Source organism: Cebus imitator, unplaced genomic scaffold (assembly GCF_001604975.1).
Source record: "Cebus imitator isolate Cc_AM_T3 unplaced genomic scaffold, Cebus_imitator-1.0 Scaffold467, whole genome shotgun sequence".
Lineage (NCBI taxonomy): Eukaryota > Metazoa > Chordata > Mammalia > Primates > Cebidae > Cebus > Cebus imitator.
Window position 1 is genome coordinate 763,959 of NW_016107782.1, and position 72,089 is coordinate 836,047.

The 72,089-nt window shown below is 40.8% G+C and overlaps 1 protein-coding gene across 3 annotated transcripts; it reads right to left on the reverse strand.

Annotated features, from left to right (window-relative positions):
- Positions 1-15,287: 15,287 nt before the first annotated feature.
- On the reverse strand, positions 15,288-32,029 carry DYRK2 (dual specificity tyrosine phosphorylation regulated kinase 2). Of its 3 annotated transcripts, XM_017512271.2 has the most exons (3): positions 31,571-32,029; positions 30,811-30,959; positions 15,288-23,612 (listed from the first exon to the last, which is right to left on the reverse strand). In XM_017512271.2, the coding sequence occupies exons 1-3, from the start codon at positions 31,617-31,619 to the stop codon at positions 22,005-22,007; spliced, it is 1,806 nt and encodes a 601-aa protein (XP_017367760.1). In that variant the 5' UTR covers positions 31,620-32,029; the 3' UTR covers positions 15,288-22,004. The 3 variants fall into 3 exon arrangements, with proteins under 3 accessions (XP_017367760.1, XP_017367761.1, XP_037588648.1); XM_017512272.2 differs by lacking the exon at positions 30,811-30,959 and having other exon boundaries at positions 31,571-32,015; XM_037732720.1 differs by lacking the exons at positions 30,811-30,959; positions 31,571-32,029 and adding an exon at positions 29,963-30,752.
- Between the last annotated feature and the right edge of the window lie 40,060 nt (positions 32,030-72,089).

Sequence of the window (72,089 nt, forward strand, 5' to 3'; positions counted from 1 at the left end):
ACACAGTTATTCCACAGTTGATTTCTTTCCAACTCTCCTCTCATACTCCAAGTGTTGAGCTTCTCTCTGGTCTGCTGCCAGGAAAAATAGCTCTAGCCTCTACTGCAGCCTTCTCCTATGAATGTGATTTAACCCGTTAATACAATTCAAAGTATTTCCACTTTCAGGAAACTTGTCTATATCTCTAGTTCTTGATGCTCTTTCTTCTGTACCCAGTACTCTTCAGTTTATCACTCTTTCTTCTTTACTGACGTTCCTATGAGATTTGAAGTAGAAAGGAGATATGTGCTGTGTCTGCCATCTTGAGTAAGAACTTCCTTTGCCTCTTTGGACATCTTTGTGCTTTTCTCATTTTGAGGCAAAAGACTTCTTATAGCTTCTGTGAAAGGCCATAAGACAATACAAACAATTCCTTAATTTCTCTTCTACTTGTCAGCTCTCCAAATATTTGAAATTAGTTTCATATCCTCCTATTCTGTCCAGGATGAATATTTCTAATTCCACTAACCATACCTCACTGAAATTTTCGTATTATCATTCCAATCATTTTCTTCTGAACTTTCTCTATCTTCTTAAATAATTCAATGCAATAGCTAGGGTATTAATGCTGGAAACCACTTTAGAATAATCAAGTCTTCCCTACAACATAACATATCCACAATGACCAGTTACTTACTTACCTCCTCTAGGCAAATAAAATTAATGTTATATCTCTATGAGCTGCTGTGAAGACTCTATCCAATGGTGACATATTTAAAAGCCATGAAATGATGAGAAAATAGAATTTCCATTTGAGAATTTCCAGGCCTCCTAGCATAACTTCGAACTTGTACATAATTACTTTATCACAGAAATAAACGCTATTCAAAAACTCTTAGTTTTAGTCATCTTAGAAAGAATAATACTATGTGTTAAAAACAAATTTGGGATAATTGTTCCTAAGCTGATTAAAGTAGGCAGTTGGCACTATATACATATGTACATGTATTTTTCTTTTCTTCAGTTTTTTGAAATGGAACCCCAAAACTCCATTTCTCATGAGCAAAAATGCACCCTTTTCTCAGAGCCTCACATTATTGTAAAATTGTCACTAATTAAAACATGTATAATATTTAAAAATCAATGAAAAGAGGACAAAGGCAAGTATTATATCCACCTAAAAACGTATCACTCTAATGACATCCCTTTGTAACAAAGTTTAGGAAAATTAAATAAAATATTGTCTTATAAAGTTACATGGTACAGATCTCAAGTAACAGAGTTTTCTGATATGTGTAGCTTCCTTGGAATTTTCTTTGCCCCAGTTCTTTGGAGAGCCTATTTGTAAACCCAAAAGAAAAACGTTTTTTAATATGTGTAGAGAAATATTTATTTCAGATTTATTTTTAAAACAAGATATCTAATAGAAACCTAAAAGATGTTTTCAAAATCTACTTATTTGTTTATTGGTTGAAAAAGAATTACAATGCTAAGCACTAGCATGTAATATAATAAAAAACTCAGTTTATTAATATAATAATTAATATAATGAAAAACATTCTTTTTATTGATTTATTAATTAAAAAAACTTTCATTCTCTATTCTCATGGATCTTGCACAGGTGAAAGAAACATCAATTCAAATTTGTTAAAGCACTTTTTTTTCTACACTTTGCTTAAGGGAGATTTAGATGCACACCAAATGTGTGCCAGCCTCGAGAAAGCAAAAAGCCTAGCATCTTTTCCATTCTCTGGGTCCAGTGGAATGTGTCAATAACCCTTGTGCAGTGTTAGCTATAAGGATTCAGCAGTGAAAATTTAGTTGGAAGCTAAGAATACACCTCAGGAAAAATTATTTCATTACCCCATTTTCTTATTTTCTCTGATCAATGAGAATTTGGAGATCAGACATTACTGTTTCTACAGTTGTATGGTGACACCTGAATGCACCCAGTATTGGTGGTCCTTTGCAATCTCCTACTTGTAAGACGGGATCTCCTGCAAGCCTCGTAAAATGCATGCTCTCTGCCTTGGACAGCCATTTTTAGTTCACAGGGCACACCTGCTCCTTCACACTTCCTTTCCTTTGCCTGACGTGCCCTTGCTATCCTTATTTACCTGGAATCTTCTTACTTCCGTTTCAAGGCTCAGCTCAAACACTGCTCCCTCAGGGAAGCCTTCACTAACACCTAGGGTGGTGAGTCAGCTCCGTGGCGTTGTAGCAACAACTGTGAGAAAAGACAGAGCAGGAAATGGATCTCGGCTCTAGCTCTTACCAGATGCGTAGTTACGTAAACTTCCTGAATCAGTTTTTCCCGTCTATAAAATACAGATACTTACCTTGCAAGGCTGTTTTGAGGATTAAATTCAATGGTGAAGATAAAGTCCCTACACAGAGAGCCTGGCATGACAGCACACAGTATTTTCTATCCTCCTTCTTTTTAGCCACAATTTTGAAAGGCATGAACTTAAAATCTCATGCTTAGATCAACCATGGTCTCTATTATGGAAATCATTTGGATAACAATAATATGAAGTTCAAATTAAAGCTAGTATTATTACTCAAAGTGTATTAAAGATTTTCCTATTAGTTATAAAGATCTCTCGTTTAAGCTATGACTATGAAATAATTAGAATGATCTTTTACTCGAAGTGTATACGTGCAATACTTTCAAAGACCCTGATCAAAAGCCTTAGCACTGTGTGTAAGAACCTATAAATTTTACATAGAGGTCAATGCTATATTCTTAGCAATCACATCTGCTTTTTTACCTACTTTACAACCTCAGAGGTAGGCAGGAAGTACACAGTGCACTGATAGCAAAGATTTCCAAGGGACAATAACAATATAAAAGATATATATGTATCTATATCTATAGATATAGATATAGATATAGATATTTTTTTTGAGACAGACGCTCGCTCTGCTGCCCAGGCTGGAATGCAGTGGTGCAATCTTGGTTTATTGCAACTTCCATCTCCCAGTTCAAGTGATTTTCCTGCTTCAGCCTCCCAAGTAGCTGGCATTACAAGCATGTGCCACCACGCCTGGCTTATTTTTGTATTTTTAGTAGAGACTGGGTTTCACCATGTTGGCCAGGCTGGTCTCAAACTCCTGACCTCATGATCTGCCTGCCTTGGCCTCCCAAAGTGCTGGGATTACAGGTGTGAGCCACCACACCCAGCCAGCAATAACTTGTATTTTATAAGAATTTGCATTACTTTAAAGTCTCTCACTCATGTCTTAAACATTCTACAATAATTCATTACCCCTCACAACATCCCTGTGGCAGGTCAGTAGTGCTCAGTTGTCCCAATTTCCAGAACTGTGTGCAAAAGTCCTTCAACCTCAGTATAACAGAGTAACTTGAGTGATGCTGGGTATGTTTTTTTTTTTAATTTGTTTAAATAGGAGATCAGGAAGATGGAATACACCTTAACAGGTAAGAAACTGTTATGCCTTTCCAAGTAGTATTTGTTTCTCATAGCCTATGTGTCTTTCATCAAATTTTCAAATTTTTACTGTTTCAAGAAATTTGGGAAGCATCAGTACCTTAGTCATTCACTCACTCGCTCACTCATTATTATGGCTAAAAACAGACTTTCAAGTGGGAATTCTTGTTCAATTCCAACTCTACCACCTTTTAGCTATGAGGCCTTGGATGAGTTACTTCCTCTGTGTTATGGACTGAATGTATCCCTCCAAAATTCATATGTTAAAGACCTGTCCCCACTGAGATGGTATTAGGAGGTGGGACCTTTGAGAGGTAATTATGTTCAGATGAGGTCATGAGGAAGGGAACCCAATGATGGGATTCATGTCCTTATAAGAAGAGCGAGAGGCCAGAGCTCCCTCTGTCTCCATCATGCAAAAACACAGCAAGAAGGCAGCTGTCTGAAAGCCAGGAGGGGGACCCTCACCAGAACTGAATCTGCCAGCACCTTGATCTTAGATTTCCCTGCTTTCAGACCTATGAGAAAGAAATGTTTGTTATTTAAGCCACCCGGTGTATGGTATTTTGTCAAAGCAGTCCTAGCTGACTCAGATACTCTGTCTATGGTTTAGCTTCCCCATCTGTAAAATGGGGATAACAACAGTACCTACATCAGAGGGCTACAGGGAGCAGTGCCTGGCACATAATGAAGAATCCTAATTATTAAGAACTATTCTTGTTAGCACTTCTTCGTAGTCTAGGCACTGAGATGCAATGGTGAACAATGGTACTCAAAAGATATTTAGCAGGTGAATAATGCAAAACTATAATAAAGTGAAGACGAAAAACACATAAATACAGATTTTGGATACCCAGGTGGTTTTCGTGAATGGCTGATGTCAAAGGAGAAGAATTTAAACATTCATATGAGTGAGCCTCAACAGCATGCTCATTTGCCCAACAGCAGAAATAGAAAAAAAAAAGTGTAATTATTTGCCTAATATCACAAAAGACAAACCAATGAAAGTAAGCCAAGTAGCTCTGTGCCCAAATGTTACTTTTTCAACTTGTATGCATCCTTTTTTGTAAGCTTATAAACTTATTTAATTGTTAACCAAATACACCCACTCTCCAATGAGGTCATATTTGGAAATATATGTATCAACATTTAAACAACTCAAAACCATAAGAAAATCTTAAATACCTCAGCCAAATTCTGTCTCAGAATTGAAACGTGTGATGTCAAAATTAGGGGGGAAGGCATATTATGAATAGGATCATTGTGCTATGCTACCTTTTATGTATAATGAGTGCCGAGTAAAGGCATTCAGGATACCATCGCTAAAACTGTTTGCAGCACAAACCAGTTCTAACCACTGCTGAAAGTTCTAACACTACTAAAAAATACTCAAGAGAATATAATTACAATATTTACATCTGCCTACAAGAACAGGATCATCTTAAGTCTCAATTTTAAATACTGGTATTTTCTTTTAAAGTTCTTCAAAGTGTGTGTTCTTTGAAAAGGGGAATTTAAAAAGAATTACTATGTAAAGCTGCAAGGGAGTTGGAGCAAATTAAGGAAGGTGTTTAAAGAGTAAATGTAAGTAACTGACACAAAGTGAAAATAGCACAGAGGGTTAAGGAACAGACAGAAGCTGGAGGGAGAAAATCACTTCCTTCCAATTAAGAAAAGGAGAATGTGTGCATCTGACTATGCACTCTCTTCCTTTTTATTGTTTTCCAGAGATGATAAAATATTAGAAACTGTATTTCAATTAATTGGTATTAAGAAAGGCCTTTTCAGAGATCAGCACAGGTAACATTGTATTTACTGGGAAGGAAATTAAGGGTTGGTTTCTTTAACAACTAATAAAAGCAGATTATTGACAAGAGAGAATAGAAAATCCAGAGAGAAAAGTGAAGTCATTTTTCAAAATACAGTAATGGAAAGCTGCCTTCAATGGCTGAGTCCTGAAACCACAAATGGTTTCTCAAAATCTTGGAGCAAGCCACAATTTAATACAACACACACACACACACACACACACACACACACACACACACACACATCTTTCTCTCTCAAAAGTAATGATTATAAAGGTGAGAATTAGCTATTACTCAAAAGTTTATTTGTAGGCAGCTATTATGTTACTCTCAATTTTGCTTTATTTAAATAGTGAATTAAATTTAAATACAGAGTTCTTTAATTTTTTTGCTTCTGGTGAGTTTTGGTTTTGACAAAGAAAGGCAAAGTGAAAGGGCAAATTTGTGCTCTTTTTTATTCCATTTACTCAGTGTTCTCATAGTGGCAACTTACAGGGGTTATAGACAAAATATAATTTATCACTTTATTGTTCTCTATATCAATGTTTCTTTCTGGAGGAAATGAATACCAAATATGTGTATCTAAAATATTCATTTTAAAGTGCTATTAAACAGATAATATGCCCTAACATGTTTATACTGATTTTCTCTTGATGTTGTAATAAATTACTAAAACTTTAGTGGTTTAAAATAATGTGAATTATCTTACAGTGTTTTAGGTTAGATTCAATACAGGTCTCACTAGGAAGTCCAAGATCAAAGTGCCAGCAGGATCTGTTTCTGATGAGGCCTCTGCTTGGTTTGCAGACATCTGTATTCTTGCTGTGTCCTCACATGGTTTTTCCTCTACACATGTAGAAAGAACGTGAGCTCTGATGCCTCTTCTTATAAGGACACCAGTCTGATTGGATTAGGATGCTGATATAATTTGGCTGTGTTCACACCCAAATCTCATCTTGAATTCCCATGTGTTGTGGGAGAGACCCAGTGGGAGGTAACTGAATCATGAAGGCTAGTCTTTCTTGTGCTGTTCTTGTGATAGTGAATAAGTCAAATGAGATCTGACACGCTCTCTCTTTGCCTGCTGCCATCCACTTAAGATGTGACTTGCTCCTCCTTGCCTTCTGCCATGATTGTGAGGCCTTCTCAGCCATATGTGGATCTGTAAGTCCATTAAACCTCTTTTCTTCCCAGTCTTGGGTATGTCTTTATCAGCACTGTGAAAATAGACCGATATAGTACATTGGTATGAGTAGAATGGGGTGCTGCTGAAAAGATGCCTGAAAATGTGGAAGCAACTTTGGAACTGAGTAATAGGCAGAGGTTGGAACAGTCTGGAGGGCTCAGAAGACAAGAAACTTTGGGACAGTTTGGAACTTCCTAGAGACTTGTTGGATGGATTTATACTGATAGTGATATGGACAATAAAGTCCAGGCTGAGGTGGTCTCAGATGGAGATGAGGAACTTGTTGGGAACTGGAGCAAAGGTAACTCTTGTTATGATTTAGCCAAGAGACTGGCAGCATTTTGCCCCTGCCCTAGAGATTTCTGGAACTTTGACTTGAGAGAGATGAGTTAGGGTATCTGGTAGAAGAAATTTCTAAGCAGCAAAGCATTCAAAAGGTGATGTGGGTGCTGTTAAAGGCATTCAGTTTTATAAGGGAAGCATAAAAGTTCAGAAAATTTGTAGCCTGACAATGCAACATAAAAGAAATCCCATTTTTGGAGGAGAAATTCAAGCTGGCTGCAGAAATTTGCATGAGTAACAAGGAGCCATATGTTAATCACCAAGACAATGGGAAAAATGTTTCCAGGGCATATCATATCAGAGGTCTTCACAGCAGCCCTTCCCATCACAGGCCCTGGAGGCCTAGGAGGAAAAACTGGTTTTATGGTCTGGACCCAGGGTCCCTGTACTGTGTGCAGCCTAGGGATTTGGTGCCCTGTGTCTCAGCCACTCCAACTGTGGCTCAAAGAGGCCAATGTAGAGCTTGAGCTGTGGCTTCAGAGGGCGTAAGCCTCAAGCCTTGGTGGCTTCCACATAATGTTGAGCCTGTGAGTGCAAAGAAGTCAAGAATTGAGGTTTGGGAACCTTCACCTAAATTTCAGAAGATGTATGGAAATGTCCATATGTCCAGGCAGAATTTTGTTGCAGGGGCAAGGCCCTCATGGAGAACCTCTGCTAGGGCAGTGTGGAAGGGAAATGCAGGGTGGGAGCCCCCACACAGAGTCCCTGCTGGGGCACTGTCTATTAGAACTGTGAGAAGAGGGCCACCATCCTCCAGACTCCAGAGTGGTAGATCCAATGACAGCTTGTACTGTGTGCCTGAAAAAGCCACACTCAATGCCAGCCTGTGAAGGCAGCCAGGAGGGTGGTTGTACCCTGCAAAGCCACAGAGGCAGAGCTACCCAAGACCATGGGAACCCAACTATTTTGTCTCAGCATGACCTGGATGTGATACACTGAGTCAAAGGAGATCATTTTGGAGCTTTAAGATTTAACTGTCCTGCTGGATTTCAGACTTGTTTGGGGCCTTTGTTTTGGCCAATTTCTCCCATTTGGAATGGCTGTATTTACCCAATGCCCGTACCCTCATTATATCTAGAAAATAACTAACTTACTTTTGATTTTGCAGGCTCAAAGGCATAAGGGACTTGCCTTGTCTCAGATGTGACTTTGGACTGTTGACTTTTGAGTTAGTGCTGAAATGAGTTAAGACCTGGGGGACTGTTGGGAAGGCATGATTGTTCTGAAATCAGAGGATATGAAATTTGGGAGGGGTCAGGGGTAGAATTATATGGTTTGGCTATGTCTCCACTCGAATCTCATCTTGAATTCCCATCTGTTTTGGGAGGGACCTGGTAAGAAGTAATTCAATCATGGGGGCAAGCCTTTCTTACGCTGTTCTCGTGATAGTGAATACGCCTCATGAGATCTGATGGTTTTAAAAAGAGGAGCTCCCCTGCACAAGCTCCCTCTCTCTGACTACTGCCATCCACATAAGACGAGATTTGCTCCTCCTTGCCTTCCTCCATTATTGTGAGGCCTCCCCAGCCCTGTGGATCTGTAAGTCCATTAAACCTCTTCTTCCCAGTCTCGGGTATGTCTTTATCAGCAGTGTGAAAACAGACTAATACAGACAGCATACTTACAACCTCATTTAACCTTAATTATCTCCCTAAAGGCCCCATCTCCACATACAGACACATTGGGGGTTTGGCTTCACCATATAAATTCTGGGGAAACACAATGCAGTTAAAACATCATGCAACCTAACCTATTCACATGTTCTGAGGATAACATGGACATCTTTGGCCAAGCCATTGTTCTGTCTGCTGTGATGCTGTACTTAGAATTGCAAACCCCTGATGGTGATATACTCGAGGTCAAATGAGGGAACCATGGTGAGTCTGAGCTCAGACTGGGTGAGCAGGAGGAGGAAAGACACTGTGTAGGACAGCTGCTCTTTGGCCTTTTTTTCCGAAGTGGTGATAATAGAAGCTTGGGCCACTTCCAAACAGAGAACCAACCTTCCTCTCTGGCACTTGGTCAGGGAATTGCACTTACTCTGAGCACTTACTCAGAGTAAAAGGTGGAAGTGGCCATGGTGTCAGGCCCTCTAAACTGTGGGGTTATCACAATAGCAGCACTGCGGTGTCTTGCAGGTGCCCAGAACTTAATCTGAACACTATAAAATAGTGTGCTGAGCAGATCCTGGTCAGGGGCTCTGGGGTCAAGTACTCCAATCCTGGGTTTTTTAATTCTCACTTCGAAATAGCAGGATGCATGGATCAGAAATAAGCACAGTGAACTATTTGTTATAAGGGAGTATGTCTCAAAAAAAAAGTCCAGAGAGAAGCTGATTCCCAGAGTGGGAAAAACCTCCATCTTTATGTTCCCTTTTTATCATTCATGAAGGTCACTGGGTTAATCAGCCCCATTACTCATCGTTTGTATGTCAGGACACACAGAATGTAGCCATCTTGATAAAAGGCCTCACTGTTCTCAAAAGGAAATAATTAGCCTAGAGGGTAACAAACTTGCAGATTCTGAACCTAAAAGGAGATAGGAAGTATCTGAAATAGGAAAACAACTCAACTGCAGCTCCCTTCTACCTTGTCATCTCAGGGAGGCCACTTCTTACTGCTGGCCAGAGTCTTGTTAATGAATGTTTACCCAGAAGTAGTTACCATTTTGATATCATCCAAAAGATCAAGCACTGAAAGAATAAAAGAAAGGAGACTAAGATGATTAAGAAATACTTTCTGTCCTTTTCCCATCCCATTGAAGGCATACACACATATGTACAAATGTCATGTTATAGAACAAATTAGTGAATTATACTGATATGGCCAGGTGCGGTGGCTCAGGCCTGTAATCCCAGCATTTTGGGAGGCCGAGGCAAGTGGCTCACTTGAGGTCAGGAGTTTGAGACCAACCTGGCCAACATAGTGAAACCCTGTCTCTACTAAAAGTACAAATATTAGCCAGGCATGATGGCACATGTCTGTAGTCCCAGCTACTCAGGAGGCTGAGGCAGGAGAATCACTTGAACTCGGGAGGTGGAGGTTGCAGTGAGCCAAGATCTCACCACTGTACTCCAGAATGGGTGACAGAGTGTGATTCTGTCAAAAAAAAAAAATTATAATGATATAAAAGCATCTGTGCTCTTCATATTATATAGGTTTGTACAGGAAAAACGCAACCATCTATACATTAACTGAGATTTAGTCTCTGTCATATCCTGAACACAATGTTCATGTGTCAAGACAAGAATTGAAGCAATGCACACTGAAGTAGGAGAAGTCTATTATTCAACCTCTAAACTGCCCCTTCCTATGCCTATGAAATTTGCTAATTAGCAATAAGACTTTGCTAATTAATAATAGCATTGTTTTCTGCTGAACCCTAAGGAAACCGCATAATCCTAAGGCAGGGTTCTAGGCAGTCACTACCAAGCATTCAAGGTTGGCACTAAAAATTATACCTATTTGCCTCCTGGCATATAACATTTCTAACTTTTCCCTCTCCACTGGCTTCTTCTTTATTTCCTCCACCACACATAAGCCTTTACATTCAATAACAGATAGTTGTGGCACGCATGCCAGTGCTGTTTAAGGCAATAGGAAATACAGAGGTAACTTACGCTTGATGAGGGAGACAGACAATACACAGTCAACAAGCTGATAAGTATTTTCCAGACACTGATCAGTGTCTCTTTTAAGACACGTAAAACAAAAAGCAAAAAAACACAGGGTAATGTGACAGAGAAGAACGAGGGGTGGGGGAAATGGGCACTGGTAGAATGGCCAAGGAAGTGCTATCTAAGCAGATAGTGCCAGATCTAAGTGACAAACACTAAGACATCAATCACACTAGGAGAGAGGGCAGACGGGTTTCAACAGAGGGAGCAGGAAGTGCCAATGTCCTGAGGCAGGAATGAGACAGACATTCAGGAAAGACAGAAAACGGATGTGGCTGGAATACACTGAGCTGGGAAGAATGGAACCAGATGAGGCTGGAAAGCAGCAGGAGCCTGATCGCAAAGGGCTTTGAAGGACACGTCAAGGAAGTCACCATGTTATCCTTAGTGTGATGAGAGGTCAGCAGAGAGTTTAAGCAGAAGAAAGTACTAGACTCTGATTACTTCTGCCTACGTAAAAAAAAATATTCACTTGCTCCACCTTTGCTTGTCATCTTTCTCTTCATCTCCCTATATTCGCGGCCAACATTCATGAGTGGACCTGTACCTACTACACCATTTCCTCACCACCAGCCTCCCGTCACTGGGCAATACGTTCCACCTCCTGCACTCTCTCCAAAACTCCTTCTCAAACGGTTCTGATGGCTTCCTTTGTGTACATCTCTCTTGCACCCCCCTCCCCAAGCACTTTACTCACTCACAAACTTTTACTGAGGCCCTGTCTTATCCCAAACTTTATGTCAGTCCCTGGGGATCGTCCCTTTATGTAAGCAAGAAAGACAATCTCTGGCCCTCAAGGAAACCCAAAGTGTGACAATAACACCAGCCTGAACACAGAATTCTAAGGTCTATGAAACCAGGCACTGAGATGAACACAGGAGACTGCAGCAGGAGCCTCTCAGTTCATCTGATGAAGGCTGATTGAGGGGGACAAGAGGGGCAGAGGAAGCAGTGCTACCTGAGACAAGGGGACAGCAGGAGTGAGCTAGGCCAAGGAGAGCACCATATTCCAGATGGTGGGAACCAGAGGTGAGAAAGTGCCTGGCAACGTAGGAACTGAAATGGTTCACCGGTTCAACAGGCCAGGAAGCAAATTTCTTCCCTATTATTAAAGTGTTCTGTTTACTTAGTCCATAGCAGTTTTCTTTTGATTTTATTCATTCCCTTACAAATGTTTTTCTTTATAATAAATGTATTGAGTTTTAAAATATATTTTTAAAATGTGAATGCTCATTGTGAAAACTGATGAAAAATACATAAGAAAATTAAAATTAAAATCAGCTAATTGTTAATACATTGCTGTATTTCTTTCTAATTCTTTTGCCAATGCCATCTCTGCCTCTGCCTCTGCCTGTTTTGGTAGGGAGGACATTCACTTGAATGCTGCCTTTTTTTTGTGCGTAATACTATGCTGTAAACATTTTGTTCATAATTCATATATTTATAATTTATTAAGCAATCCTCTGTTAATGGATACAGGGGTTTTTTCCTAAGTTTGTGCTAGTAGACATGATTATTCCTGTACATAACTCTTTGTTTACATCGTGGATTATTTCTGATACCAATTTCTGGAAGTAGAATCAACAGGTAAAAATGAATGAGCATTTCTAAAGCTCTTGGTACAGATTACCAAGTGCCCTCCAGAAAGTTTCTGCTAATTATGCCCCAGCAGCATCAAATGAGTGCTTTATGCCACACCACACCCTTGCTAGCAATAAACATGGTTGTTTCATTAATTGATGATATTTTGTGGGTTAAAAATAAACTCATAGCTTTAATTTATATTATTTTGATTCATAATTCAAAAAATGTTTGATCTATTTATGTCGCTCATGTAAATTTTTTAAAGGTGTTATTGTCTCTGTTTTTCACTGGTGTATTAGCATTTTTCTCACTGATTTAAAATGTCCTTTAGAGATTAATTACATTGCATCTGTAATTTTTGTATAGCCATATTGTAAAAACACTTTTTTTCAGTGTATGTTATTTCAGTTACAAAAGTAGCAACAAAAATGGGATCCTCAGAATCCCACATGGCCTTATCCCCACCTCACCTCGCTTCCTAAATAGAACTTCTGGTGGAGGACCATTCCTTTTTCTGTCAAATGATGTCTCCCAACTTTCCCAGATGGTTAGAACTCCTCTGTCTCAAGGAGTGGCACCATTTCCATATGGCTCCCCTCCAGTTTTTCTCCACAGGAAGCCAGAATAATTGTTTTGTTGTTGTTTGTTTGTTTTAAATGTATTGCAAATGCATCAATGGCTTCCTGGTGTAATCAGAATAAATTCCCAGCTCCTCCAAAGGGTCTGTGTGGCCTTCTCTAAGGTCTGGCATTCCATTTCTTTCCCTCTTTATCTTGCACGTGCTTTTCCCTGGCTCACCAAACTCCAGACTTGCAAGCTCCATCCCATGCTCTGACCTGCTCTTCAGCTACTTCCTCTTTCAGAACACCACATCCACGCCATCATGCCAGAGCAGCGTCTGCCAACTTCCCAGTTCTGTTATTCTTTCTCACGAATCTAGCTGCTTCTCGTGCTGAGCACTGGTTACAAAGTATAAACAGTTTATGATAATCTGGTTAACAAGTACCTCTCTTACTAAAATGGTATCTTCAGACATCACTTGCTTTTTGTTTTTCATTTGTTTTTTGTCAGTGTGTGCCCAGTGGGAAGGATGGAGGGAAACAGGAGAGTGGATTCCACTGCCTTCTCAACTCAGTTCCACTCCCCTTGCAGTTAGCAGAATGAATGCCAGTGACAGCTTTTGGTAAGGGTGACCTTGCCCAACCTCAGGCTAAAGAGGACTTTGTAGGGGTAGTGACATCTGGCATGGGCTGAGTCTCACAGGAAGAGGCAGAGATTGGCAAATGCATTCTAGACAGAGACAGCACATGTGTAGTGGCTACAACAACATGGCACATTTGAGAAAACCACAGGATGAGGCCTACCTTCCAAAGAAATGATTCTCTCTCTTCATCCTGCATCACCCTGCCACAGACCCAGTCTCTTTGCCCATCCTTTGCATTACGCCAAAAATTATAAACCTAGGTGCTCAGTAAATACTGGATGACCATATGAATGAATGATTCATGACACCCCTCAGTTACAGCAATTTTACTCCCCTAAAATGTCCTTTTTCTCTCTCTCAACTTGAATTCCATCAAGACCTGGCTGGAGATCCACCTTCTTGAAGCTATTCTTATTCAAGAGCAACACAAATGACCTGTACTTATTCTGAATTTTATCTTTCAATGTTCTAAATTGTTCAATGTTTTCTGTCTACTCTTACCTTCCTAATTAAACATAATTTCCTCAAAGGCAAGGACCTAGCTCCTCCTTCTCCTCCTCGTTTACTCCTTGTATAATTTTTGTTTGTTTTGGTAAACCCAAATAGGCCAAATCCAAATATACCATCTTGTACAGTAAAAGTTTAATTTCTATGAAAGGAAGGGAAGAAGGAAAGGGAGGGAGGAAGAGAGGGAGGCTGCCTTGCTTGCTCTTGCGCTCCTCCTTCAGAACACCACATCCATGCTACTATGCCAGACTGGCCTTTACTGACCTCCCAGTCTGTTTTGCTATTCTTTCTCACGAATCTAGTTGCCTCCCTCTCCCCATCCCTCCTTCCCTTCTTCCCTTCATTCATTTTAGTCTTAATATAAAAAATATATAAAATCACCCCACCCCATTTTTGCAATCTTTTTAAAATTTAAATTTTTCTGAAAAGAATTTGAAGCAATTAATAAACAAGATTTTACACAAAGGCTTCAAATCTTCAGCAGAAGATAGTGTACCAGTGCTTCATACTTTGTAACCAAAGGCATTAATTTGCAACCCTTTGCTTAAACAAATAAAATACTGTGATTCCCTTTGATGCAATGTAGCAAACCAGACCCAAATAGCAACAACTACTTTTCAGACACAAAGAAACATCACTGCTATTTTTATCTTAAAGCAGAGCTTGGATTTAGGAAAGGACTACTTCCTGATAAACCCATTCGAAGTTGAAAATGTAAATTGAAATTGAAAGTACATTCAATACCAGATAAACCCATCACAAACTCAAAACATTTTAAGTTGATTCATTGTAAATTAGAGAGCATCTGTCTTTCTGTATCCTAAGAAGCCCTCAAATCCATTTTCTTTAAAAGTCCTTCCCCACTCTGCAGGCCATCTCTTGCAAACACTTCCAATTGGGCTTCCTTCATCAACTCTTACCCTTCTCAGTACTTTCCTATAAAGCCAGGCAGAGCCAATCTGCTCATGGCATTTCCTTGTTAAAATCTCTTTGTGGCTGCCTTGCCTATAGGATAAGGACCAAAATCTTTAATAGCACCTCCACCTCACCAGTTTCGTTTCACACTAGGTTCTCCCATGCTCTGTGCTCTGGCCATGTGGCCTTGCCTTCAACTGTTCAGCGTATTTCCTCACGCTCTTTGTTCCTTAGCTCAAAAGCTGTTTGTTTCCTAGGGAAGCCATCTTGGATCCATACAACATAACACTGCACACACACTCAGCACAACATGCTTTCCCTGCACAGCACTTATTACTTTGCAACTATGTATTTGTTCATATAATTACCCATGTTTGCCTTCCCAACCAGTCTAAAGACTTTCTTAAAAAAAAAAGCACTGTGTTTTGTTTAGCATTATATATCCCTAATGACTACCATAGATTCTGGGCTGTAAAAGGCATTTAATAAATTTTTGACAAATAAATGCCCTCCACACTTTCTCTTATATTTAAGGCTACCCTAGCCAAAATTCTGATAAATTGCATTTTACAGACAAGGGAAATTAAGTAGGGTCTTCCTCTTCAGATAAAAAGATGACAAATTAGCCCAAAGTTACTCATACATTTATTTGCTGCAGGTCTACATAAATTGCTTATAATTAGTTACATTTCTCCCAAAACAATGGAAAATAATTCAGTGACCTTTAATTAAATGATTTGGGCCTTTTCATGGGCTTTGGTTTTGCAAATAGCATATACTTCATTTTTACAAATGAAGAAATAGTCTTAATACAGAAAACTCCTCAAAATTAGGAGGGGAGATAAACTGGGATAAAAAGCAAGGAAAGACACAGTATTTTAGTTTGTAAAATTGGTTTATTTACAAATTGGTATTTTTAAATTGTATTTGAAGTTTTTATTTTTATATATTTCCCTGGCAGGCATTCTATATTTTCTTAAATAGGAGGCAAAGGATAGGAAACCTGAGTAAATTTAAAATATTTACCTGCTGCTATAGTCAGTAAAATTTAACTTTTAATCCCTGAGAATCAGTAAAGTGTCAAAAATATTGTCATACTTTCAAATGTAAAAAAAAAATTAAGAACACAGAAAATAATGAAGCTACTATAATTAAAAAATGAAGCTACTATAACCTCTCTACAAATAACAATGAGAAGTCACTCTTTTACAAATTAACTGAGGGTGTGTGCACATGCATTATTAGATGCACTTAAAGAGACTACAATGCTCTAGTCCTCAAATTTTTAGTTTGTCCCACTTGAAAAACATTCCTGCAAACTAATACGTAACTTAAATAATAGAAATGCCCATTGCTAGCTCAACTTTCCCCCCTTTCTAAATTGTTGTGTGTTATTCATGAATGATTGTGGATTTTCCCTTACTGTCCAAGACCAAAATTATCTGATTACAACCTAAGCCCCAAACTGCAATGTTTTTGCAAAGTCACTTTGGAGCAAGTCACTGCACTTTCCTCAAATATCAAATGAGGGTAATCATAGCTCATAGGGATGTATAAGGATAAACTGATGTTCATACAACACCATGAAATCTCTAAGGAGCTTTTTGTGTAAGGGGTAATGCTCTCTGGAACATGTGATACAATCATAATATATTCTTGCTGCTCCTTATTACAGACGGCTTGTTAATACTCCTAAAATGTCAGCTTTCTTCAGAAGAGTAAATTATTAACTCATTAGTTTCCTCATTAAACTTCCTTCAGACACATGGGAATGGCAACTATGACCCCACCCCACATATATATGAGAAATATACCACAGATATTAAGGATGTGACCATAGTAAAATAGTAAATCAAACCAAATAAGGAAACAAGCCAAAGACTTTGCAGTAAGATGCAATTTTCTTATGTATGTGCGACACACTGGCAGTCATTTTTCATTTTGGACAATGTTAAGTATTACTAATGACAAGTGTTGATTTGCCTAATAACCCAAAGGAAATGAAGTGTAATTCAAACTTAAGAAAAAAAGAAAGCCACAAATAACTTCCTAAAATCCCTCTTACCACTCTTCAGAAACAGTAGTAAGTAAAATCCCTCTTACTACTCTTTTTGAAACAGAAAGTAGTCAAATCAATTTCCCCTTCTGTCAGGCCAGTACCAATGTCAGCTAAGGACATTTTCTAAAGCTAGTTTGAAGGCATCTTTCAAGTTCCAAGATTATTTGTGTAGTCGTTGATTCCAAAAGGGATAGGATTGTAGAGATTGAAGCAGAATAGCACATTGATCAATTTTAAAAAGACCTTTTGAAAGATTTGATCAAAGGAAAGAGAATGAGTAGAAACTATAATCTCCTGAGTCAATCAGTCAGATCTGGACAAATTTTAAATTTACATTGCCACTTTAGCACCAATTTTCAATCTTGTACATAATACACACCTCTTAATACATTTCTAAATATATTGGATTTTGGGGTTTGTTGGTTGGGTTTTTTGCACTGGGCATGAACTTTAAGAAGCAAGATTAACAGTAACGAAATCTGTTGTGCAGGCTATGATGAGACAATTGGGAGCTCTTGCAGCATTCCCTTGTTTAAGCATATCCCAGTATTGACGCAGGAAGCCACACTAAGTAATTCCTTGGCTGTTCATAACAGAAAGAAAATAAATAAAAATGTGAGGTAGTTCTTTCCACAAGAGGGAAATATTTGACTACACAATATCCCTGCAATGTCTGACAAATTACTAGAGCATCTGCTTGCTGTCATCTGAAGTAAACGCTTAGCTTGGTATTAACTGAACTTCACAAATCATGAGCTAGTTGCAGTTCCTAGGCCTTATTTTCTGAGCCAACCAAGGCAGGAGACACTAAAACACATAAAAAATGTGAACCATAGAGACCACCACGTACAAAAACTGCAAACACATAAGAAAACATTGGGTGGAGTTGGTTAGAGCACATTAGGATAATTTAAGAGATCTTGTGCAGAGAAAAGAATGAAGACTGGTGAGGAATAATTGACATTCTCTGCTCCCCCAGCTTTAACTATCATCTTGAAGGTTAAAATAGAATATATGAAGCTCTAGCATAATAAAGAACATGGCAGGGGCTACATAGAAAAAATTAACATAAAAATCTTACCGGTAAAGGAATAGAGTATCCTAAAAAAAGCAAGAGCTAAGTACTAAAACCTTTGTCTTTCCACTTGGAATCTGCACACTTACACTGAACTAGTAAAATATTGCTATGAACAAAATAATAGAATGAATTATTTTTAACTTCTCAAGACACTGATATAGAGCCATCTATTTTGAATTCTAAACCCTCTCCGGGCTTATAGACAAAGAATAATACCAGAAATAGATCAGAAGTTAAATTATAGTTAGAAAGGGGAGAAAAGTAAGGTAGGACATTAAAATTTTATTCTGAAATTATCTCTGGCCACAACAATAAAATTTAACAAATATTCACTAAACAGTCTTACTCCTGTCATCAGCTGTACAATACATACAGTATCATAGAACTGGCCACTAGGATTAAAATCCACTAGAACATATTTAATGTTAAGTGGCGACAGCAGCATCTCACAGAAATTTTTACATACATATATACACAGTCCACATTCAACCATTTTCACATATTTTCAGTACACACAGTTGCAGCATATTACAGTCACGTGTCTAAGTTGTTGCTCGATTAAAAACCCAAGCCACTGCCTAGACATAACTGTAGCAGTTGAGCTGAGTATAATTACAAGTAATTTTATATACGTCCATAGCAGAGAGATGTACAAGCCCCTAAGAAACAAAGAGTTCACAAATACTTTTTTAAAATGCTATCACAGCATTATGTTGGGCAATATTAAAACCTTTACCGAGACCAGATCAGTTTTTGTTAAAAAGTCTTCTGCTTGCCAGAAATATTCTTGATGAAAAAAATTACAAAAATGAATGCTCTCCTTAAAATAATTCACACTTTAGGATTCCAATATGGCCCAATGCTACTGATGCCTAAAGTGTTTTCTAACATTCTGATGGAGTCATTTAACACGACCCCAAACCACCCATTAAGTTTAAAAGTGGCTTAAGTGCCTTGCACCCAAATTGTAAAAATCCCTGGCCATCCTTACTAGAGCCAGGCACATATAAAAGGAATGCACTTTGGTTCATACCAAATGCCCTGGGATTAATCACACTATAAAATTAAATGGTTTGAGGTAAATTTTTACAAATACAGTTGATTTTTGTCTAGTGTTACCATAACAAAAAAAAAAATATTTAAAAATCAGTTTGATGATAAGATACAACAAAGACCATCTTTAACCCCTTAAACATAGGAAGTCCCTGTGTAACACTACCTGATGGTTATCTTTTTTCAGTGCCTAAAGATGAGTCATGCCTTATGGTTTCTATTAAGGCCTGTAACTAGATATTTAAGACAGATGTATCTTTGCTGAGGTGGGTTCCAACCTTACTGACTGTATTCAAAGAGTTAAAGAGAGGCCAAAAAATGCATGCCCTACAGTATGGCATTCAGAACAAAAGGCACATTGTTAACACTAAGGGCACAATTTCTCCTCTACTGTTAATCTACAGTGTCTTACACCACTCTGTTGTTCCACTGCTAGAGCAATATATTTAAGTGATAATGAACACTCTGGTGGTGCAAGAAACAGAGCCAAATGAGACTGCCAAAGACAAGACAACACTGTGCTATTCCTCAATCTGAAAACAGCTCAGACATCCCTAGACAATGGTAACCTGTGAGACCAAAAACTGTTTCCAAGCCAACTCCTAATAGCCTATCAGAGCCCTTCATTAATTTACGTTTTAAAATCACAAAGATGCAGTAATTTTTCTTTCTTTTTTTTTTTTGACATAACAGCAGCTCTCTATCACTAAAAGCTGAAATGTGGCAGCTCTTGTGAATAAAAAAATTTCACTGTATTTGGAAAATAAAAAAGAAAGCTCCACAGTGCTGCACATTATAGTTTGGTGTAAAAGTTTCTGGTTTCCATTTAAGAATAAAGACAGTCACCAATTCACTGCTGGCATCTTATGAGCCAGTTTTCTGTGGTAAGGGAAAGACAGGCAGTATTAGTCCATTTATAAATTTTCACATGTATCGTCATTTTATACGGAAAGTAGTAATGGCAGGCTCAGGTTTGTATATTTAAACTTAAATGTGAAGATAATTGGAAATGGAAGAGAAGCATTAGAAGAGGAAAACAGCAGTATATGTTTTTATTGATTTAATGATCTAAAGAAGCTAACCATCATTAAGAGGCTGGTGGTCTTATAAACCCCCAAACCAAGTCTTATACTTCTTATGCCTTTAAGACAAAATCTAACACACAGATCTTTAAATTCTATAAGCCATTGATTGGGAGTACTGTCACATGAGCATTATTTAAAATGTAACTTACTAACATATTATTGCACTTCCACAGATTACACAGAAATGTGTATAATATGCTAAAGAATTTGACTAAAGGAAAAGAAGCTAAAATTTCTAAACACAGACAGAAGTACAAATTAATTTATCAGTGACACCTTAAATAGTAAAGCAAATATCTATCACTATTTTAATAAGCTAACCTTATTACTGGTTTTTTGGCAAATATCTGAAATATTTCCTGAGCATGTTTTTCCACCATCAACCGACAAAGCCTAAAGATAAGTTTTTTTCAAAACTACTTTTTTTTTTTTTTTTTAAGAGAAACTGTAGGATTATTATTAAACAACTTAACCAGAAACTTTCTTGGCCTCACTGGGGACCATGCTTTTAAGTAATTGTAAATCATTTTACAGGTAATACAATAATCTCTGTGCATATATAAGATTTTTTATCCTAACTTGTACTACCGAAAACCTATTGTCCAAACAGGCAGAAATCTTTCTACATTAAATTGCACATACTAAAAATCTTTTTCCATGTGCCTTGAAATTGATATAGATCATTGCTCATACATTTGTGATAAAATACTGAGATTTTCACTGTGAAAAATAATTATTCAGAGAAGAAAATATTCTTTTACCAAACTCTCAGTTACTTTGCCAGATAAAGTGTCATTCCCACAAAAACAATCAGTGCAATCCAAAAGAAAGTAAAATAAAATAGAGGAATGCTATCTCTGGGGTTCTTCTAATGATACAAAGAATAAGTCAAACCATTTAACTTGAGGTTGAACTTTTCCTCCTCTAAACATGTTGTTAACATTGGCCTTACTGAACAGCCAAAGTGACTTCCGTTTTGTCAAGAGGATTTTCAACCCTCTTTCTTTTTAAAGAAAGAGCTGATACTTTCCCAGGCTAAGAGAACCTTACAGTGGCACCTGAAAAGTGTGAACTCACTCTAATCTGCTAAATCTTCTTTGGAACTATGGAAATCCCCACCTTAAGTAGCTAGGCTGCTGTTCTTTTTTTAATTGGAATATGAAACAATGGTCATAATCACAGCTGAAATGTCTCTTTTCTGTATTAACAGTCTGGGATATACAGTTGAAGGAAGAAAACAAACTAAATGCAAGCAACAGATGTGTGGTATTAAAAAAGGAACAGAGAGGAGAAAAGCAGAGTAAGGGAAGAACAGTTCATGGAATACATTTCTAAATTTAGGTGCAAAAGCAACTCTGTAACATGAGGCTTCTTTACAAAACAGCTAGTCGATCATACTAGAAAATTTGGAGGAACACACACGTTTCCATTTTCATGTATTCACTAAAAGCTGCTTTGCCGCCTTTTAGAATGTCAGAATGCTAACTGGGCAGTTTAAACCTTTTGGGGTCTTATTTATTATTTGTTTGCACACTAGAGAAAAATCTCTAAGGTACAGTTTTTCTTAGAATATCACTTTCAACCTGACAGTTCTCCTCCCACTACCCCCAACACCCAGACTGATTTATGAAAAACAGAAGCAGGACATGCTACACCTGTGCATGGACCTGGAGAATGGAAGGAAAAGGAGGGCCTTAAGGGGCTGTCACCGTGGGGAGAATATAACATGAACCATAAAAACATAGTGAATGTCTTTGACACCAATCTGTAAATGCGTGGCAGTCACAAAGTAATCAATGGCCTGCCACTGATGTTATTATTCTGCCACACTAAATACAGTAAGGCTCATTGTACTTTTAGAACACAAAAAGTTTCAGAAAGTATAAAAACTTAAAGCATTGTCCTCATGTATTTTATAAAAACAAAATGAACAACTTTCTTACATTAAAATTAAGTGCTGAAAAGATACAAATGAGTTATTGAGCAAATAAAAACAGGTCTGAGCTACTCCTTTTCAACCCAGTAAGGCTCAGCAATGTCGTATCTTTCAGATTACCAGCATTGGGGGACATGAGCTCAGCTAACGAGTTTTGGCAATACTGTCCTCTGCTGAATATTCCCATTGGCATCTGTCATCTGCGCCAAATTAGTCCTCAGTTTGGAAGCTGAGCTGGAAGGTGGAGGTAACTTGGATATAGATGTGATAGCACCAGTGCTCTCAGTTATCCTTTTCACTGACGTTTTCTCCCCAGTGGGAGGCTTTGGCAACCGCCTCCTCAACCAGGGGTGCCGCAAAGCCTGGCCTGGGGTCATGCGAACTGCCGGATCCCACTCTAAACACTGTTTTAAGAAGTCAAGGAAAAGGGGATCATCACACCCCTTAAGCGCATTCCCCCACTCTCTGCTCTCCGGTGGCCCCCTCAGTTTCCCCCTCCGGGAACGTCCTCCATTGAGGACCACAGAGCCATCTGAGAGAGTCGTGACAGTGCAGTAACGGGGATAACCCTTGGAGCTCACAAAATTTTTGGCTCGTTTGGATGCATCCAGCAGTTTCTGCGAGGGCATGCCCAACAGTTCAATCATACAGGCCAGCTGGTCCCCTTCATCTTCCCCAGGCAAGAGGGGGTAACCCGTCAGGAGCTCTGCTAAAATGCAGCCCAGGCTCCACATATCAATGGGCATGCCGTATCTGGCCCCAAGGATCACTTCTGGAGCCCGGTAAAAACGCGACTGGATGTACGTGTAGACACGCTGATGCTCGTAACAACTGGAGCCAAAATCAATCACTTTAATACCACTTCTACCCTGCTGCTTTAACAAAATGTTCTCAGGCTTAAGGTCACAGTGAATTATTCTGTTTTTGTGCAAAGCATCCAAGCACTGCAGAATTGAGTGGGCAAACTTGCGAACCAAAGGTAGGCTGAAGCCCTGGAATTTATTCTTCTTGATGAGCTCATAGAGGTTCATGCTCAGCAGCTCAAACGTCATGCAAATGTGGTTGCGGAAGGTGAAATTCTCCAGCATATGGATGACATTCATTGTGTTATCCTTGTCCTGCTTCCTCAGGTGTTCCAGAATTCGGATCTCCTCTGCCGCCTGCCGATGGAAGCGCTTCTCATTCCGCACCATCTTTAGGGCTACGTGCTGGTGGACTTTGTGATCGTAGGCCTTGACCACCTGCCCAAAGCTCCCCTTCCCAATGACCTTGAGGACCTCGTACCTGTAAGCCACATGATCGTGGGGCACCTGCACATATGATCCCTGGTCGTCATCATAGCCACCATTATTGGGCCCACCTGTCATGCCCTGGCGCTTCTTAGCATTTGGACCCAAGAAATATATTTCAGGGTAGCTGAAAATCTCATGATGTTCGAAGGCGGTGAGTTTTTGCATGTATTGCTTCATTGCTTGTTCAGGTGTCATGGAGGTGGCTTTCATCTTCCCCATGCCCTCCATGGACTTCAGAGAAGTAGAGCTCCCTTGCCGTCTATGAATGCTGTCCAGCTGCCGCTCTGGCACCACTGGCAAGCCCGTTTTGCCCACTGTTGTAAGCCCATTTGGTTGTGTCGTGAGCACTGTCCGCTTGTTACTGTTATCCTCAAACAGCTGTTGAACCTGGATCTGTCCATGAGAGTGGCTGCCGACATGCAGGTGATCATTCATTGTGTGCTTACTGCCGCCAATCTGGAATTCAGACAGGAGATATAAATAGAAAAGAAGTCGTATGTCTGTTCAAATTGGGTGTAAGTCACACCCAAACAATATCTCCCACACCCCACCTTTACAAAATCCAATTTGGTTTGAGTAAGGCCACAAAACTTGTGATCCTGAAAAACAAACCTTATAAATACATGACTAACAGACAAGAGGGTTTGCTGTACATATTCAGGGGTCCCCATGGAGGCAGAGACCATAACTTTTTTATCATTCTATAACTAACACTTAGTATAGGGCCTGGCACATCATAGGTGTTCCACTCAATCCACACTTGATATAAAAATGAAACAGGATACAGAAAAAACATGCACACATAAGACTGTACGTTGGCTCCTTCACCCACAGATCACAGCATCTTTCACATTTCATCTAGTAATTGTTAACAAGAGGATAGGGACCATGTCTGTCTTGTTCACTATTCTTTCCCTAATACCTATCCCGAAAACACTTTATCACCAGTATTTCCTCTTTCCTTGAAAATCTGATGAAACCTAAGTGCACACATGATCCAGTGACAAAAACAAACAAAAACCTTGTGTTTTTAGGCTCGAAAGACTCTAACTAGATGTGCACAATAGCATGTTATAAACCCCTAACCTATTTTTTTAAAGTGTCCAGGCTTTACTAAGTGTAGTAACCATTTAAGGCATTCAACCCAACAAACCAAGCAACGACCACACTGTTTGGCCTTCCTCCGGTCAGTGGCTCAGCTCTCTGAAGATGTGCATTTCTACAAGCTGCTTGGATACTTACTCAGCTTTCTAACTTCCGAGAAGTTGGTCCAAAGAAGCAACTTCTGTTTCGAGTACCCATGTCATTCCTGTCTAAACTCTACCAATGGTGTGAACCAAGGGGCTCCAGCCCTCTACTAAGAATGTGCTTGTGATTTCCTTCAAGCATTATCACTGCTGAGGGGTAAGGGGTAGGAGAGGACTGGCAGAAAGGATCCTCTCCCAGTTAGGAATTCTTGCCTTGGACAACCCAAAGTCTTAAAGCAGCCTGGAAGGCGATTTTTATATGAAATCTTACATCAACTTGTCATCACAATCCACCATTCATTGAACTACTATTAACAGAAGCCTGGCTGCCAAAGTGACAGAGTCCCTGCCCTCCAGGAACTTACAGTTAACTAAATAAAGTCCATTGCCATCAGTATTTTTTCCTCTTATCCCCTTTTAAATTCTACCTTTGGGGTTTTACATACTACTGAAAGAGCAGGAGGGCTCTGTATGTGTGTAACACAGTTATTCAAAAAATGATTCAGGAACACCTGGATTATAAAATGAAATTCCAAGTCCTTCTTACTAGCACACCAAGATGTTCACATTTTCTTTATCAAATACACGATACGCACAATGACTATGTGTGGGGTGTGAGCTTCTTCTCTGCTCACTTCTAACTGAAACAAAAGAGAAGATAGTATTTGGGCCTGTCTGTGACTTCATAGGCTCAGGGATATCATTTCTCACTTATAATTGAGCTTTTTTATTGAATTCATAATGATACTCCATGCTAGGTGACCTTATATTCAATAAGAGTAGCTAGACAGGTTATTTTATCCTTGTTCTATGCTAAAAGCAGGGCAGTCCATAAAAATGAATCAGGCAAGTCTTGGGCATATATAAAAGACGTATAGGCTTGTCCAGTGTTTTTCTTCCATAGCCTCGCTATCTGCACGCTCTCCTGTCCACGGTGGTCTTTCAAACACTAAGGAATAAAGGGACCTGAATTGAAATACCTCTCTCCTATACAACCATTCTCTTCAGAATGGGATGGTGATATTTCAGAAGAAATATCCACATTACCTGTATATATCTATAAAAAGCATACAGCTTCTTCATTAGGACAAAATTAACCTTGGGGCTTTAGGGATTTCTAAAAAGACAGCAAAGCAAAACCAAGCCTCAGAAATTCACTTCAAGCAATTTTTGTGTTTCACATAAATAATTTAATACATGATCACAAATGTTTTAGTAATTAAAACTAAAGAGACTGCCAAGAAACAACTTTTTTCTGTATCTCCAACTGCCTTCTCTTGGTCTCCTTTGCAGTATCAACTAGTAGTTCACCTAACCTTAGATGGATTCAAGAGCTTGCCAGAGTTCAAGCCTCAATTCTCTTGGCTTCTCACTCCCATAACACCCTGCAACTGATCCTGAACACAGCCAGGACTTCAGCAACTGCCCACGGCCTGATTTTTGCACATCTGTTCCTTGAGCTCAGAGTAAGGGGAACAAAACTAGACAGCCCAGGACCCAATGTGTTAACTCCTGAGCGCAAGACATACACAGCCAACTATCAACCAGCTCCCTCTCCACAAGCAACTCAAAACTTTTTATTATTTTTTTGAGATGGAGTCTTGCTCTGTCGCCCAGGCTGGAGTCCGATGGCATGGTCTCGGCTCATTGCAAACTCGACCTCCTGGGTTCAAGCAATTCTCCTGCCTCAGCCTCCAAAGTAGCTGGGACTACAGGGCCTGCCACCATGCCCGGCTAATTTCTATATTTTTATTAGAGACGGGGTTTCACCATGTTGGCCAGGCTGGTCTCAAATTCCTGACCTCATGATCTGCCCGTCTCGATCTCCCAAGTGCTGGGATTATAGGCATGAGCCACCACGCCCAGCCTGCAACTCAAACTTAACTCATGATTTTTCTACCAAACTGGTTTCCCACTCCCAGAATTCTGAATTTTTGATAAACAGAAGGCTGACCCTCCATGTAGTCACTCAGGCTATCCACCTGCAAATGAATCCTCAGCACTCTGCCTGGAAAGCCTCTCAACACAGCCCTCACCTTCCCAAGTCACCAAGACTCATCATTACTATCCCATGTCCTTTTCCATCAACACTGCCTCATGTCACTCTCCTGATGTCTTTCACTGGGGCAACTGAGGCAGCATCATAACATGCCCCCTTGCTTCTGGGTCTAGAATTCCTCAAATCTCCTTTCCATAGTACTTTTAGAGTTACCATTTAAAAGTCTCAACCCGAGACCACTCTTGCTTCTGCCCACGGCCCATGGCTGTAACCTATTTCCACAGCTAATGCAAGAACTTACCAGTAAGAAAACAGGGCTCTAAAATGTAGAGACTAAATGATCTGAGTCCTTCCATTCTTATCAACTACTATCACTCTTGTCTCCAAGGGGAACAAAACTAGATAGCCAAGAACCCAAAAACACCATGCACTTTTACATTCCTCTGCTTTTAGTGAGGTCATGTTTCATAACGGTAGATTTTCAGTTAGACACACATTAAATGATCCAACTCCACCATTTACTAAATGTGTGAGCCAGGGCAATTTACTTCATCTCTGTTAACCTCAGTGCCCTTGTCTGCAAAAAGAAGGTAACAATGTTACCCCATTAGGGCTATTAGGAGGATTAAATAAGGTAATATGTGTAAACTGCTTAGTAGTTAGTCAATGAAAACATTATTATTGTCCTTTCCAGATGTTTCTTGGAATCTCCTTTCTCATATCTAGGTGATTCACGATGCCTAGTTGAAACATTCCCTGACCTACTAAACAGCTTCTTCTCTACTCAGAGAGTATTAATCTAATAGTTATTTCTCTTTACTGCAATTGTTTTAACATCAGATGCACCTGTCTGGCTATGAGCAATTCCAGGGCTGGGTCCTCTCTTATGTTTCTAAGTCCTCAATAACATAAACCCAGGCATATAGTAAGCCCTCAATAAATATCTGTGGGATGCAGGAACACATGTCAATATTTCCTCCTTGTTAACTCTTGCCTCTCTTGGAGTTGTTACTGTGAACTACATTGTTTACCTTCATAAGGAAACATGAAGTCAATGCCCGGGAACTGGCAAACGTCCCTGGTGACCTAAGTCATGAGATGTTAGGCCTGCAGTGCATCAGCACCGACTTGGAGGCAAAGGGCCTCCAAGTATAAATTACCTGTAGCAGATATATCAAATAAATCATGTATAAAGTACTTGTAGCAGACACATCAACCAAACACCTAAAAGCAACACATGCAATCTTAAAAGTTTTCCAGACGTTAGAGATTCATTTGAGAAGCTCTAGCAAAAAAGGACTTTGAATTTCAAATATTGCAGAGCTCTAAAATCACAATCAAGCTTGAAAGTACAATTAACTGACTTATAAAAAATGGGGCAGAGAGTAGGGTGGGGTGCTGAGGGACCAGAAATGCCAGAACATTTCTAGAATGCATATGCCAAGACTACATCATAAACTAAGGATATTAAAAACCTCTCCCTTCTGCTCAGCCTCTTGAAGTCTGAGATCATGGCTTATTCTGATATGCCAATGCACAGCACAGTGTGTCACATTTAAAAATACATTATGAATACAATTATTAAAATAGCTACAATTTATGGGTTCAAATAGAGCCTTACTTCTTTGATCATGAAGTATTCTGGTATTAAATATTATGTAAAAACAATAGTCTAACCAGTTTGGTAGTTTGCATCTCTTCCAATAATAAAATGGCAAACAGCAGATATCGCACTGTACTAACAGTTTTGGGCGTTTTAAAATTTCTCTGAAGTCATCTTAGAAATGCTGTACAGTATTATGGGAATAGAAGCGAGTCCAAAAAGACTGGAATTTTAGCTCCTCCTTAAACATTCTGACAGTCTGTACGGCCCTGAGTAAAATGTCTACTTTTTCTTCTTCAAAATATTGCCATTTTTAAAATGTGTATTTTAATTCACATTATCTTATAAAGGTAAAACTCATAACTGGAGAGTGTTTCACACAGTAAAATGGTTACAAAAGTTATTATTTTAATATTTTTGAATTTAAAATTACATCTATTAATACCTCCCATTTAACCTTAGAAAAATAATAGGAATTAAGATAGTGATTGGGCACACTTTTTTCTCTCACACAAACAGAAATAAACTACATAACTAAAGTGTAAAACAACTTATGCATGGAGATACAAAACAAAGCAGCAATGGACTAGATAAATTCCAAAGTTTATATTCTTTATAATCATATATTTTCCTGCCTACTATATCATCTGCAAGAGAAAATATGGGCAAGCTCCTTAGACAAGATCATTTTTATCTCCTTAATGCCTTCCCCAAACCCCATTCATTCTAGAAGTTCTTCCCACGTGTAATTGCCCTGGAATTAAAAACCAAAAATTTATAAAAATCTGACAGACATGTAGGAATATGGATTTACAAAGGTTCTTGCATTTATAATGAAGCTAGTACAATTTTCTAGAATTAGTAGTGTCCATCAGTATATTAATACTAGATGCAGATGGGTGTAGGTTTTCAGTCTGGCCTTGATATGAACTGGCTGGGGAATCCTAATGAAACCAGTTACCTTGTCTGAGTCTGTTTCCTCATCTATAAACGGAAAAAGTAGAACAAGATAAACTCTGTGGTTCTTTTAACCTTTCCTGTACTATGACATCTGCGATGTTACAGAAATAAAATCAAAACTAAACAACCATTGAAACCCAAATTCACACTTTCAAAGTCAAGCACCTAATAATTAACAGCATACTGAAGTTTACACACACGTTAAAAACAAGTAACTCTGGCACACGCCACGGCAAAATACAGGACTCCATTATGAGGAGTACTGAGAAGCACATTCACATCCTTCCTTTTCTGGTGCACCACAGGCTCTCCCTTCAGTGGAGACTTGTCGTTTTATCTAATTTCATTACATGTATTTCAATTGCAAAGAGGCTCTGATCAAGCAAAGCCCATCCTTACAAAATTGGAATCCACATGCAAACCAAATATTTTTTCCCAGCTCACACTATGTCACGTGATTAAATCAACACATAGGAAAAAACTGGATATTCCATTTTCCAAACTGTCAGATGATCCCAAACAAAAAAAATTCCAAACCCCTAAAATCAACGGCAGCTCCTTAACTAAAATGTCACTGTGACAAGAACATTTAACAGTAATACACAGAACCATCCATCCTACTATTATCCACAGTCCAACACGGATTAATTTCTGTGCAATCAATTCCCAGCCCCTGAGACCAGATGTGTCAAGATAGAGAGGGAGAGGGAAGATAAAAACAGTAACAAAACATTTTCCTATGAAACTTGCACACATCTCTCCAGGTCTAACAGGTGCAACTAGAGTCTAGACATCCCCTCACAGTTCTCCTCTGACAAACACGTTTTCCCATAACATATGATCCCCAGAGCTACTCCCCTGTAGGCCGGGGATGGCCTTTTCTTCAAGAACTCAACTTTCACCTGGCATATAAAATCAATCGCTAGCAAGCATTCCTCACATAGAACCTGTTCCCCTAGAAGATCCCATTGGAAAAAAAAGACCTTCAAACCATCACCTCCTCCAAGTGCAAACCTCCTCCAGTCTGGCCATCACCATCCAAGGATGATCCCTGGGAGCTGAGAAAAGGTACATGCTGAATCCAGCTGGCCAGTCTCCACAGCCACCAGAAACCAGTCCCACGCCGGCCTCTTCCCTCCCTCTGGGAGCACAGCACCTGTTAGGTGCCTTTTCCTTCCCACCTCCAAAGCAATGCTTGCCCTTTCCTTTTGAATAATGTCCAACTGCAGAATCCTACAGGAGTGTCTTGTTTTGACTGCTGCCACGGCTCTTATTTTTGTTAATGTTAATTACAATTTCTGCTGTGCTCAAACCTGTAGCACTCATAAAACATGCTTACACACGCGGGGGACAATTGGCGATGCTCCCTGCTGGCTGGAGTCAGGCCTGGGAGGCTCTTTGGGGGATCGATTTTCCGGGCAGGCCGGTCTGGCTGTCCCCTAACACATATCTGTTTCTATAAATACCCATTACCCATGGGGTGGTGGGGGAAGGACAGGGATGTTTACCGGGTCAGGGAAGCGAGCAGTGGGAAGCAAGGACGAAAAATCAGGAAAGACAGAAGGAAAGCAGCAAGGAGGAAGTTCCTAGGAAGAGGAGCACAGGAGTGGGCGGGCTCCGGAGGGGAAGTGAGGGGCCCACGCCACGAATCTTCCTTTGTGGCTGCAGCTTTGGGCTCGCCCAAGTTCACCAGGGCGGCGTCGAGGAGAGGCCACCGGCCCGGGGCGCGAGGCTGCTCGGATCTCCACCCCTCTTCTCCCGGCGTCAGAACCATCCAAGTCCGGGTGCGTCTGCCTGGGACCCCTCCCGCCCCCACCGCCCAGGCGCCCGCGGGCTGGGTCTCACCGTGTGGGCTGCGGCGGCAGCGTTGCTGGCCCGGAGAGGCGGCAGGGCGATGGGGGAGGGCGGGCCGGTCCCCACTCCGCTCCGGGTGGCCCCCGCACCGAGCCCCGGGGAAGCCTGAAGCTGGCGAACGGCGCTGTCCCCTCCTCGGCCTGGAAGCCACGTGCGGGAGGAGACAAAAGAGGGTCAGGGGGGAGAAAGTCACCCGGACCCTCCCACCCCACTGGGCAGCGACACCGCTCTTCCAGGGAAAGACGAAGGAAGGAACCGGGACAGTAAAAACGGGCGTTCGGGTCACGGCTCCCCAGTGCTCACCCACGGGCGGGGCGCCGGCAGCTGCAAAGTTAGGTCGGGCCCTGGCGCGCGAGTTCGCGACCCGGCGGGGGAGCCGGGCAGCGCTGGGGCTTGCTGGCCCTCGTTCCAGGCGGCCAGCGGCCGGGAGATGGGTTTGGACAGCTGAGCAGGGCGCCACAGCCACGCCAAGCCCCGGGCAGCGCAGGGCGGGACGTCAGGCCTGGACGGTCCCCGCCAGGGCTCCCAGCGGGCAGAAGCCTGGTCGGGCGTTGGGCTACCCTCGGAGCGGCCTTCGGGGCTGCGCGCAACCCTGCGCCGTGCCTGGGGCGCGCGACGTCCGCCCGGGGGCTCCCCCGCGCCGTGCGGCCGACTTTGTTAGAGGTCCTGCAGGCAGCGGCCGCCAGCGCCACAAGGGCTGCCCGGGGACGGCGGGAGTCCGGGGGGCGGCGCGGCGGCACTGCCTCCTTACCGGTCGGGTAGGCGGCGGGAGCGGCGGCCGAAGGTTTCCTGGTTAACATGGCCGCTGGAGAGGAAAATGCATCTCAGGGCTGCCGTCGCCGCCGCCGGTCCTGCTGCTACTTCTGGCGGTCGCCGCCGCCTCCCGGCCGCCCCTCACGCGGGTCCCAGGCGCCTCGTCGCCGCCTCGCGTCTGCTACAGCCAGACACACACAGTCCGCTGCATCCCCTCGGCCCGGGCCCGCCGCCGCGAGCCCCCCGCTCTCCTCCTCGCCGCCGTCCTCCTCTTCCTCGGGCGGCCGCAGCACCCTCCGGCCCGTGCACATGCCTCGCCCTCCCCTGCGCGCCGCGGGCCTCCCCGTCTCCCTCACATAGGGGCGCGGGGAGCTGGAAGCGCCGCAAAGACCGAGGACCGACTCGCTCGGCAGCCTCTCCCGGGCCCGCGCGCGCGCGCCCCCGCGCACTCACACACAGGCGCCGGCGCGCGGCCCCGCCCCCGCCCCCACCGCCCTCGCCGCCGCCGCAGGCCCCGCCCCCGGCTGCGGGGGCCCGGGCCACGCACACCCCACCCCCACCCAGCCTCTAGCCCGGCCTCGCCCGGCCCCGCCCGGCCCCCAGATCGCGCGCGGCCGCCCCTCCACTCCGCGGAAAACTCGGCGGCCTCCACTTGCCCTCTCCGGCCATCTGCACCGCTCCCCTCGACTCCCCTCCCGCGACCTTTTCCCCTCCCCGGCCCCCGCGGCGCCCCTCCTCTGCCCTACAGCGCAACCTACCGCTGCTGCCCTCCGGCCCAAAGCGCCGCAGAGACCCCTCCCCTGCCACGCGCGCCCCTGAACACGAATGCATTTTCAGCTCTTCGAACCGAATGGCTGCTCAGACAATACTGCGTCCCCGTCCCCCCATTCTGAGTCCAGCCACTTAACCACTCCCCTCTCCCCAATTCTTCGCGGATAACTTAGTTGTGCGGGGGTCACCTCGGAGAATCAAGCCCCGGGAGGGGCGGCCGCTGAGCTCGGTGACCCTGAGCAGGGGCGAAAGAGGGTCTGCCCTCCCACCTCCACCACACACGCCCTCGCGGTTTACTGACACCAAGTGACCGCTCGCCAGTCGTTAGGACAAGGGGAGGCAGAGGCGCGTGTGGACGGCAGCTGGGGAAGCAGTTGGCTGTGGGTTGCTAGGCAAAAATAAACATCAGAGACGCCTCCCATTTCCTTACAACTCCGAGCCTTTCCCCTGCGCCGCCACTGGGAGAGACACATTTTCCTTTCAGCATTCGGCTTTGAGGGAGCGACGCCTCGAATTCTTCTCATCCCCCGACATGCATCTCTTTCCCCCTTTCCTTCCAAGACCGGTGGAAAATTCCCCTGCCTTTTTAATTCGCCATCTGCAACCTCTCTTTTTCTTGGAGACCAAAAAAAGTTGCTTTCCCTTGTCGCAACCGCGCCTCGTCCTGCCGTCCTGCGTGGCACACGGTGCGCCTCTGTACAAAGGTCACACAGGTTTTGCCACTTCAACAGTGAGGGGAGGGGGCTGGGAAAGCCCGACAAATCCCGGATGACTGGGCAGAGTTATGCCATGCACTTCCTTCTCGAGAGGTGCCTGGTTTCTGAAGTTCTCCTGGGGCCAGGGGACCATTATGATCTGCCCCGCCCGACTGTCTCTGGCTGGACCTCCTGTGCAGGCCCGAACTAGTGCAGACTCCAGTCGGAAGGGAGCCACCTCCTTCGGAATTTCATCGCCTCTACTGTTTGCAAATTGTCATAGCAACCTCCCACAGAGCGCACCCTCAGCTTTATAAAAACGCCAAAAACTGTTTCAAGGTACAGTGTGACCCTCTCAGAGTCTCTGGGACTCCTAAAGAGGCCTCCAAGTTAGGGACACTGGCAGAGGAAACCTGTGACAAAAAGAATTCTGCCTAGTATTATGTCCCTCCAACAAACAAAAAACTCTTTAGGGCCTTCTCACAAAGTAGAACCACAGTAAAATAACTAATCCAAAAATATGCCTTTAGAGGAATCATGACCTGAACTGACGCTAGCGAGAAGTATCCCCCTGTGCTTGTCACTAGCGACTACCACATTTAAATCCACATGCAGAAGCACAGTTAGTATTTAGAATCCACTAAAAGGAAAGGGCTACTAAGTAGCAGAGCTGACACTAGAACCGGTTTTCTGACTCCCAGTCTGATTTCACTTTCCACCACATCGTTTTCCTTACACTTTCAAGAAAGCTCATACCTCTTTTTTCTCCTTTCAAAACAATTGTTTTCATACCATTTTCCTCTTTAAAATGAGTACTCCATACAGCTGATATTCAAATAAAAAATGTGAAGCAAAAAAAAAATCAATTTTAATATAATCTGACACACCTTTTTGCTTAAGTTATTCGTACAATACTTCAGAGGAAGCTAAATATGCCACTGTTTTCTCATGAATAAAATAAATGCTAGTTACTGTAAGCCATAGTTTACGATTTCCAAATTAGTAATATTAATTTACTCCTTTAACATGAGGAAAAGGAGCACTGACTCTTTTTTTTTTTTTTTTTTTTTTTTTTTTTTGACAAAGGAACACAATCATTAACTTTAAGAAAGGAAAAGACAGATATTAGGGAACTTTTTGTAGTATATTGTTTTACATCATGACAAATATAATTTCAATTTTATATTTTTTTGTGTGGCTTAACACAAGGAAAAATTGTAGTTAACCTACTCCTTATCTATTTTGATTATAAATGCATACCTTTGAAAATTATGTTAATTCTTACTAACCTCTAAGTGACTATTAACCATTGCTTAGATTTTCCTCATTCTATTAAATATCAATGACATCTCCCTGAGTGAATGTTAAATAGAAAAGCTGTGTAAACACATGACTGGGGCTTTGGGTGAGAGTGAAGTGGGTAAATTTGGGGAGTTATTTCTGTCAACTTTTTTCCTGTTTTTTTTCCATCAAATTTTATTATTTGCATCATTATCAATTATCTTGTATAATTACACAAACTGTTATCTCTTTATAAAACACTTTTACAAATATTACCATGTTTAATCTTCATAACTCCACCACAGCAGATTTCATTTTAAATAGGAACCCCCTTAAAACCTTCATTCAGTTAGCAAGAGTATGCTCTTTAGGTTTTATCCTCTGTAAAAACTCTATCGGTTCTGTATGTTTATAAAATCCAGATTCAGGTAACAAGGAGGTAGGCAGGATCTAGCAGGAGTAGAGAGAAAGAAACAGGGAATTCAGAATAGAGTCTTGAGGAAGAAAGTTAATTTTTCACTGGGTAAAGTACCAGTCACAAAGAAAATTGGAAATGAATGCAAAAATTGCTGATTTTAAAACACATTTACTCATTTAATCTCCTTATCCCAGAAACATTTACAAAGAATTTAGTATGTGCTAGGCCTAGGAGATATGATGAATCATCAAATGCAGCAGACTACACCTCAGTCTGGCAATCTATTAGGAACTCATTCTTTTGTGGTTTTGTTTTTGCTTTTTGTTTGTTTTTTGGTTTTTGGGTTTTTTTTGCTTTCTTGAGATGGAGTTTCACTGTGACGCCCAGGCTGGAGTGCAGTGGCGTCATCTTGGCTCACTGCAACCTCTGCCTCGCAGTTCAAGTGGTTCTCCTGCCTTAACCTCCCGAGCAGCTAGGACTGCAGGAGCCCACCATTATGCCCAGTTAATTTTTGCAGTTTTTGGAGGGACAGGGTTTCCCCATGTTGACCAGGCTGATTTCCAACTCCTTACCTCAAGTGATCCACCTGCCCCAGCCTCCCAAAGTGCTGGTATTACAGGCATGAGCCACCACACCTGGCCAGGACCTCATTCTTTTATTCAATTAAGCAATAAGAACCTAACATATATTTGACACTATTAGTGGAATGCTATGGTATGAATGTTTGTGTACCCCCCAAATTTATATTTTGAAATCCTAACCCAGAATGTGATGGTATTAGGAGGTGGTTAGATCATGAGGGCTCTTGCCCTCATGACTGGGATTGGTGCCCTTATAAAAGTGACTGTGGAGAGTTAGTAGCCTTTTCCACCATGTGAGGACTCAGAGAGTAGGCACCATTTATGAACCAGGAAACAGGCCCTCGCCAGACACTATATCTACCAGCACCATGCTCTTGAACTTTCCAGCCTCCAGAACTGTGAGAAATAAATTTCTGTTCTTTGTAAGTTACCCAGGTTATAGTATTTTGTTATAGTAGCCCTAAAAGACTAAGACATGGGGCTATACAGTTAAATAATCCCTGGGTCTGGTCATTGCTACTAGGAAGTTCACAGTTCAGCACGGGAAACCAGACATTTAATGAAGTGAAAAGAGTGGTAAACAAGACATATAGGAGGCAGAGAGAGAGCACACAGGAGGTAGTGAGGAGCTCCATTTAAGTGGTGTCTGGCAGGGGCTGTGCTTCAGTGGAGGTTTTAAAGACGCGTGGGAATTTGCAAGTCAGACAAGACAGGTTAGGACATTCCAGCTGAAGAAATTGGATGTGCAGAGGTATCAAGGTATAAGAAAGCATGGTGTGTCCTGGGGGAAGAGTAAGCAATTCAGAATAGAGGCAGCTTGGGTGGCAGGGAGAGGCGTGGTACTGCTATCCTCCTAGGGTTAGGTTTATGGATAGATGGAGTCAGGTTAAGAACTATCCTAAACTTGCCCAGGCAGGATGGCTCATGCCTGTAATCCCAGCACTTTGAAAGCCTGAGGAGGCAGGACCAGGATTTTGAGACTAGCCTGGACAACATGGCAAGACCCTGTCTCCACACACACACAAAAATAAAGTAACATTCTAAACTTTATGTGCTGTAGATATGTGAAAATGAGGTGCAGGGGCTTTTGGAGCAGCTAGATAAATTATGAAGGAACTAACTCATTTTGGTGAAGGTGGATGTAAGGTGGATCTAACTCCCTTTAAGCAAACACCAGGCCAGGTGCAGTGGCTCATGACTGTAATCCCAGCACTTTGGGAGGCCGAGGTGCGTGGATCACTTGAGGTTAGGAGTTCAAAACCAGCCTGGCCAACATGGTGAAACCCCATCTCTACTAAAAATTCAAACAATTTAGCAGGGCATGGTGGCAGGTGCCTGTAATCCCAGCTACTGGGAGGCTGAGGCAGGGTAATTGCTTGAACCCAGGAGTCAGAGATTGCAGTGAGTTGAGATCATGCCACTTCACTCCAGCCTGGGTGACAGAGTCAGACTCTGTCTCAAAAAAAAANAAAAAAAAAAAAAAAAAAAAAAAAAAAAAAAAAAAAAAAAAAAAAAAAAAGAACACCACTAACTGATGGTACCTTCTATGTCTCCATCACTAAGGTCCAGAACTACCTAGAAAAGAAAGTGAAGATCTTATGGCCTAAAGTCCACTGATGTAAACTTTTCAGAATCAGGAGGCATGGCCTTTGTAACCAAGGTATTTGTATTTGCCTCTGGAGGGTAGGTCTGTGGCCACTGCTGGTGTGGAAATCAAGAAGACATTTCTATACCACTAGAAAGTTGGTGATATGAAGTGTCTGGGCAGGTTGGTCATATGTTGGTCAGGGCAGTTAAGGAGCCAGTTTCCTCCATTCTAGTTGGGGGGACACATTTGCCTCCTAAGGAAATCTAGGTATTTGGAAAGTCTGCAGAGTTAGTTCAGCATTTCTTGGAAACAATACATCTGATTTTTCTTCCAGTTGCATCCTAAAGACAGAGTCGATGTTTAAAACAAGCAAGCAGGGAAAACAGAAAGTTATATCCTGGAGATTGGAGTGCTTTAATAAAAAGCTCATAGACAAGGCACAGTGGGACCTCTGCTCAAGCTCTTCCTTTGATTCCATCAGGACAAATGCCAGAGGAGTGCTGTCCAGTATATACAGGAACTTCAAAGGGACAGGAGTGCCATGACTAGGTAGGATCCCAGCAGCTAGCTTCCAGACCAGTCTTCTCAGGCTAGTGGCTGTGCAATAGACACAGCTTATGTCAGTAGAGTCAGCCTCCAGGAGATAAGCCTGTGGCGTTGCATGAGGTGCAACCAGCAAATTACAGGCTGATTCCTGGGCCTTGGGGATCATGCTGGACCTTGCACCTGGTGAGGAGTGAACATGTAAAAGGGGTAACAGAGGCCGGGTACTGTGGCACATGCCTATGATTCCAGCACTTTGGGAGGTTGAGGTGGGCAGATCATGAGGTCAAGAAATGGAGACCATCCTGGCCAAAATGGTGAAACCCAGTCTCTACTAAAAATACAAAAATTAGCGGGGTGTGGTAGCACGCACCTGTAGTCCCAGCTACTCAGAAGGCTGAGGCAGGAGAATCGCTTGAACCTGGGAGGTGGAGGTTACAGTGAGCCAAGATTGTGCCACTGCACTCCAGCCTGGGTGACAGAGTGAAACTCCATCTCAAAAAAAGGTGGGGGGTGTGGAGTAACAGAAACTCTGAAATTCCCTACTAAGCAATCTGTTATGAGAGAAGCAATGGTGCAATTCTGTAAACCAGAGAAGATTAAGGGGAAAAGTTCTGTGATGTTCCAGGACGTGGGGTCTTTGGTGCCACTCTAACCAAAAGTCATGCCATCCCCTAGCTAAGAAGTGGTGAGTGAGAGGAGAAGTATGTTCTGTGAGCACTGTGAGAGCCACACTGGACACTTCTGCAGGTCTGCCTCAGCACAGATTCAATAAAACCTTACTGAATGGAACTGAACTTATTTTAGCTAAGGATGGGATAAGGGCAAATACCTACATTCAAACTGTTCAAACTGCTCATATATAATGAAAATGAACCCAACTTGACTGATGGTTTAATCCATTAATTCTATATGTATTGATTATCAATCTCCTACTATGTTATGTGTCAGGCACTAATCTAGGTATTTAGAAGAAAGAAGATCAAGTCCCTGCTCCGTGGTTCCATTCTAGCACAAGGAGAATAACAATTAACGAACAGTGCTTATGTCACACATCAGTTGGAGATAAGTACTAGGTGAAGATGAAGGGAGCTAAGAGGATAGGGAGACATGGGAGAGGGCACTATATTTTACTTAGAGTCATCTGTGAAGGCCTTTCTGATGAGGTGGCATCTGAGCAGATTTGAAAGAAGTGAGAAGCTTATGGGAATCTCTGGGCAGAGGGCCCAGGAGACAGACGCAAAGAACCAGCAGATGCAAAAGCCCTGAGGTGGTAACATGTTTGGGGCACAGCAAAGAGGGAAAATGTCTTGAGCAGTGAAGTCAGCAAGAGAGAAAATCATAGAGATGAGGCCAGAGACACAGCCAGGTATTGTTACTGTTCCACTGAACTCCAGCCTGGGAGACAGAGTGAGACGCTGTCTCAACAAGAAAAAAAAAAGAGAGAGAAAGAGAGAGATAGCAAACCCACATGCCTGTAATCCCAGCACTTAGGGAGGCTAAGGCAGGCAGATCACCTGAGGTCAGGAGTTCAAGACCAGCCTGGGTCAACATGGTGAAACCGTGTCTCTACTAAAAATACAAAAATCAGCTGGGTGTGGTGGTGGGCACCTGTAATCCCAGTTACTAAGGAGGCTGAAGCAGGAGGATCCCTTGAACCTGGGAGGCGGAGGTTGCAGTGAGCCAAGATCACGCCATTATACTCCAGCCTGTGCATCAAGAGTGAGATTCTATCTCACGAGAGAGAGAGAGAGAGAGAGAGAGAGAGAGAGAGAAATAGCAAACCCAAGGTGAGATATTACAACTCTTAAAAAAATTCTCAATGTATTTTCACACCATTTCAAAATCACATTGAACTAAGCACTGTGGAAGATAAAAACCCAATACAAGCCATGGTTCCTATTCTCAAGGAACTTTCAGTCTGGCTCAGCAGAAAAGCCACACCTCAGGAAACATTTCAACTGCACAGTAAACAGCATATGCTGCATATTTTCCTTTTGCTCATCAGATCCACTCTATTCTTTTCCACCCTCCTCTGTGCCACATGAGGCTTTATAAACAGCGTCACTGAGTTCCCTTGCCCACTGACTTCCAGTAGGATTTGATGGGTGGGAGACAGAAGCCAGTGAGGACAGGCTATTTATCTCCCCTGGTTCCCTCCGTGACGGTTTGCCAAAAATTGGCTATGCCCCTTGACAGAAGACCTCAGCTCTTGTCAGGAGGCCCTCTTCAGCTGTAGCTATTCCCTTGGAGTTTGAGAACTCATCCAGTCCCCTTGCCCCTTCAAGCCTAGAGGTATTAAGGGTTTCCTGCGGCTGCTCACTGCAGGGTGCTTCATTTTCCCTTGTCGATTTCCCTTCACCCTATCCATACTTTAGTACTTGGTCTTTAAATTAAATTCTCATTGTGCCGTTTGTTCTGCCAGATCCTGTCTGGTTCAGAGGACAACATATATCTAAGTACCATGTGATGCAGATAATGGGATCTCCTGAAGGCTAGGAGAATCTAGGTTTGTTGGAGTAGTCAGAGAAGAATTCCTGGAGAAAGTGGAATTGACCTGGGCCTCAGAAAATGAGCAGGCTTATCTTAAGCAGAAGCAAGTCAGTTCTCACTAAGGGAGCAACAGAAATGAAGTCAGAGAAGTGGGAATAAGCACTGCAGAAGGTCAGGTGGTCCCTACGTAGAGAATAGGAACTGAGGACTGGAAAACAAGGTGTTGAGGAGCATAGTGGGGTGAACCCAGGTCATGGACTGCAACAAAAAGCCAGAGAGAGGTTCACACATGAGAGGGACGGACACAAGAGCCTTCTGGAAGTTTCTGAGCAGTGAGTTGGCCTGAGGAAAGTGCTAAATAGGGAAGGTTCATCATTTTGGCTGCAAGTGTTAGGGAGCGAAGAGACCAGTTTGAAGGTCATTTTCAGGAGCACCTGAGGGTAGTGCCAGAGCAGGGCAGAGGCAGATACTATTTATTTAGATGCTTCCTCTAGAGCCCAGGAGAGGAGCCTTTGTTTTGAAGTAGAAAGAGGCCAGAAGGGCCAGATGGTTTTCTTGCTACCTTTGGGTTTGAGAAGCATACACAGTTCTTAAAGCTGCTTATCTAGGCATTTTGTAATAAAGCTTATTAAAATGATCAGCTAAAGTGAGATATAATTAAAAGATAATGGGTCAGGGAAGTCTGGAATCCAGAATGATTCCCTCCTCACATCCTTTCCCAGTGGTGTGCAGACAGAATTTATGAATCACTCAGGAAGAAAATGAGGTATTATCAATGAGGAGCAAATAGTGTGTTCTGGAGCCCTCTTTAATAACTGATGTCTCATCTATAGGGAGGATAGATGCACTGGCTGCTCGCTGACATTGTATGCCAATGTTTAAATTTCAATTTAAACAAAAAATGTGCATGTCATTCAAAGAAAACCCAAAAATCTAAAGACCTCTCTTTCCTTTGCTATCTTCTTTTTTAAAGAGGTATTGTAAAGAGATGAAGGAGAGAGACACTCAAACACACCAAAAGGATCCAGAATGACCCATTGCCCTGAGCGTTGGGGTCCCATGAACATTGGATATACAAGCCAACCCTGCATATTTGGCTCCTCTAACTCCAAGCCTCCATGGGGTAAGACCAGGGACACAGGCTCTCATTCCCCCTTCGGATGTATGTCTGTTATAGGAAAAGCTTAGAAGTGTCTGGTTCAGGATAGCCCTGCTCACCAGGGAAACCCAATGACCCTAAACTATCTCTGGGTCTTCCTAGACCTGGGTTAGATGGGAAGAATGCAGAGGGGTGTCAGGATAAGGGATTCTTCCAATGAGTAATAGTGTCCTTACATCTTGGCTTCCTGAGTACCCTTAAAATAGTAGCTAATACTTATAGAATGCATTTTTATGTCAGCTAGTGTTCTCAGAGCTTTATCCATGTGGATAAATATAGTTCTCACAATCAACTTGTGTGGTAGGTCTATTAATCCTGTTTTAGAGATTAGGAAACTGAAGCACAGAGAAATTAACTAACTTGCCCAAGGTCACACAGCAAATAAATGCCAAGACAAGTAGTTTGGCACTACAGTCTGTGATGTTGTTGCTTTCAGCATTAAAGATTTAACTAGATTACCACCATGATGACATCAATCTTGTTATTACCATCAATAACATTTCAGATCACAAAATGAGCTGTTCAGTGAAGCCCCTCATGTTGACATGGTCAGGCCACTCCCTGGCTTTCCCCAGCAGCTCGTTACCCAGGACAAGCTTACTTCATAGATGCAAACAGTGAGACAAAAAACATCTAAAAGACATGTCCAGAGACACTAGCAGAAGTAGAGAAGGCATTAGGTTTAGAATCCAAATTTCTTGACTGCTAAGAAATTTCTCCTTCTTTTCCCCCCAAACCCAATTATTACAAAATTTCCTTCATTTTTGGGATGAGGGGTAAGTACTCCTAAAAGTACATGCCATATAATGGGCAAGATTTGATGCATTTGGACGGTGGGGGAAAATTCTTACTGTAGCCCCAAGAATGATTGTAGTCTGGTGTTTCAGAATAAACTTTGCCAGAGTCACAAAAAGTCCGAATGTAAGTTAATTATTTCTCCTTTATCTTATTGTAACAAATCTACCCCTCTGCTTCAAGTGAATGAAAAAGAGGAGTCCATGGCAGTAGAAATAGGTCCTGTCTACCCATATTGCCATTCCACAGAGGAATCTAGACCATCCAAGAGCCTTGGAAAATTGCTTTTAATTAAATCATACATTTATGCATGTCTGCACTCTCACTGAAGTTAAAGTCTGGGGTGGCAATGTGTTGGCTTATTTTGATAATATAAACAGTCAGTGGGCAATCTAAGCCCCAAACCCACCTTTGTCTTTAATTAGCTAGGCAAAGGCAAGAGAAATCATTTTTTGGTGATTGAATAATTTAGGCAATTCTTCTGGAATAGTCCTGGAAAATTTTTAACACCTTTACATTCCAAAATATCTCTGATTGATAAAGAGCTACTTTAAGAATCACTGTAGACAATACATTGTGCTTGTTATTTATCTCTCATAAGCGATATTGGACAGATCCATTGTTCACACAGCACTGTTTTCTAATGATGGTTCTGAAATACAGAAACTCGAAAGGACTGTAAGCAAATACTCGTATTTAGCATGTGTGCAGGTGACTGGCCATTGATCAGCATTTCCAACTGGCACAAATAATACAAACTAGCGAAGAAATAATGAACTATTCGTAGGCAGATTAGAACAGATATGAAAAAAGAGATTACAAGGGAGTTTGTTAATTGGGCAGGAAAAAGAAGTTTGCTTACTGGAAAAAGAAAAAAAAAAAGAAAACAGCTTTCTTGTGACCTGGAAGGGACAAAAATAAGTCCCTTCCAGGGACAAAGAGATAGAGAGATCAATGCTTTTAAATAACAGCAAAATATAAATAAATCAGTGGAGGTACTAGAAGGGATGAAGAGCAAGAAAATAGGTATGGGATTTCACTCAGCAATTCCGTTACTAGGTATATACCCAAAGGAATAGAAATTATTCTATCATAAAGATACAAGCATATGTATGTTTGTTGCAGCACTATTCAAGATAGTAAACATACTTACAGCACTATTCACGATAGCAAACATACAGAATCAACCCAAATGCCCATCAGTGGTAGGCTGGATAAAGAAAACATGGTACATATATACTGTGGAAGACTATGTAGCTATAAAAAAGAATAAGATAGTGTCCTTTGCAGGAACAAGGATGGAGCTGAAGGCCATTATCCTTAGCGAACTAATGCAAGAACAGCAAACCAAACACTGCATGTTCTCACTTGTAAGTGGAAGCTAAATGATGAAAACACATGGACACATAGAAGAGAACAACAGACACTGGGGCCTACCAGAGGGTGAGGGGTAGGAGGAGGGAGAGGAGCAGGAAAAGTAACTAATGGGTACTAGGCTTAATGCCTGGGTGACTAGAAAATCTGTAAACAAACCACTGTGACACGACTTTACCTATATAACAAGCCTGCACATGTACCCCTGAACTTAAAAGTAAATAAAAACAAGAAAATGGATGTGGAGAGACAGCCAGAATGAGAAAGGAGAAGAGAGAAGAGACTTCCTAGAAATTTTTACAAGAAAGAAGAGGGACAGGATGAAATGTATGAGCTGAGGCGAAGCATGAGATTAAAAGCTTTTAGGCAAAAAGTAGAAAAAATATGATTAGAATACCAGAATCAAATTATTTTCTTATAGTACACATTGTGACTTCTTTTCATTTGGAGGTGCAGTCTGGTTCTGTGTACCAGTGATTTGGTCAACTATGCACAACATATATGATGATAGTCTCATAAATTCTAATGGAACTGAAAAATTCCTGTCGCCTAAGTGATGTAGCCATTGCAAAGTCGTCGCCCAACGCATTATTCATGTGCTGAAGATGCTGTTGCTGTAAACAAACCTACCCTGCTGCCAGTCCTATAAAGGTATAGCAGTACAATTATGTACAGTATATATTTGAAAATGATAATAAACAACTATGTTATTGGTGTAGGTAGCTACCATGCTAAACTTTTATTCTTAGAGTGTACTCCTACTACTTATTTAAAAAACTAACTTTAAAACAGTGTCAGGCAGGCCCTTCAGGAGGTATTTTAGAAGGCGTTGATATCCTAGGGGATGACAGCTCCATGTATGTGTGTTATTGCCCCTGAAGACCTTCCAGTGGGTCAAGATGTGGAGGTAGAAGACAGTGAAATGGATGATCCTGACTTTGTAAGCCTAAGGCTCATCTCTCCTTGTGTGTTAGTTTTTAATAAAAAAAATGTTTTTTAATAAGAAAATTTAAGGCCAGAGCGGTGGCTCACGCCTGTAATTCCAGCACTTTGGGAGGCTGAGGTGGGTGGATTACCTGAGGTCAGGAGTTCAAAGACCAGCCTGGCCAACACAGTGAAACCCTGTTTCCACTAAAAATATAAAACTTAGGTGGGCATGGTGGCGCTTGCCTGTATAGTTCCAGCTACTAAGTACACTAAGGCACGAGAATTGCTTGAACCCAGGAGGCGGAGGTTGCAGTGAGCTGAGATGGCACCACTGCACTCCAGCCTGGGTGACAGAGCAAGGCTCTGTCTCAAAAGAAAAAAATAAAAAATAAAATAGAAAAAAGCTTATAGAATACAAACGTACCAAAAGAAAATAATTTTTGTACTGCTGTACAATGTTTTCTGGGTTTGTTGTTGTTTTTGAGATAGGGTCTCACCATGTTGACTAGGCCGGTCTCAAACTCCTGAGCTCAAGTGACCCTCCTATCTCAGCCTCCGGCGTAGAAAGGCCTATAGGCATGCGCCACAGCTGTGTGTTATTACAAGAGTCAAAACATTTTTAAAAATTAAAAGTTCATAAAGTAAAAATGTTACGGTAGGCTGAGGTTAGTTTCTTGTTGAAGAAAGAAAACTTTTTAAATAAATTGAGCATAGTGTCAGTGTACAGTGTTTCTAAAGTCTGCAGTAGCATACAGTAATGTCCTAGGCCTTCACATTCACTCACCACTCACTCAAGTTCTGCAAGCTCCATTCATGGTAAGTGCCTTAAACAGGTATATCATTTTTTTGTTTTTATACTTTATTTTTACTGTACCTGTTCTATGTTTAGACACATTTAAATACACAAATATTTACCATTGTGTTACGCCTGCCTTCAGTATTTAGTATAGTAACATGGTGTACAGGTTTGTAGCCTAAGAGCAATAGGCTGTACCACCTAGGTTTGTGTAAGTGCACTCTGTGATGTTTGTACAATGATGAAATTGCATAAAGAGGCATTTCTCAGAGTGTATCCTCATCATTAAGTAACACATGACTATATTTCAGTTTTCCGTCTCAATGGGGTTGTTCCATTTTGGGCATCTGTTTTCCTTCTCTCTTCTCTCATATCAATGCTGTATTTTCCTTTCCTCCTTGCCTAATGTACAAGGAGTGAAGAACCTGACAAACGTTTCATATAATATATGCTTTACAGGGTCAAAAAAAAAAAAAAAAAACTCCCTGATTGCTTTATTCTTGAGCCATATGTCAGGCTGTGTGCAGAGTGTTTTGCCTGAACCATCTCCTTGACTCTTCACTACAACCCAATGAGGCAGGTATGTTATCATCCTGATTTCAGAGACAAGGAAAAGGAGGCTTCGAATGGTTAAGAGACTTGTTAGTAACTGGCAGTGAATGGATTTGGATTCAGGGAATCTGATGCCGGAGCTCACTTACCCACTCAGAACTTTGCACATATGCTATGGGGCATGGAGGATAGGGAGGCGGTTGTCTTCCACTATCTGCCCACACATTTTCATCTGACCTAACGGTGGCACCTTCAGCTTCCCTGTTGGTACTTCTGCACCCCCACTCCCACTCCCAGTGGCTGGGGAATCCCATTCAACAGAAATCCTGACATCAGCACACCCAACCCAAGCAGATCTGAGATCTCTTCCTTTTTTTACTGTGAGCTTGTTTCCATGCTGCTGCTTCCCTGGCTCAGTCCTTATTTTGTCTTTCCTATGTGCTGTTTCTTGAACAGAATTGCTTCCTTTCACTACAGAGCTATTAAGACAGCATCTGGGAAAAAAAGGAAGTTAAGACCCAGAGAATTTATGCAAAAAAATGCTCTATCAAATATGAGAACTTGACTGGAATTACACATTTCTGATGTAGTTCAGTCAAACACAGTCATATGGGTATGTGGGAATGTTGACTAATAATCTAACTTGGTAAAGAGGGATGATCCAAGACTAAGAAATTACTATATATTTCAGATCTTTGAAACAAACAAAAAAGTGTCTACACCATGGTGTCAGATGAGTTTTTCCTCCTCAAGAAATGAAAAATCAACAAAATAACATAAATACAATCAACAGAAAAATAAGAAGATGACTCTCCAAAGAGAAATAACATTCTCTAACCTGGTAAAGCAATGGAAAAGAAAGACGCTTCCTCCTTTTTTTTTTTTTTTTTTTTTTTTAAAAAAAAAGTGTTTCACATGGAGCTAAAAGGCAGCAAAGGGTGTCTAAAAGGACCATTTATGAAGAGTAAGTCAGGGGGAAACACTAATATCCTGAAATCCTGCAAGATCTTGCAAAGTGCCAAAGAAATCACTGAGCACACACATGGCTAGCTGGCAGCTGCCCCGGAGCACGTGGCAGTGTAAGAACTTCCTTCTTTTTTGGAGAAGGACCACACTTTCTACAGCAGCCGCTTCTGACCCCAGGCTTACCACTTCTAGCCCTTAGTCAGCAAATCTCCCCCAAAGTTCACAAAGTAAGTCCTGCCGAAGGGTAAATGACCAACCTATATTCAGCAGCTTCCTCTTGAGCCAAGCTTTTCCAGCCTCACTTTTTCCTCCATAGCCCTCCCCATGTGTCTTTTCCCCTAGTTGTTAAAAGTTTTCCTGAAATGATTTGGGATTACTATACCATGGGGGTAGGAGTAAGTTTACTAAAATTGTCCTTAATCTCTCTTAATTCTAAGTCATGTTCTAGCTTCATTTCAAGCAATGAGGACTTTTTAAATTCCCTGAAGAAACTGAGGAAATTTTGATTTGTCACTGATGGGACCAAACAAGAACCCTACTCACCTTTTAAAACTAATCTTGAGAAAAGAAAGCCAGAAAATGTAAATGCCTTCCCTACATTTAAAATACTATATTTCTGACTTTTTCAGAGGTCATCCAAATGTCAACATCAACGATCTAGGGCACAACTAAGGAGCAGAAGAGACTTTTTTTTTTTTGAGATGGAGTCTCATTCTGTCACCCAGGTTGGAGTGCAACGGCACAATCTCAGCTCACTGCAACCTCTGCCTCTCGGGCTCAAGCAGTACTCCTGCCTCAGCCTCCCAAGTAGCCGGGACTACAGGCATGTGTCAACACGCCCAGCTAACTTTTGTAGTTTTAATAGAGAAGGGGTTTCACCAGCCTGTTGCCCAGGCTGGTCTTGAACTCCTGACCTCAGGTGATCCACCCGATTTGCCCTCCCAAAGTGCTGGGATTACAGGCATGAGCCATTGAGTCTGGCCTCAGAAGAGACTTTTTAAAGACTTGCATATAAACACAACTGGTGTCACAAAATCCATGCGTTGCAATCCATGAATTTTATTAATAAAATAATCAACCATCCTTTTACTCAAAAACAATCCGTAGCATGGTACAGTGGTCAGATGGCCTGAATACAAATTGTGTCTCCCCTGCTTACTAATTGTATGATTTTGGCAAGTTTCTCAAGCTCTCTGTGTCTCAGTTCTCTCATCTGTAAAATAGTATTTGTATTGTAGGGTTCATATGAGGATTAAATCAGATTACCTATTTAAAATTCACAGAATAGAACCTAGCACACAGAAAACACACAAGTATGAGCTATTATTTTTTGATACACCTTCCTAGTAAACTTAGAAATCTGGTTTCCCAAGCCATTGCCCATTAGAATTAGCAAATTAAGAAAGGTGGGAAGATGAGAGTAAAAGACCCACTTTTAAAGTAAAGTGACAGTAAATTGTAAAGTGACAGAAAAATTGTCATAAGAAAGCAAAGGATCTGAAACCCATAACTGCTTCAAGCCATAGAGCATTGCAGTAAGATGCTCTAGACCCTTCAATAATCCTAACGTGTTAACACAACAGATGTGATGAATGATCTTTTGCAGTGATTAAGAAATAGTTCAGTTTTGCTCTTTATACTTAACTCTAATTTGTGAAGCAAGAAAGAGTACAATAATTTTATAAGTATCTTCATTAAAATACTTAAAAACTATTTGGTTGCTTCTAAGGAGCATGTTTTAGCTATATTGAAAGTCTCCTACCTGGCAGACTCAATGTACCTGAATTAGGTAAGAAACCATGTAGAGATCTATTTAATAACTTCAACAATACATGCATGGTTGAGACTTTTAATGTAATAGAATATTAATGATTTTGAAATGTCAAATCATAATATATACAATAGTCTGACACTGGAGTCACAAATGCATCTGAAGATGTCTCATTCATTTAAACTTGTATTTACTATATCTAAGATGTATGCCTAACCCTACACCAGGCATTGCAAAGAAGCACAAAAGAAATTTAAAATAAGCTCCTTCTCCTCAACAAGCCCAACAGCCCATCCAAGCAATGAACACTGAACTCCACAGTGCTTTGTTTCCCTGGCTGCCTCCTGTGTTTATCCACAGTGATTTGAAGGCTCTGCCTGAATTCTCGCTCTAGGAAGAATTGAGTGACACTCTGACACTCCCAGTTCGTGCTGTTTCTAGACTTCCCGAGCTTCTGCCATTACTCTGTGGTCTTGCCCTGTTGGCTCCCTGCTTTTGCTGGGGAAACAAAAAGTTGTTTTCCTACCTTAACTGTTAGCTAATAGGGGTTTTAAGATATTACCCCCACTCTGGGAATGTCTATTCTCTCAATTAATTTAGAGGAGAAAAATGAAGACCCTCTCTCCTCCAAATCTACAGGTGTATATGGAAATAAGGTCACCACAGTGCAAAAGATTCTTAGGACATTTCCCTGGAAGACAGAATATTTCTCAGCTTCCTCTCAAATCACGGTGCCTGAAGCATGGTCCAGAGGCCTTGTTAGGCTGTGAGAATAAATTGACTGTAAGCAGTCCTTCAGATCTATTCAATTGTCTGGTTTCTTGCTTTTCAATGAAGATTTCCAGATAGAATGATGAGAAAATGAGTTACTGGGAAAGACTATGAAGAATAGCCGAAGTCATAATGAAAATCTCTCCTTCCACTTGTTCATTTCTGTTAGAACCGTCGTTTTACATCAGCTTATATGATTTCTGAAGCCCAACAACCTTCAAAGAAATATTCCAGGAGAATCTTACAAAATGTCAACCTATTTTAGAAGCAGCAGAGCGTAACTCTACCTCATTTCACATCATATTTAGCTTAATACTGACTTAACTTTCAGAAGACTTATGCAAAAATAGTAATAAAATTTGATAACTTTCATTTTTAAAAATTCTGAAAAGGTAAGCAATTATTTTTATTCTATTATTTTGCTTTTAGTCTTTTAGCATTTGAATAACATGATTTCATATTGAAACAGAAGCTTCAGGTCATAAAAACGCTTTTTTCTGTTTCTTCTGTGTAGGAGAAATCATTGTCATAACTATGTAGGGATTTAAGGGCTCAGTTTAGTCAATAATTAAAACTGTTTGTATGTAAATGGCAAAGTTAGAAGTTGCAAAGTTAGAAATTACAGATCAAAAGCAGCCTGCAGATATGTTTTGTTTGGCTTCTACAGTGTTTTTTGAAAATGTGAACTAAATGCCAACATTTAAAAATCAGGAGATTTCATGTAAATATCCAGATTTCTGGCTTTTCTGGAAATAAGGCAAAATCTGTCTGCACTGTGCTTCCTCCTAGTCCTGCTTGGCAACAAAGAACATCCCCTACCTTTCATAGCTTCGGCCCTCCCCCACCCCCCTCCCTTACCCTGCAGGCCACCACAGTCCCCACCACTTCCTGTTATTGTGTGTGTGCTAGGCTGGCTTTACCCATTGACACTACCTACCTTTCTCCAGCAGGCATTTAGATTTTTAATTCTACTATGAGTTTTGTATTTCCTGAGATTTTTCTCACCACCATTTCTCTGTTGCTACAAATGTATCCTGACATTTCTTTCTTTTCATTTCTTATGTTCCATTTCTTGGTGCTACTGCCAGACTAACAGAGGTCAATTGTAATTTGGGCATTCATGCTGATGCCTTTCAAGCTAGTTTTGGGCGTAAATACATACCTGGCACAAGAAACATTGTTTTCTCTTGTGCTTGAAAATCAAACCAATTTATTCTTAGCACCAAAGAGTGCGAAGACCCTAAAGCCACTGCCTGTATAACAGCTCACTGCAGTAAAATCTTTGGTTTTTCCCTTTGGTAACCTCATGCAGCTTTTATAGACAGAGTTTGCTCTATTTTGGAACGCCTTCTCTACACCAGAAGCACACAACTGATATCTTACTGTTACTAGTTTGCTTTTCCTGAAAGCAGTGTTGAGGTTCTGAACTTCCTGTAGAAGTTCATAAACATGCTTTGTACCAAGAAACAATTCAAATGTCTCACTACTATAGAAAGGCTCAGCTATAAGTAATATATTCAGAACAAAGATGACCCTTAAAGCAAACTTCTTTTCTGACATACTTTAAATATTTGTCCCATCCAAATCTCATGTTATAATTTGATCCTCAGTGTTGGAGGTGGGGCCTGGTGGCAGATATTTGGGACTTTCAGGATCCTTCATGAACATCCATCTTTGTATAATGAGTTAGTTCTTCCTCTGCTGGTTTCTGGGAGGTTCGATTGTTAATAAAAGAGCCTTGCACCTGCTCCTCTTTCTCTCTTGCTTCCCTCCTCTCACCATGTGATGTCAGCACCCCTTCCCATTCTGCTGTGATTGGAGGCTTCCTGAGGTCCTCACCAGAAACAGATGCTGACGTCATGCTTCTTGTACAGTGTGCAGAACTGTCAGCCAAATAAACCTATTTTCTTTATAAGCTATTCAGCCTCAGGTAGTTGTTTATATCAACACAAAGTGAACTAAGGCATTATTCAACATTGCCGTTTAGATATCTGATAAATAAGGATATGGAAGTTAATGTAGCCAGTATTGAATGTGCGGTTTCTTCTTCTCCACCTCTGTTTTTCCCCATGTGTGTTTCTTATCTCAGCAAATGGCAAGTATAGCCTTTCCATCACTCAAGCCAAACACTTGGAAGTCATTCGTGATTCTTCTCTTGCTCTTACACATCACATCACATCACATCCATCTGCAAATCCTGTTGATTTTACACTAAAAACTATCCAGAATCCACCTACTTCTCACTACTGCCACAAATATCACCATGTTCAAAGGCACCATTATCTCTCCTCTGGATTACAGAAATAGCCTCTTGACAGTAGCCATACCAATCTCTTTACAATGTAAGATTATGGCACATCTCTTCTCAAAACTCCCTGACAGTTTCTCATTAGCCAGAGCAAAAGCCAAAGTCTCTGGAGTAGCTAAAATCTCCTGCATGATTTATGTGCTCCCTTTTTGCCCCTCTGATGTTCTGCCTGGTTTTACCCTGCCCTGCTCACTTTGCTTCAGCCACACTGGCCTTGTTGCTGCTCCTCACACACACCGCACATGCCCCACCACACATGCCTTCCCTGTTGCTTCTGTGGTTCCTTTTCCTAGAATACTCTTCCCTAAGAATACCCTCTTTGCCTTCAGGTCTTTGGTAAATGTTGCCTTCTTTGTTTTATTTATTTATTTAAGATATGGTCTTGCTCTATCTCAGGCTGCAGTGCGGTGGTGTGATGGTAGCTCACGCAGCCTCAAACCACTTCAAGTGATCCTCTCACCTCAGCCTCCCAAAGCGCTGGGATTATAGCCATGCCCAGCCTAAACGCTGCCTTCTTGGTGAGGTCTATTTAAAGGTGCACTCTATTTAATGGTGCATTCTGTTTAAAATTGCAACGCTGCCTCTCAGACCCCAGCTTTACTTTCTTCTTCATACTTATCACCATATGACATTTTATTTGTACTCGTTTTCTCTTGGCTCCCTCCATTAGAATGGATACTTTCTGAGGATGGGGACTTCTGTCATTCTTTTTTTTTTTTTTTAACTGTTGTTTTTCAGTACCCAGAACAGTGCCTAGGACATAAGAGTTCCTTGATAAATATTTGATACATGAATTAAATAGAAATGCCATCTATGTAAACTTTTCTATTTTCAGAATTAAAATTTACAAAGAAGAATGTATGCTTTCAATCATGAGCATATTTGTATGATCTTCAAAAGGATAGAACCAACATAGAAAGATTTCCTACATTCTCTGATCATGACTCATGATTCCTGGTTTATTGAAGTTAAGCCCTGTTGTTGAGTTCCAAACATATGAAACCTCTAAATATGAGTAAAGGAAAATTCACTATTTCATGTTACACCCTGCAAAGAGGTAGAGGATTCACTTTAATCTTATGGCGACTGCTCACTCTTGTCAATTACATCTAGGATTCCAATATATCTTAAATAAGGCCATTTGGAGAGGTATGTTTAGGCCATTGTGGCTGTTGGGCATGTTTCTGGGTCTGAATTCTATTAGGTTGGTGCAAAAGTAATTATGGTTTTTGCCCTTTAAGTGATGGCAAAAACTGCCATTACTTTTGTACCAACTGCTTAATTAATTCAGTGGTATCACTGATAGCTACATTTGTTTCAACATTTTACCATGGGTTAAAATATTATAGCTGTTAGGCCTATATTACTTAAATGCAGCATGTTCCTTCTGAACCTGAAAAAAAGAAAAAAAAAAAAAAACTACCACAATGTAAAAGTCTGCTGCTTTAGTTGAAACAAATATAAAACAAAGCAAAATGGATAATATGCTGGCCACATTAATGCTTCAATTAGCTATTGATTTCTTAGCACTAATTTAGACATGGGTATAGTCACTGTTCATTGTACATGCCATCAAAGTTGTGTTAAAATGCAATGTGATCAATTGTCCAATATTATTAATTCTAGAGTTGGCATTTACCCATTTCAGGAAATTTTTTTTTATCCTGACTTTTCTTCAAAGCACTTTACAAAGTACTCAGTTTATAAAATGCTCTGTTGGATAGTATCACACAGGCAGTATTCTAAGGGCTTTATATATCATAACTCACTACAGTGCTATGAAAGTGGAGAATTGTTATCTCCATTAATAGAGGAGAAAAACTAAGGCAAAAAGAGGTTTAAAAATTTGCCTAAGATTACAGAGTTAGTTTGAGTGCCTGGTTTGGACCCGGCTAGAGTTCATGTTCTTAATAATTGCAATAAAAAAGAGAGAATAATAGAAAAACAGAACTCAAATAATTACGGTATTTATAAAATTTTATTCATAGGCAGTAAGAACATTCTACAGGAGATACAGGATAAAGAAAATCGCTCTCTTGCAGAGTCAAAAGCACTGTTGTGAATTTGACAACCTTTGAACAGAGAGATCCAATCAAGAATGTAAAAATCTGACCCCAAGTAATATAATAAACTCTTATGAAAATGCCTTTCCTCTTTCCACAATTCTCAACTCTGTTAGGAAATCCCAGAAGTGACTAGATATTGTGCAATATCAGAAAAAAGGGTATATGAGCAGAGCAGGATAGTCTTCCCCGAAGATTGCTTTACTGAAGCCAGTACAAAGACTCTAATGACACCACTGGGCATATGGAAAAGTGGAACGTGGGGTTGCTCCTCCCACCTGTACTGCAGTGATGGCAGCATATGCCACCCGCAAGAGGGTGGCTGTCCTTCCCAGGCAGGAAGGCCTAGAGCTCATAAAGAACATAGCTTTGCCTCTTCATAAATTCTAGTCACATGGATCAAACATGCTTTCAGAATACACATGAACTTGCTTCTGCTGCACATTTATGAGGCAACCACAAAGTCTCCCAACCTTGTAAGTTGCAAATGTATTCCTTTTCATTCTCAGTAAGCTTTTTAAATATTTTTTTCTTGGTGTCCAATATAAACATATTGCAATTAACTTTGGAAAAAAACAAGATTCGTTAAATATATCATATTCATATGCTTAAAATGTAGGTTACCAATATAGTTTTCATTTTTTTATAGATACGTCTATGAAATATTTTTATGTTTTAATTTTTCCCAAAGCACAAAGAAGGGATGCTTTGCTTGTAATAAGGGATCATTTGATACTTGTTAAATTGGACACATACCTGGAGAATCAGGGGACATAGTGCTCTTTCTAGGATGTAGATCTAGTATGCTACACCTCTATGTAAATAGTTCTATGGTCGCTACTGCTCTAAAGGCCAAATTTCTTAACACAGATTTTAGGGTAAGCAGGAGCCACATCCTACCACATGCTACCTCCTTCACCTGGAATGCCTTTGGCAACCTCTCCCCAACGCTCCATCTTGCCTCTCAGTCTTTCCTGACCACCCCCTAGTAAGACTGGGCTGGATGCTGTATTAGTCAGAGTTTTCCAAAGAAACAGAATCAATAGGATATTTATAAAGATATAGAGAGATTTATTATGAGAAATTCACTCCTGCAATTATGGAAGCTGAGAAGTCTCATGATCTGCCATCTGCAAGCTGGAGGCCCAGAAAGCCAGTGGTATAGTTGCAGTTGAAACCCAGAGGCCCCAAAACTGGGGGCGGATGGTCTAAATTCCTGGTCCAAGTCTGAAGGCCTGAGAACCAGAAGTGCTGATGGTGCTGATGTCTGAGGACAAGAGAAAATGAATGTCCCAGCCAAGTAGAAAGAGCAAATTTGCCCTTCCTCCTCCTTTTTGTTCTCTTTGAACCCTCAGCTCATTAGGTGATTCCACACTGGGAGGGCAATCTGCTTTACTCAGTCTACCAATGCAAATGCTAATCCCTTCCAGAAACACTCTCACAAACACACCCCGAAATAATGTTTTACCCACTGTTTGAGCATCACTTAGCTTGTCAAGTTTACAAATAAAATTAACCATCACAAGTCCATCCCTTATCAACTTGCTTCTCATAAACATCTCTTTATGCTGTATTTGATTTCCAAATAAAGACAAAGTCATAATTTCATTTAATCGGATACAATTATCCTGCATAAACAAAAATATACAAATCCCTGTCCTAGAATAGGAGGTAAAGTCTTTAAATTACAATTACTCTTCCTTGATATCATGTGACTTATATACTATAAAATTAATAATACTAAAATACTGATGTAAAGTTAATACATCTTATGCTACATGATAAGGGGATAAGAGAGGAATAAAAGAAGAAAAAAACAAATATACTTGTAACAAAATAAGGATAAAATACTTATGACAATTATAGTCTTCTTTTCTATAACTGGTCACATGGCCATAGCTGCTATTGATAACTGTCTTCTTCTACTACCCATTCTGTATTCCCTTTGCCTTCAACAAGCAACTCAGCTGATCATCGTTCTTTACTGGGTAGGGGTGACTTAGATCTTTATTCCTAAAGAGTCTGGGCCATTCATAGTCCTGCCTTCACTGGATTGCTATAGCTTCCCACTGACCTTAATCAAAAGGCATGGCAATAATAAAAGATGCCCTAAGGCATAGAGTGTATTCCAGACAAACTCTTTCTTACGTCCATTGTGTAGTAGTAGTCCACTTTCCTTTTGGTATTCAGCATCAATTACCTCAGCCAGCACTGTAACTCCCTTTTTGGTCTGTTGATTCAGAGGAATGAGGAGACCAAAAAGGCTGGGTGGGTCTTAACTTCCAGTTCAACGAAATCATTGTTGTGTCTCCTGGAAGAAGCATTCCTCTCTAGAACTATGGCCTCTAGGTCAGCAGAGCATAAAGTCATGGGGACAGGAAGCAAAAATTGTATTAGTCTTTGTGGATAACAGTTAAGTTGTACCACTTCCATTTTCACCCCTTGATTCCTAGACCTGTGAATCCTGACCATCAGAAAAATAGCACCAGATACTGGATGCTGATTCAGAGCCTATTCTGAAGATCCTTGTCCCAGCCCTACTAGTATTGCTACCTAGCTGATGCTAACTGAGTCTTCAAAAGACCATTCTACCATTCTATCAAGATAGCTGCTGCAGGATTGTGGGTAAGACCAGGGAATTTCATGAGCATGGGCCCATTGCTGCACTTCTTTTGCTGTGAGGTTAGTTTCTTGATCAGAAGCAATGCTGTTTCAAATAACATGATGGTGGATAAGGAATTCTGTAAGTCCACACACAGATGGTATAATTGTCAGAAGCATTACATGCAGGAAAGGCAAATCCATATCCAGAGTGTTTATAGCAATAAGGACAAAATGCTACACCTTCCATGATGGAAGTGGTCCAGTGTAATCAAACTGCCAGCAGGTAGATGGCTGACTCTGGGGAATAGTGCCATGTCAGGGGCTCAGTGTTGGTCTCTGCTGTTGGCAGTTTGGAAGCTCAGTGGTGCCATAGCAAGATTGGCCTTGGTGAGTGGACATCTATATTGTTGAGCCCATACATAACCTCCATTCCTGACACCATGGTTATTTTGTTCATGAGATCACTGGGTGATGATGACAGGGGTCGCCAGAGTAATAGACTGCCGGTATCAATAAAACCCTATCTACTTGGTTCTTAAAGTCCTCCTCTGCAGAAGTCACGCTTTCATGGGCATTTACATGGGACACAGATATCTTCCCCTGCCTTCAGAGAGGTCTATCCACATACCTCTTCCCTAGATTTCTTTGTCACAATTTTCCAATCATGTTCCTTTCAAGTCCCTGACCATCCATCCAAACCATTGGATAAAGTTCATTAATTGGTATATAATTGCATACCTGGCCACTTCTTCCAAGCAAAGGGCACAACCTGGTACACTGCCCCAAGAGGCACCCACTGGGAGGATTTCCCTTTACCACTGTCCTTTAGAGATGTCCCAGCTATCCATTTTTGGGTGGTACCTGCCTATCGTGCAGAATCATCTGTCAACTAGGCCTATGTCTTTCCCTCCTCTGTCAATTCATTGTGGAGAACTCCTTATTAGGCTGTAGGTACAGGCTGAGAGAGATAAGGCAGTGGGGCAGGAAAGAGGATCATGGGCATTTGGGCTAATTGTTTATGCAATTTACTTATGGCTTGAGGGCCCACTTGGCCCTGATCAAATATAAACCACTTCCATTTGATGATGGATTATTGCTATACATGCCCAACTTTATGGCTCATTGGCTGATAAAACCCAATTTATGATTGGCAGTCCAGATCACATGATAACTTGGTGGTTCATCAGTTTCTACTAAGGCCCAGTAGCAGCCCAAAAGCTGTTTCTTAAAAGGAAGGGAGTTATCTGATGTCAAGGCCTTGCTCCAAGATCCTCAAGGCCTGAACTGCGATTTACCTATAGGTGCTTGCCAAAGGCTCCACACAGCATCCCTATCTCCATTGGATCTGCTGGATCTGCTGGACCATATGGTCCAAGTGGCAGAGCAGCTTGCATAGCAGCCTGAACCTGTTGCTGAGCCTTCTCTCGTTCTGAGCCCCACTCAAAACTAGCAGCTTTTTAGGTCACTCGGTAAAAGGACCAGAATAGCATACCCAAATGAGAAATATGTTGCCTCTAAAATCCAAAGGCTCCCACAATACACTGTGTCTCTTTCCGGGTTGTAGGAGAGGCCAGATGCAACAATTTATCCACTAGACCTCTAGAAATTTTATTACAGCAGAAGGCACTTGAATTTCAGTTGGATTTACTTCCTAATCTCTGAGACACAAATGTCTTACACCAATAAGTGAAGAGTAGTTGCTATTTCCCACTCATTCAGTCCAATCATCATAATGTCATCAATGTAAAGGACTAGTGTGATATCTTGTGGAAGGGAGAGGCAATCAAGTTTCCTGTGAACTAAATTATGACATAGGACTGGAGAACTTCTATATCCCTGTGGTAGGACACTGAAGGCCCACTGCTGGCCTTCCCAGCCAAAAGCAAACTGTTTCTGGTGGGCTTATGGATAGATATGGATAAAAAGATATTTTCCAGATTAATACTGCATACCAGGTATCAGGGGATATATTAATTTGCTCAAGCAATAAAACCACATCTGGCACAGCACCTGCAGCTGGAGTCAGCACCTGGTAAGTTTATGATAATCCAATGTCATTCTTCAAGATCCATCTGTCTTTAGCACTAGGCCAAATAGGAGAGTTGAATGGGGTCACTGTGGGAATCACCACCCCTGAATCTTTCAAGTTCTTGATGGTGGCACTAATCTATGTAAACCCTCCAAAAATGTAGAATTACTTTTGATTTACTATTTTGCAGAAGGGGCAGTTCTAATAGCTTCCACTCAGCACCTCTATAATAACAGCCCTCACTACACAGGTCAAGGAACCAATGTAGGGGTTCTGACAGTGGCTAAGTATGTTTATTTCTAATTATGCATTCCAGAGCCACGGAAATAACCACAGGATGGGTTTGAGGACCCCCGTGAGATGCACCTGAGCTAAAACTCCATTGATCACCTGATCTCCATAAATTTCAACTCTGACTAGAGGGCCACAGTGATGTTTTGGGTCTCTTGGAATTGATTGAGAGGATGTGACTCTGTTTTTGTGATTCAAGTTAGTGTTTTATTCACTTGACCTAGGACTTTTCTGCTTATACTGATGAAATAAGATTTTAATAGGCTTCCTATCTATTATACTTCTCAGTACACCATGATTAACCAGCCAGTGCCATAGGTCTGTTCAAGTCAGACTATTCTGATTGCTGCTTTGACTCTCCTGCCTATTACAATAACCACACTCACTTTATCTTTGGCAGTTGAGTGCCCTGGGATCCAATTACTCTTATTGCATTTAAGTTTTCCATTTCAGTGACTATAGTTTCTACTACAATGTTTGACCTACAGAGGAGAGTGATCACAAAGCTCTTTAATATCGAGGGTCCCTGCACAAATTTATTTCTTTCAGTAGGTGTGAAAGGCTTGCCTCCTGGATCCTCCCAGTGTAGATGAGCAGGTCTTAAATGACAGTCCATTCTAACATTCCAATCTCCCCAAGCCTTTGAATCCCTTCTTCTACATTAAATGAAGCCTTGTTCAGCATTTTCAGTTCATTCACAATGGACTGTCTTTGGGTCAATGTTTCAGCTAACCAAGCAAACAAACTTTTAAAACCCTTACAACTCCCTCAGCTGCAACCATGCAGAATTTCTGTTTAGTGGGCCCTTATTAATAAATTCAGCCTTATCCTACTTTGTATTTCTTCTGCCCTTATTCTACACCCTTACTATGCACTTCCACACATGTTACACAGATTTCTGCCTGTATAAATTAGAAAACAGTTTTTTTGCAGTGTAGTACCTCCTTATGGATCACACTTTCCAACTTACCTTTAGGGGCCTGCTGGGGCTTGAGTCTAGCTAAAGGTCTAGAAGCAAACAGGGGTGGTGGGGCTGGGTCCTGAGGACATTATGTTGCATGGCAACAGCTTCAAGAGAGGTCATTACCATTTCCTCAGGTAATATGAGGTTAATTTAAAAGGCTAATATGACTGTGGGTAGAGAGGCTGATACCACTAGGATTGGGAAGACTTCTTCCAATGGTAAGAAGACTCACCAGAATTTAGAGTCTCAATGTCCCCAGTTTTATCAGGACCTTCACACATGTCCCCATCCCAACTTATAGTATTCTGTTATTTCCCAATCAATCTCTTGACTTTTAACAGTAGAAATCCTGTGAGTCTGGGATGTGTTGTAATTCAGCCAATTGCAGTATAAGGTTCTGTATTTGATTTTCAGCAATTTCAACTCTGCGGCTACAGGAGATAAGAAATCCTTCAGGGCACACTTAGAAGTTATTATGTCATATGGATGACCCTTGAGTTTGGGAATTTGAATCCCTTGGCTCATCCTTTACTTTCACCACTTTGTCCAGCAACATAAGAAGCAACCAAACAATGCTATTTTACTCATTAATTTTCAAAAAAAATGTTTGAAAGTCTTATATACAGAGTCGTCTAGCTTCTTATTTCTTATAATGGTGGATTAGGAGTATTCAATGCAGATATTTTATATCTCTATAAATAGTTCATTCAATGAAGAATCAGTGCTCTCTTTACAACTGGAGATAGTCATTATGATCTTTAAATTTAATGAGATTAGAAAGCCAATTCCAGAAACCTCAGAACCAATTCAGAAAACTCATTCTTAAAATTCTGATAGCATGGGGAAAAATGCCAGATATAGGTGATGGGGAGGAAGGCAGCAAATCACACTGCCATGTGTGTACCTATGCAACAATTTTGCATGTTCTTCACATGTACCCCAAAACCTAAAATGCAATTAAAAAAATTCTGTTCCTCTAGAGCCACTCTTCACCTTTAGTACCAAAATCTCTATTGGTCAGAGTTTGTATTATTCTCCAGACAGACAGAACCAGTAGGGTTTGTATTAGTCAGAGTTTGTGTTATTCTCCAGAAAAACAGAACATATATATATATGTTCTATTTCATATATATAAAACAGGCACTGTTCATATTTCCCAAATAAATATATGTATATGTATATATATTTATTGTTGGGAAATATATAATTATATAAATTATTGTTGTGAAATATATATATATATATACATATATGTATATATTTCCCAAATAAATAAATTATATATATATATATATATATATATATATATATATACACGGGGGGGGGGGGAAGGTCTAATTAGGTATTGGCTCATGTGACGGGAAAGCCGGTGGTGCAGTTTCAGTCCCAACCCAAAGGTCTGAGACCTAGGGCACGGCCAATGCTGTAAGCTCTGATCCAACTCTGAAGGCTCAAGAATGAGGGGTATTGATGTCCCAGGGCAGGAGAAAATGGAAGCCCTAGCTCAAGCAGAAAGGGCAAATTTGCCCTTCCTCCTCCTTTTTCCTTCTATTTGAGCCCTGAACAGATTTGATGATGCCTACCCACATTACAGAGGGTGGATATTCTTTACTTCTTTCCTCTTTATTTCTACTGACTCCAGTGCTAATCTGTTTCAGAAACACAGAGACATGAGCAGAAATAAGCTTTACCAGCTTTCTGGGCATCCTTTAGCCCAGTCAAATTGATGCAAATTAACTATTACAGATACCCTCTTTTTTTTTTTTTTTCTTTTTTTGAGACATTGTGTCACTCTTGTTGCCCAGGCTGGAGTGCAATAGCATGATCTCAGCTCACTGCAACCTCCACCTCCAGGGTTCAAGTGATTCTCCTGCCTCAGCCTCCTAAGTAGCTGGGATTACAGGTGCCTGCCCCATGCCTGGCTAATTTTTATATTTTTAGTAGAAATAGGGTTTCAACATGTTGGCCAGGCTAGTCTCCTGATGACCTCAGGTGATCCACCCACATTAGCCTCCCATAGTGCTGGGATTACAGGCGTGAGTACCTCGCCCATCCTGCAGACACCCTCTTACATGCTGCTAGTCTGTATAGTCATTGAAAATAGAGATTTTATTTTTTCTCTCTTGTATCCATGCTGTCTAACACATTGCTGATATATAGCCCATGACTGATAAATGTCCATTGAATGAATAAACAATACTGTCTGTATTATCACAAAGGTGATATAAGACTAAATTAGCTTACATACTTGTTTTAGATAGCCAGGCAAATACCATCCATGGCATACTTCCCATCTGTATTTCTCCTTAAGGACTTTTTTTTTTCTTTTTGAGATGGAGTTTTACTCTTGTTGCCCAGGCTGGAGTGCAATGACGTGGTTCACTGCAACCTCCACCTCCCGGGTTCAAGCAATTCTTTCCTGCCTCAGCCTCCCAAGTAGCTGGGATTACAGGTGCCCGCTATCACACCCGGCTAATTTTTGTATTTTTAGTAGAGAAGGGTTTTCACCACGTTGGCCAGGCTGGTCTTGAATTCGGGACCAGGTGATCTGTCTGCCTCGGCTTCCCAAAGTGCTGGGATTACAGGGGTGAGCCACCGCGCCTGGCCCCTTAAAGACATTTTTAAATCATTTTGCAAATACTTTTTGAACATCTACTATTTGCCAGGCACTGTTTTAGGCTGTTGGGATACAATGTTGGTAAACAACAACAAAAACATTCGTGCCCTACTGTAACTTGTATTCTAAAAAGGTAACTGATAATAAACATAATAAATAAGTCATTCCACATGATTGGTGATCATTGTTACGGGGATAAAAAAGCAAAGCAAGGTAGGGGGCTCAGAATTGATAGTGCGACTATTGTGATAAAATAAGAAATATATATTTGGTCTCTGCCCCTGGTTTCTGGCACAGAGCTTCTAAAACCTCAGTAATTTCCTGAGCAATCAAGATGCTAGACGAACTTTTGTTCTAATATTTGGTCTTTGGTCACGTTGCTGACACAGAGCTCCTGCTGTCTTAATCCCTTGGAATTTCCTGGGTGACAGGATTGTATTTTGTTTTAATGAAGTGACTTTGGTGGGCTCTTGGATGGGGACGCTTCACCAGAAAGATCAAGCTGTGATTAGAAGCTTGGAACTTTCTGTACTTCCCTTATTCTTTCAGAAGGGGAGAGAGACTGGAGATTGAGTTAATCATCAATGATGCCTTCATAAAAATCTCTGCACTCTGAGCATCAGGGAGCTTCTGTGTTGTTGAATGTGCAAAGGTGCTAGGAGGCATGACAGGAGAGTTGCACCCAGAGGTGCTAGGAGGGTGGCATGACTAGAGAGGGTCTGAAAGTTTCATGCCCCTTCCCACATACCTCACCTCATATGCTTCTTCATCTGGTAACTCATCTGTACCCCTAGTAATACCCTTTATAATAAATGGGTAAACATAAGTAAAGTGTTTCCCTCATTTCTGGGCTCACACACAAAAAAATTTGCTGTTCTAGCAAATTACTGAACCCCACAAGGGATTGTGGGAACCTTTGATATGTAGCTAGTTGATCAGAAGTACAGAACAGAACCTGAGCCTTGGGATTGATATCTGAAGTGGACAGCGGTCTCATGAGACAAGCTCTTAACCTGTGGGGTCTGCAGCAACTCCAGTTAGTGTCAGAATTGAATTAAATTATAGGACACCCAGTTGGTGTCTGCTGGTAAATGCTTGGCGTAGGGAAAAATCCCACACATCTTTGTGATTAGAAGTGATCTGCGTTGAGAGGATAGCAGGAGAAAATAGTCATTTGTTTTTTCCTTAATGTTCTTGTAAAAGAGGGTATAAGTTGCAATTTTGAGTCAGATAGGCCTCACTGAGAGGGTGACATTTCATTAAGTATTTGAAGGAGTAAGCAGGCTTGCCCTGTGAATATCTTGGGGAAGAACACTAAGGCAGAGGGAACAGCCAATGTAAAGGCCAGATAGTTTACTTATTCCAGGAATGCCAGAGAGGCCAGGGTGGCTGGAGCAGAGAGAATGAAGAGGATAGAGACGGTGAAGGCAGGGAGGAAACGGCGGAGGTGAGCATGCTGGTGAAAGGCTGTGTAGGGCCTAATTTCAATTCCAAGTACAACAGTGAGCCGGTTCTGATCCTGGGCAGAGAAGTAGCATGATTTGGCTTACATTTTGAATAGATAAGCCTATTTGGGGAACAAGCTCTATTTTAGTAAATAAGAAGATGATCTTTTTAGATTAGTAGTTTCCTCGTTCATATCCCTTGAACACTTTCTTGTGCAGCCAATTCTGTGCCAAATGAAAAGTGTCATCCTATATGTATGTCTGAATCTTATCCAGGCTTTCTCAGCCAACTTATCTTGGCACACAGGAACGTTGTGACCTGTGGCTAGGATTTTCTCAAAATTCACAGCCAAGTTGATATTTAGGATACTGCCCTAAGATGGAATAAAGAAAAAAATGTAACTTAAATTCTGATTTTAAATATTATTTTAAATGAGTTCTTATAACAAGGGACACAATATTCAGGATTTGATACAAGAATTTATAATTATAGCTACATAATGGTCCTATAAAATACTACTGCCTTATTGAACCAAATGTTCTATGTGGACCTTTGGAATAATATCAACACTCAAGAGATCATTACTTCTGGGTTCTTGTCAATTTTTACCAAATCAAAAGGCAATGAGTAAATTTATTGGAATTGGTCCTAGAAATGTTTTGACACCAGCCAGAAGGAAAAGTCACATAGGGGCTATTTCAAAAGCAAACTACAGAAAATAGTTTATGTAAGAAGACCATAGATGGCTAATAAATCTGATAGAAATGTTTTAGCTATATGGGTAACCAAAAAACTCAAAGCACTAATGAGGTACTTAAAATGAATTTCAAAGAGGAGAAAAAAAGGAAAAGGAAAAATAGAAGAATGTTAAAACATTTGGGTGAAAATATAGGCATTTAGTGAGACACAGTCTCAAACTGCATGGAAGTGGGAATAGGGAGATTCTCACATTGCTGATATTGTCCGTGGATGAGAAAAGCAATGTGACAGTACGGGTTATAAACATAAAAAAGGATCACATATTCCTGTACTTTTTATTCCTGGAAAAGTTTCTTTAGAAAATAATGCAAAAAAAAAAGTTTGATTACATTATTTTAAATGGAGAAAATATGTATATCTTTCAAAAGAAGGAAGGTTACACAAAACATTTTAAATCCATATTGAGACATGTTATATATTAAGCATTCTGTGAAAAAATTAATGATGTGGGGAAAATACTTATGACATAATGAGACATTTGATGCAGAACGAAACAAGGTTCAGACATGTGGTCTCAGCCATGTACAAATAATATGTGATAGAAATGAAAACTAAGTGGAAATATGTTAAATTGGTAACAGTGATTATCTTTGAATGGTGAGGTCATAGAGGGGCTTACTTTTTATTAGATTTTTATACATAGCATTTATAATAAATAACTGTGTCTAATATTTCTAATCTTTTTTGTTTTAATATAAATTATGTATTTTAATATATAAAACTATGTAATGTTTTCTGTATATAAACTTTCAACATTTTTAAATAAAAAAGAAATATATTCAGAGTATAGCTAAGCAGTTTAAAAAAACAGTGAAATCTTTTGATCTAGCCAATGGTATAAAATAAATATAGGGATATAGCATAGACCAAATACCTTAATTAATGACAATTACCAATTTTCTAGATGCCAAACCAGTGCCATCAGTTTGCTGTTAATCTGACCAAAATAAATTAGTAACAGTCTATTTGCTGTTAACTATAGAATATTTTAACACTTACCAAATTATTGAGGAAACTGGCTTCATAGAGACCCTTAAATGAGCTAAATCTTAAAAGCACTGTCGTTAAGAATAGATTTGGTCGGGTGTGGTGGCTCATGCCTGTAATCCCAGCACTTTGGGAGGCCAAGGCGGGTGGATCACAAGGTCAGGAGTTCGAGACCAACCTGGCCAACACAGTGAAAACCCATCTCTACTAAAGATACAAAAAATTAGCTGGGCCTGGTAGCACATGCCTGTAATTCCAGCTACTTGGGAGGCTGAGGCAGGAGAATCACTTGGACCTGGGAGGCAGAGGTTGCAGTCAGCTGAGATCATGCCATTGCACTCCAGCCTGGATGACAAAACGAGACTCCATCTCAAAAAAAAGAATAGATTCACAGGCAAGAGTTTCAAATAAAAGTCAACAAAAAAAAAATGTATGTGTAAGCATCTAAATTTTATAAACCTCCAAGTGTCCTTACAAGGAAGTGTGGAAGAGAACAGATGCTAATTTACTACCCTGGATTAATTTGCTCAAACCTGCACACAGACATTACAGGAAGAAGCACACCATATTTACCCCCATTTGGTCTACCATTCCTCTGGTTATGTTGTTTAATGATATCCTTTCTCAGTGTCAGGCTTAATACACATAAATAAACCATAACTTCTATTTGTTAATATAGGAAGCTTTTTAACCATTTAAAGATAAGCAGTTTAATGTTATTACTAGAAAAAAAAATGAGTGTTGGTTATTTTAAGAACACATGCATTTTTTTCTAACTAAGTCTTTGCTTTTGAAACCTTGGAAAATCAGTGCTTTTAGAGCTCCATTTCATTATGAGATGTTTGTGTTCAATGAGTTCAAAGCGTTCCCAGTAGGGTCTTCCTTCTCTTGGGAGTTCTCATTCCACAGCTGGCTTAGTTTTCTATACCTTGGTGGCCCATATTCAAAATTAAAGCCCCAAATTGTCCAAACCTCCCTCAAAAGCAAGCTGAGTATTTGGGAATTCAAATCACTGTTTAGACAGAGTGTGTTTCAAAGCCTGATGATTACAGTGGTAGGAATTCTGAATAGTCTCTAGAAATAAAGTCACATTAACACTCCCAGGACCTAGGCTTCGTTCTCTGGAAAGGTAATTTCCAAAAAGTGCTCACTTAGTTTCCTCGAGTAAGCAGTTCTTTTTCCCAAAGATTGTTTCTCATTCTCCATACCCTTTTGCACATTTTTCTTTTTTGGAGACGGAAGTCTCTGTCGCCAGGCTGGAGTGCAGTGATCTTGGCTCACTGCAAACTCCGCCTCTTGAATTCAAGCCATTCTCCTGCCTCAGCCTCCTGAGTAGCTGGGACTACAGGCATGTGCCACCATACCCAGCTAATTTTTGTATTTTTAGTAGAGATGAGGTTTCGCCATGTTGGCCAGGGTAGTCTCAATCCCTTGACCTCGTGATCCTCCTGCCTTGGCCTCCCAAAGTGCTGGGATTACAGGCATGAATCACCATGCCTGGCCACTTTTAAGTAATCTGTCCAGTGCCCTCTTCTCTCAGAAATTGGAACACTTGGTACAAATTTGCTATTTTATTTCACAGTCTGCGCTTTTGTGGGGACAGACACTAGACTTTCCTTCCAATTGTTCCATAGACATGTAGGCTCCTTCATTCAAGCAATGAAGGCCATAGTATGAATGCCACACCTGTTTCAGCAGACGCTTCATCCTTCAGAGCACTCCCAAGTCAAAGGGCACTATACTATCACAAGTATAATACCAGATGGGGCAGGTAGGGGAACCTCTTTTCTGTTAAATTAAACTCCCTACGTAGCCTGGAAATCACTTACCTTCCTAGATTTCTTTTAGGTGATTGGTTCACTATGAGCCTGGAATATGAGCCAGCTGCCATGTAAGTGGCTTTTCCAGCCTGAGATGACTGCAGCCCTCACTGACACTGGGATTATAGCTGATTAGTTACATGCTTACATTCTAAACTGCCTTTTAGAATTGCCAGGTCTGGATTTAAGGGACAACTTCATATCAATGCAGCCACCTCGACCTCTTTCAGAGAGCAGCCGACTATGGGAAACCATTACAGAAATATTTAAGAAAAACTTAATCTCCCCATTTAGCCACAGGGAAGACATGGAAGAGAGAATTTTAGCTTTTAAGTCTTAAACATTCAGGATTGAAGGAGTTAGCCTCAAAATTACTTATAAATTTCATCAAACATTGAGTGTCTGCTTTGTACCAGGAAAATGTCTGTTTGGCTGATGTCCTTGTGTGTCCCTTTTGATAATTCCCTGTTTTTGTCCTTTTTTCTTCTTTTGGTGAGCAATCAAGATTCTCAGTGTAATCAAGTTATTTATTCTACCAAAATCATTTTGATTTCTATTCACAAGTGTTTTGCCTCTGTTTACCTGATGCTCCCTCCAGCTAATCCAGAGATCCTGTATTTTTCATTGTTGATATAAAGTGGCAGACACACTTTCGAGATCTTAATAGCAAGAATGTAGACATTTCTTTTTTTAATCTTGCAATTCATGGCAATTTTATAGAAATCTGACAGAGCTGGATAAGAAACCATAATAGTGTGTATGATAGAGAAGATATTTGAGGTGTGTGTTGGGGGGTGCTGTCCCTGAGCAAAACTGTGAAATAGGCCAAGAGTTTCTTCTGAGGCTCAGTTTCCACAGTTCACAATCTGCTCCCAACTTCCCTGGCTTCTACCCCTGGGTATTTATTATGAATCATTACCCCAAATGAACTGCATGACTAATTTATCTGAAGCTAGGTAAGATACGTTATGAATACCCCTTTTTTATAGATGAGGAAACTGAGGCTTAAATTAAGCCTGGCTTAGAGTTGCACAACTTGTTACTGGCAAGCACAGGGCTCGAAAACAGGTTTTCTGCTTTAGATTCCGTACTTTTCCATATGCCAGTGATGCCCAAACTAGCATCAGTTTTATTTTTGTCTATAAAATGGTATGTACATAGGAAGAATTGGCTTTTGCATCTTTTTAAAATCAGAGATGTCTATGGCTACTATTAACAATGTCTGTATAGAGGGTCTAATAACCTCTCTTTTGGGGCTGCTGTGATGATGGAATTCAATGAGATCTGTGAAGCCCCCAGCACCATGTCTGGGCAGTATGTGCTTACCATGTGTGCAGCCCCTTCCTTTCTGACCTTTCCTGCTTGAGCTGGGTGTTCACCTTCTGGGATTCCAGGAGAATATTTCATTATACTGTCATTTCAATGTAAAGCTAGACAATAACTAAGGGCTTTTGTTAAAAGTGTGAAGCCCTTTGCCAGTGAACGTACAATTTCAGTTTTAATATCGAAACTAGCTTAATAATTCTTCTCAGTTACGAATTTCCTAGCTGCCTTATCCCTGTACCCTTAGCAATTCACAACCTCAGGCTGTGAAACCATCCAGTATAGCTTTCTTTTTCAGTATCTTAGAATACCCCCACCCCTTCTGAGAAGGGAAATAGTATATGATTAATGTCCAATATTGTGTATGTGTATAACAGTGTCATAGATTGAGGGAAACACGAATATTTGAGACCAGAAGAGGGTATCCCTTAAATCAGTGCTTCCCAACCTTTTTGGCACTAAGGACCAGTTTCGTGGAAGACAATTTTTCCATGGCTGAAGTGGGGATGGGTTTGAGATAGAACTGTTCCACCTCAGATCATAAGGCATTAGATTCTCACAAGGAGCATGCAACAAGATCCACGTGCACAGTTCACAATAGGGTTCCTGCTCCTATGAGAACATAATGCCACCCCTGATTTGACAGGAGGTGGAGCTCAGGTGGTAATGCTTGCTTGCTGTTCACCTCCTGCTGTGCAGCCTAGCTCCTAACAGGCCACTGACCAGTATTGGTCCTTGGCCAGGGTGCTGGGGACCCCTGGCTTAAATTTTGCCAAGAGGAGCTCACTTCTTTGCTTTGTTCAGAGAGTCTCTATTTAAGGAATGGAACAAGAACCTCACCTATTCTCCTCTGTTTGTTTATATTGTTGACACAGAGCATGAAGGTCAAACTAAAAAACTATGAAAGCATCATTTTGTGAAGTTGGGGCTTTAGGATCAAACAGATCCAGATTCAGATCCTTAGCCACACACTAGCTGTGTGCCCTTAGGCGTATTACAAACTGAGTGCCAGTTTTTTTCCTCTGAAAATAGAGACAGCCCCTTGGCAGAGTGGTTGCAGGGCCATATGAATCAGGACAGGTAAAACATCAACCTCCAAACTTGTGTTCTCCAAATGAATGCTCTTATGCTATTATGTTTCGAGTACGCTCAGCACAGATACCCTTCTTTCTCCTATCCAGATTGGTTTCTTGGATTTCTTTCTTAAAACCAGGGAATTTCTAGGAATTGGCAGCAGTTAGAAACACAGGGAATGATTTAAACGCTCCCCTGAGAAGCTGGGGAAAGCAATTTCAGAGTAGAGATCTTCTTCTGCTTCTCAAAACTTTATTTACCATTTAAAAGACTCCACCAGTTAAAGGAGAGAAAGAGGGAGAGAGATAAAAAAATTAATTAGATTCAAATCCCTACTGTCCTTTTCCAAGATCTAAATTAAAAGTCATCACAAAATACCTGTGTGCTTCACAAGCTGCCAAAATTTGAAATTCACAGCCTCCTTGACTTTATGTTTCAAGAAATTTGATTTTGAGGTCTAATTTTAGAATAACAAATAGCCCTACACAAACAGTCCCAAATGCTCCTGGTTCTCAAGGAGCTATAATTTCAACACTTCTCTATGAAAATCTAAATATGTAATCTTTTATTCCTATATTTTGATAAATCACAACATACAAGTTCTGTGAGAATTCACATTAAAATCTCATGCAGATCTATCATTTAATTATCTAATGAGGCAAAGTTTACCATAAGTACTCTATAAGGTCTTGACAATTTTTTATAAATTCCAAAATGCATCTAGCAAACATGTATGCACAGAAACATGATGTTATTTTAAACTTGTCAAGACAAAACTCTTTTCCTTATTTGAACTCTCCACAGAGCCCACACTAATATTCTCAAGGCCAGTGATCACCTAAATGATTATTTCATTGACAACTCAATGCTTGGCACTGTTCTCTGCTCAAAAGACAGTATCCAGCCCAACTCTGGGCATAGCTCAGGTCTGAAAGCATGCTTTTCTATTGCTTCATCTTTTCCTTTCTTTCAGTTCCACAATGAGCTCTTACCGCATGTTTTAGCATCATGTCTTATATTTTGGAGTTAAAAAAAAAATCCAGGCTGAAAATAATGTGACAATCTATGCCTCAAAGTCAGTCAAAAATCCATATATTTTTACTGACACAACTTCTGACATTCTGATATTGAGAAACTTTCAGGTTTATTGATAAATTTTTTTATTCCACTGTAAGAAGTTCTTCTCCTAGAACTTCTATTTTCTGTGTCATGGACTTAAATTCTCTACTAGGTTGTTTTCTGGTGTTGCTTACTTATTTCACAAGCAGTCCTCTTGCCTCTGCAACAAGATTTAAACTTTTGAAGGAGGAATTCATCGCGTCTTAAAGCAGGGGTGTCCAATATTTTGGCTTCCCTGAACCACAGTGGAAGAAGAATTGTCTCGGGCTATACATGAAATACACTAACACTAATGATAGCTGATGAGAAAAAAAAAAAAAAGTCACACAAAAAGGGTGTTTTAAGAAAGTTTATGAATTTGTGAATTTGTATTGGGTTGCATTCAAAGCTATCCTGGGCTACACCTGGCCCGCTGCAGGCTGGACAAGCTTGTCTTAAAGTGCTGTAGAATCTCCTCCCCACTCAGATGAATACTGCGTTTGATGATTAACAGACTGCCAGTAAATACTAGAAGAATTAAACATCTGTTATTTGGAGATGTCGGTTATCTTTTTCTGGTTGATTAAGTCAGAGACTCAGTTGAAGTGAATACATTTTTAAAAACTTATCATGGAAGATTTAGAGAGGAGAAATATAATGAGTCCCCATGTCCCTATCATCAGCTTCAACAATTATCAACTCATGAACAAAGCTGCTTTGTATAAATAGGTTTTGAAAAATTAATAAATGTTTTTGAGCAGTTTTAGGTTCATAGAAAATGTAAGCAGAAAGTCCAGAGTCCCCAAATACTCCCTTGCCCTTCCTCCAGTCCACTGTTATTAACATTCTGCATTAGTATGGTACATTTGTCACAAATGATGATGCAATATTGCTACATTATTATTAACTAAAGTCCATAATTCACACTAGGGTTCCCTCTTTGTGTTGCACATTCTGTGGATTTTAACAAATATATAATGACATGTATCTAGAATTACCATGTCTTACAGAATCATTTTACCAAATAGTGTTAACTAACTAAAATAGCGATAACTAACTCCTGATTACCTCAGGATGAGTTACATTCACACCCTAAAAGATGTTTCTATTCAAATTCAGTCTACGTTTTGTGGTTATTATGATGATTTTATGTACATTGTGCCATTCAACTCACACAGTCATCTCCTTCAGTAAGCATTTTTACTCCCATTTTCTAAGATATTAATGCTCAGAAAGGTTAAATAACTTTTCCAAAGGTCAAATAGCTAGTCAGGGACAGAGCAAGGATACCAACCTAGATTAAGTGGGATTAATTCATGCTGCAGAATTTGTGACTTGTTAAATGACAGAAATGCTAAAATTAGTCCTTTCTACCATTTATGGAGCAATTAAGCATGTGGTTGAAAGTAGTGCCAGATGGCATAAGCCTTCCCAGAAGCACGATTTCTTATACTACGGAAGAGAAGCAATAATCCAGAAATGGCGCTGATTGAGGGGAGCGGGGATGCTTGGTACTTGACCCACCTCCTCGGGGGTACATGCTGTGTGTATGTGTGTGAGAATTAACAACTGCAAGAGAAGTGCAGGGTGTATCGTAGGGAGAGCCAGGGTTCAATCAGGGCATGGAGCTGGAGGTAGGGAATGCATTTGCCA

Excerpts from the sequence above, each read along its gene's own strand:
- DYRK2 (XM_017512271.2), bottom strand. The coding sequence starts at position 31,619 with ATGTTAACCAGGAAACCTTCGGCCGCCGCTCCCGCCGCCTACCCGACC. Across the intron at positions 30,960-31,570 it reads TCCCGCCGCCTACCCGACCG|GCCGAGGAGGGGACAGCGCC; the intron begins GTAAGGAGGCAG and ends CGTGGCTTCCAG. Across the intron at positions 23,613-30,810 it reads CTGCCGCCGCAGCCCACACG|ATTGGCGGCAGTAAGCACAC; the intron begins GTGAGACCCAGC and ends TCTGAATTCCAG.